This window comes from Arachis hypogaea, chromosome 13 (genome assembly GCF_003086295.3).
Source record: "Arachis hypogaea cultivar Tifrunner chromosome 13, arahy.Tifrunner.gnm2.J5K5, whole genome shotgun sequence".
Classification (NCBI taxonomy): domain Eukaryota; kingdom Viridiplantae; phylum Streptophyta; class Magnoliopsida; order Fabales; family Fabaceae; genus Arachis; species Arachis hypogaea.
The window spans coordinates 61680175-61752263 of record NC_092048.1 but is presented as its reverse complement, the minus strand read 5'-3'; the positions used below and the strand labels follow the sequence as shown (position 1 = coordinate 61752263).

Genomic DNA, 72089 nt, shown 5'->3' with positions numbered 1-72089 from the left:
ATCAGATTTTTCAGAGGCTTAAAAGTATCCACCCGAAAAGGATTCGAAACAACGTTAGGTCGGGATAATCAAACACAACCCCTTTGATTAACTCTAATACAATCATTTACATAAATATTCACAACAATATGTTCACCACTATATAGTTTCAAAAAATATAAAGAGAGAATTGAAATGAGATTGTTGTTAGAATGACTTGAATGAGCTTCTTATATAGCTAAAAATTCTTGTCTCGTGTGTATCACGTGCACACTGATGTTGCCTTCTTTAATCGAGTATCTCATTCTCTCTATAGACGAGCTTTTTTAGGGTGTCTCATCCTTAGTGTGGATGGGATAGTAACATTAGCATTTTAAGAATGTACTATGGTTGCACACGTGATACTTTGCATTCGTTAAACAAGTATCTCGTCTATACTGAGAGATGAGATAAGTTAACAAAAAAGACATCCTCTTTAAGGATGAGATACGTAACATAGAAAAAAATGTAATAAATTTCTTTATGTGTGTCCATATATGTAAATTTTATACTTATTTTATTTATTTTAAAAAAATTCCAATGATGTGGAAGTTTAAGTTTTGTTATTGGATTTGTCATTTCTACTGTACTTAAATCATACTATCTTGTTACATGAGCAATTAGAGCATTACTCTATTGCTTTATAGAGAAACTCGATCTAATTTCCAACCTCTATGAAAGCCAGGTTTAAAAGTTGGATATATTTAAAAGGTCATGCCTAATTGAACCCAAAATTGTTATTTTTTATGTAAAGAATACTTTTTATTTCAAATAATTTTTGAGATTCTTCAAAAATATTTCTAACACTTTTAATTTAATTCAACTTTATTGTAATGTTTTTTTGTATAAGTTTTAATTTTAGACTACTATTAATCTTTTGACAATTAACTAGTTAAATTTTTTGTTCAATTTTACTATTACATCTCATTGATGCCTAAGCATCTTTAGTAGTTTTTATGTTTCCTTTTCATTAGTTTTCATAATTCCTAAGCAAAATTCTTATGTTTTCTAGTAAAATTTCAAAACTAATCAAATATTTCGGAGTTATTTTAGTATTATTATATTTTCAGAAGCTTTTATTCTCAAATTAATCAAGAATTAAAGCTTTTTTGACAAGAAAACAAAAAATACAGTCCAAAGAAGAATTACAAGCGCAAAACATTCACACACGCTAACTAAAAAGCATACGCATGACAAGAACAGAACAAAGTATATACAACCTTGCATAAAGCTCCAAGATACAAGGTAGTAGCTAATAGATAAACAAGTTATATATATATTATCAAAAAGGGGAACTAGTGGCAGCTTGCGAAGTTTAGACCGACTAGTCAAAGATACAACAGAGTTTTTATAAAAGGCTTATTTCTTATCTCTCAAAGTTTAAAGCAAAAGCTTCTAAGGCAACAAAGTATACAAAAGATGAGAGAACAATTACAACAAAAAGTAAAGCAGAATGACGAATAAAAGTAAAGCCATCCTCCGCTCTATCACCAATCTGTAAATCACCGAGGTGGGTTGCAATCTGCATCTGAAAAATAACAACATATGGTATGAGTACCGGAAGTTCTCAGTATGGTAACAGTGCTCAATAGATAAGATATATGGTTTCAGGAAGCCAAAGGCAATCCTAGAACTTTACATCGATACAGATATTCATGCTTAACGAAATATATATAAATTAAACCATAAATAGGGTAATCTAACGTAAGGGATTTCTAACTAATACTAGTCACCGCTGTCCCATAGCCTTCGCGAACCTACCCTCCATGCGATCCCATTGCCACCACCTACCGAGTATCCTCAATCCCAGCAGAAAACACAAGTAATGCAAATAAGTAAAGCACAAGTAATATACATATTTAGCAAGTAAAACAAATAGCAAGTAGGCATGTGATTCATTTAGGCATAACAGAAGTTAAACAAAGCAAACAAGCATATAGAAGATGCATATGTTGAATGCCTATCCTATTTGGCTCGTGATATCACTTGTCAGTTCAACTACCAACCTAACACATCCTTTTGGATGTAGCCTTTTTGCCACGTCTAGGGATATAGTGCCCTGCTCACTCCTGTGTACCCAGGGATATCGTGTCCTGCACACTATTGTTCCAATGATATAGTGCTTGGCACACTTTTTCCAGGTTATAGTGTCTGAGTTCACTCTTGTAGCAGAAAAGGTTATGTGAGCAGGAGACTGCCACAACCCTCACATCTAAACGTAGGCTGGAAACTGCCACAGCCCCTACACTGGCGCCGCTACCGCGACAAGCGGGATTCACCACCGTTCTTGCCCGAGGTGCATAGCGACTTACCAAAACAATGTATCATCATAATTCATCCCAGGGATATAGTGTCCTGCACACTATTGTTCTTGGGATATAGTGCTCGGCTCACTATCGATATCCAATAAGTTCATCAATCCTTTTCAAGTTCCAAGCTCATCATAACCATCATCAGTTTTTAATTTCTCAAAATCTCCTCAAAGAAATACATCACAACTCAACATTCACTAATTTCATCCACAAACCTTCCAAAACGTAAGTCACCGGCTCTAAACTCATAACCAAAATTATCCATTTAAGTATACTCAATGCACTCTCCCTTAATGCAAAGCCTAAACACTAGCTAAGGGGTCTTAAACGAGTACTACTGAAGTTTATAAGATTGCCAGGAATGTAAAATAGTTAAAAACAGGGCTTGTACGTATGCATGCACCAGACGACTTTTCCAGCCTATGTGTACGCATCATGTTGTGCATATACACAACTTGCAAATTTTTCAGGGTGTGCGTACGCACGAGTTGAACCAGTGAACCAGTCGCCTCACCGGTTCATTGACCGGTCTGGTTCTCGCAACCTTGCTCTGGATAATGGAAGAATACAAATAGAAAGAGTCAAAATGGAGGATGAAGAAAGCAGTGATGATGAAACTTGTATTTTCTCTTTCTGTTCTTTTTTTTCTTTTTTTGCATGCATTTCATTTTCTGTTCACTTTTCTTTTTATTTGTATAGTGCTTAAACTTGTATGTTTGTTCCTCCAGTGATCGGTTTGTATGGAGGATATCTTAATGGAAAAATTGAATAATAAAAGAAGAGTTCAAAACAAAAGTGGTGGTTCTAAAAAAATGTGGTTACATTTAATGAACCTAAGATATTTGAATCTTGTGAAAACGGAAAGAAAACCTCCAAAAACAAAGTATTTGAAGAAGTACTATGAGAATTCAATGATAAATTCCTTGAAGTAGTTAAATAAAATTTGGAAAGATCAAAAAATTCTAAAGTTATAAGGCTTTGAGCACCAACAACTAGAGTCTAGTTTTGTGCCTAGGATGTTCGTGTTTCAAGGAGAGACTCGGGCAAGTAAATTCGAGTGGTATTTTATCACTTGGTAACTTTGGCCAACTGACTTGGGATTATTGATTGTAAGCCCTTATTAAGTGTTACCTTGAGACAAAGCATTTAAAGTACAAAGAGGCTTTGGGCATCGATGTCTAGATCAGCAGTTTCCTAGTTATGTGCTTGTAATGTGATTGTGTCAAGGAGAGGGCTTTGGTAATTAGATCCGAGGGGTGCTTTATCACCCGGTAACTTAGGCCAATTGGTCTGGGATTATCGATTAAAAGCCCATATTAAGAGCTGCCTTGTGACAAAACACTTAGAGTCAAAAGTCTCAATTATCTTTCCCTAAATAAGTTGTGAAGTAAATGATGACCGGAATTCACTCCCTATATAAAATCATGAATCCGTTCTTTTGGCAAGCGCACCAAAATTGTCGTCAAGTAATAACCCACAGTGGAATGGGATCGTATCCACAAAGATTGGTAGATTTGAGCAATTTTAATCAATGGGTGAATTAGTCAAGCTGAGCAATATAGAGTGTGATTGTAGAATTGTAAATAAGGAGGAATGTAAATGACTCAAAAGTAAAGAGAAGCAGTAAAGTGCAGAAGAGGAAATGGCAAGAATGTAAAGTGCAGAAACATAAATGACTTAATTTTAAATGGGAATGGGGATTGACAGAATGTAAAGAAAGCTATAAAGAATGTGGAAGATAAGAATAGGGGACATTCATTGAGATCAGCAGATGTTATTCCCTTTGGATTAAATCCAGCTCATCTCCTCCTCAATCATGCAACTCATTGACCTCTTGGCAATCATGATTGATTGAGCCCCAATCCCTTGGTGGCTCAATCTCTCAAATCTTGATAATCAGCCAATTCCTTGGTCCAATTGCTCATGAAGAGAGATATGCTTGGTCCTTGATTATACCACACATCCTTGTAGATCCAGAATAGAGGGTGGATTATATGTCACCATATCCAATCACCAAAACCCAGATCTACTCACATGTGAAAAGGTATTTCAAGCATGGTTTCATGTTTCCTTTTCCAAGGTTCCCATGAAACCCATTTTGCATTCAACCTCTTTCCCAAGATGATTGAACACTAGCATTAAAACGAAATTCCTTCTAGCAAATCAAAGAGAAGATGAAGAGAAGAAGAAATTCACTATCATTAATCCATCAAGTACAACAGAGCTCCCTCTCTCAATGAGAGGGAATTTAGCTACTCATTGCTTAGAGAAAAGAACAAGAGATGGAAGAGATGATGTGAAAAGTAAATCTAACTATATTTCAACAAAAACTACTACTCAACAACCCCTTCTCAGTACTTTCAGGGGATATTTATACTACTCCTAGCACTAGAATAAAGAAAATGCAAAAGAGAAAAGAAAATTACAATTGGAGGGAAAAGAAAACTCAATAAACATGACCTTCTAGCTTGGCGTGTGACTGGCATTTAAGTGGCGTGCCACGCCCAGCCTCCAATTCGGCTTGGTGTGCCACACCCAGCTCTTCAAGTGGCACGCCCCATGTATTAGTGTCCCTGGCGTGCCACGCCTTCGAACCCAACTGGCACGCCCAGGACTTTTCCTTCTTCTTCTCCTCTCTGGAAATTTGAACTAGCGTGGCACGCCCAGGGTCTGGCGTGCCACGCCCCTTGTATGTGCTTCACTCTCTTCTCTGGAAAATAGAATTGGCATGCCACGCCCAGTGTGTGGCATGCCACGCCCATTGAGAACCTTCTTCACTTCTCTGGAAAATAGAACTGGCGTGCCACACCCAGCATTCTTCCATGCTCCAGTAGCTAGCGTGCCACGCCTTCGACCTCAAGTGGCACGCCCAACTTTGCTTAGCCTTCTCTAGTGTTGGCGTGCCACGCCTGGGTCTTCAAGTGGCACGCCCAAGTGAGGATGAGAGCTGGTGTGCCACGCCTTCGACACCAAGTGGCACGCCCAGCTTTGCTTTGGCCTTCTCTAGTGTTGGCGTGCCACGCCTGGGTCTTCAAGTGGCATGCCCAAGTGACGATAAGAGCTGGCGTGCTACGCCTTCGACACCAAGTGGCACGCCTAAGTGCTTGGACCTTCAACCTCTTCTCTGGAAATTTGTACTGCCATGCCACACCTTGATGCTTAAGTGGCATGCCCACCTTAAGGTGGCTCCTTCAAGCTTGGCGTGCCACGCTTGGGTCTTTAAGTGGCACGCCCAAGTGATAGTTTAGAGCTGGCGTGCCACGCCTTCGATACCAAGTGGCACGCCCAAGTGGTTGTCCCTTTTGGATTGATGAACTGGCATACCAAGCCCAATGGTTTAAGTGGCATGCCCTTAGTGTGTGATGGACTTGGCGTGCCACGCCCAGCTTGGCGTGCCACGCCCCTTTTGTGGCCTTCAGTATTGCTCTCTGGAAAACTATACTGGCGTGCCACGCCCAGCTCCTGGCGTGCTACGCCCATGTAAAAGCTCAATCATGCTTCTCTGGAAATCAATACTGACGTGCCACGCCCACACACTTTCATGGCCTTCGTTCTAAGTGGCACGCTAGTTTCACACGCCCAGCTTTGTTTTGTTGTTTTCTCCCATTTTTGTTGCTCTTTTCACCTGAAATTCAGCACAAACCCATTTCAAAGCAATGTACCATAATATTCATCAATTAGTTCATGAATTACAATGATCAAATGAGATTATGCTCTTTTATGCTCCTTGTTAGGCAAGAAAAAAGGGTAAAAGATGCAAGTCATCACAACACCAAACTTAAGCTTTGCTTGTCCCAAGCAAATCAATGTGAGTAGTCTTTAATTGGATTGAAACTTGACCTTAGAGAGAAGCATTCACTACCAAAGATAGGGCTAAGTGTTAACTCATGCATGAATCTTAATAATTTGATGTTATAATGAACTCCTAGACTCTTGAGGATTCTTCAAAGTATTTGCCTTAGGTTCCCCTTCCATTGATTGTCACCTTGATGTAGCAAGGATTGTGTCTTTTTCTTTGATTGTTCTTTCATTTTCAGTTCTCCTTTTTCATTGATCACGACTCTAAGTATTTTGTCTCAAGACGACCCTTTAATTAGGCTTTCAATTAGCACTCCAAAACCAGTTGGCTTTAGGGTACTAGGTGTTGAAACACCCCTAAGAATTTACTTGCCCATGTCTCTTTTCTTGACACATCTTCACCACAAGCATCTACTAGGATTTCTAACTCTTTTGAGCTATTTAGTGTTTCTTTTCTATCCTAGTAGTTGATGCTCAGAGCCTTGGGTCTTTGTTGCTTACTACTTCTTGGCTCTATGGATATTCAAGGGACATCCTTAGCCTCTACTTGTCATACCTTTCAAGTCTAATTGCTTATCATGACTTAATTTTTTTTCAAGTTCATCTAGAGTCCTATACTTAAGTCCTCATCTCTTAATTTTGAATGGCCTCACTTGGTCTTAGTCTCTTTTACTTTTGATTTTGCACAACTCACCATAGACTCTTATGGAAGCAAACTATTCTTTTATTGATGATTATGAGACTTTAAACAACATTGCATTTTCTTTCTTGTAAACATAAAGGACTCATAAAAGACTTCAGGAAATTAAACATTAAACATAAACTATCCTAGCATTGTAACTATTATTTAAACAGAAATTAAAACATAAAGAAAACTAAACAGAATGTCAGAATTTTAAGAGCGTCAACCATCGGACTCAACAACCTTGAGCAGCTTTAGTTCATTGGTCCTTTTCCCTTGTCTTTCTTTTTAGAGGAGGGGTCATCATCATCCTTCTTGGAGGATCCTTCTTGTGCCTTTTTGTCCTTGGGCTTCCAAAATTCCAACCTTCTCATGTAGGAATTTACATTTTCTTTGTGTTGGTCTGCAATTTCTTTCTGCCTTGCACTGAGTTCCTCCATCTTTTGCATGTAAGTTGGATAATTGGGGTTCATATTGGCTACTGCATTACACAAGTAGCTCAATTATATTTTGTTTGTGCGTAGCAGTCATATTCCCTTCTTGCTATGGTTCTGGCTTCATAAAGATGCCTAAACTCAGCAAGGCTCCCTAGTTGAAGTTGTTGTTGTTCCATAATTATTCCGAGGCTGCCTTGCATCTCTCCCCAATAAATCTAGTCTTGCTGCTCCTTCATGTGCTCCATACTTCCTTGGATTTGTTGTATGTTCTCATTCACTTGATCCCATTGTTGTTGTTGTTCCTTGAGTTGGTTGACATCCTCTCTCAGATGGTGTATATCTCCTCTCATTTGGTGTATGTCTCTTTGCAATTGCTCCTAGTTGAATCCTTCAGGAAATTGTTGGTATGGTGGTGGTGGAAGTGCTAAGTAGTGTGGTTGATCTTCAGCCCCTTTTTCTTGTTATGTTTGCCCTTGTGGTACATGAGCATGAGCTCTGTGCTCCCTGGCCCTTTGAAGTGGGTTAATAGCCACCACTTTGGCTATCTTCTTGGCAGTTTTGGGCTTCTCTTGATCCACTAGCACCTCATCAATGATCTTCTCAACCCCTGATTTATCACATAGCCTTTGAATGATGCTGGAAAATGCCAACCTTGTGCTATCCTTGGTGCTTTTCAGCACCCTATTAATGTTGCTGGCAATCATCTCCCCAACATTCATGTTTTCTCCCTTCATGATGCTGTATATGAGCACAGCCCTCTCCAATGTCACCTCAAAGGTGTTGGATGTTGGGTTGAGAGACCTTCTCACAAAGTCCAGCCACCCTCTAGCTTGGGGGCTCGAATCTCTTCTCCTCATCTGGTTGGGTCTTCCATTCTTGTCATTAACCCACTGCACATTCAGCATGCATATTTCATTGAGGATTTCATCAAATCCTGGGTCCTGTTGCTTTATCCTCTCTTCAAAGCTCCGGGTGGAGCTTTTTTGCTTCACCATTAACATCCTGTCTATGTTGGAGGGGCTATAGTCAATGGCCTTCCCCATAACATAGCTCAGATAGCCATAAGGTTGCCCAGGTTGGGGCACTGCATTGGCATAAAATTCTCTAACCAGGCTCTCCACCACCTTTCTTGGTGGGTTACACAAGAGTGCCCATCCCCTACTGTTGATTTCCCTGATGATCTCAGGCTACTCATTACTCCCAAGTTGGAAGCCAACCTCTGGAATGATTTTCCTCTCACTCACCCAACCATAAAATTGGTTTTGGTTGAATGATGAGAGGAACTTATATTCATTGTGGCTTGATGATCTTGAAGTTGGTTCCTTGGTCTTTCTCTTCTTTGATGACGAGGCTCTTGGTGGTGCCATTAGGTTGAGAAAAGATGTTTGAAAGGATGAAGAAAAAGGTTGAGGAAACTGGAAGGAAAGCTAAGGAGCAAAGCAAGGGTTTGCTCCACAACACCAAACTTAGGACTTGATTGTCCCTAATCAAGTAGAAAAAAAGAGTGGTAAAGAAAACAAGAAGAAAAGAGGAGGGAGAGTGTGGAGGTTCTTTTCGTGTGTGAAGTTGGGGTTCGAAGTATGAAGAAAGGTGGGAAAGTTAGCGGCTTTTATAGGGGTGAGAAGTGTAGTATGGAGGGTAGGAACTGAAAGCAATTCAATGTTTTCCCACTTGGGGAGTGGCGCCTAGCGTGGGAAGGGGTTCCAATCCTTATCTCTTTTGGCTTCCTGCATGTGTTGAGCTTCAAAGTGCAAGTACACTTTGACTCCTTGCTTGATGAGCTATCAATCATGTGGGCCCCATCTTCTCTCCTAAAAATAAAAAAACGAAAACCCCATTAGTAATGACAAAAGAATCCTTCACATTCCCTATATTATGATCCAATTAAATTGCAATTGATGAGTGTCCCTTGGGACACCAAACTTAATCCATTTGCATCTAATAAATTGGTTTTATCATTGGATTTTAATGTGTTCATAAGGGTGAAATAATTTCAATCCTTTCACATCCCTTCCCTTCTAATTTCTTCTGAACACATTAAAACCAACTTTTATGCACCCACCAATTTATTAAATGCTTTCAAACTTGAATCTTATTGGGCTCGCAATGTGATCTTCATATGGTGGTGGCCACACCAAACTTAATCTCTGGGCTTATTCTCAAAATTAATTCATTCAAATGGTTGTAAGCCTAAATTAAGTGGGTTAGTGGCCACACCAAACTTAGCTTTTTAGCTAGTTCTCAGCCCAGTCACTCATCATAAGCAAGTGTGTTCATCAAATTGCATTTTCAGAGAAAAATAAAACAACTTGAAGATTCACTAACTATCTAACACTTAAAACTGATATTTAAACTACCTAATCTACCACTTACAACTACTTCTAGAAAGCAAGGAAACAAAAGGATTAAACTGGAATTTAAAATATCTAAATTGACAATTTTAAGCTACTTATAGAAAGCAAGAAAACAAAAGGATATGAGTGTTAGGGGTGCCTCCCAACCAGCACTTCTTTATCGTCACTAGCTTGACGTTCTTCCTTCTTTAGTTAAGGTTGTAGCTCACTCTCTACTCCTCCAAAGAGTCTCCCAAGTAATGCTTGAGTCTATGGCCATTCACAATTAGAGTTCTCTGTGTTTTGTCCTCCATGAGCTCTACATGACAATAGGGGGACACTTTAAGGATGGTAAAGGGTCCTGACCATCGAGATTTAAGCTTCCATGGGAAGAACTTGAGCCTTGAATTGTATAGCAGTACTTTCTGACCTTCTGTGAACTCTCTCCTTGCTATCTTTTGATCATGCCACGTCTTTGTATTTTTCTTGTAAATCTTGACATTCTCATAGGCCTTATTTTTGAATTTCTCCATCTCATTGAGTTGCATTAGCCTTCTTTCTCCAGCAGCTTGATCATCAAAGTTCAACATTGTTAGAGCCCAAAATGCTCTATGTTCAAGCTCCACTGGTAAGTGACAAGCCTTTCTAAACACCAGTTGGTATGGAGACATCCCAATAGGTGTCTTGAAAGCTATCCTACAGGCCCATAATGCATCATCCAGCTTTTTGGACCATTCCTTTCTTGAATTACCAACAGTCCTTTCAAGGATTCTTTTGAGTTCTCTGTTTGAGATCTCAGCTTGCCCGTTGGTATGTGGATGGTATGGGGTTGCCACTTTGTACTTGACTCTATATTTGAGTAGGAGTGTCTCAAGTTGTTTATTGTAGAAGTGTGTCCCTCCATCACTAATAAGGGCTCTAGGAACTCCAAATCGGCTGAAGATATTTCTTCTCAAGAAGCTTATCACAACCTTATTATCATTTGTTACTGTGGCTATGGCTTCTACCCACTTTGATACATAATCTGCAGCCACCAATATATAATTGTTTGAGTAGGAGGATGGGAATGGTCCCATAAAATCAATTCCCCACACATCAAACAATTCTAGCTCCATGATGAATCTTTGTGGCATCTCATTCTTCTTGGGTAAATTGCCAGCCTTTTGGCATTCATTGCACCTTGACACCAACTCCTTTGCATCTTTGAATATTGTTGGCCAAAAGAACCCACATTGGAGCACCTTGGTGATAAACTCCAATTTTGTGGTTTATCTTGGGCTTAATTTGGGGAATTTTATCACCTTTTCCCACATTTATTCAATAAAATAGCATTGTTTTGCAATTCTCCCTTGATTTGTGCTTAAATATGAAAATATGCTTTTTAGGCTTTAAAATAGATAAATTCAATTCACTTTAATTCCATTTGATGCCCTGATGTATTTTTTGAGTGATTTCAGGTTCATAGGGCAAGTATTGAATGGAAGAAGTGAGGAGAAAAGCATGCAAAGCGGGAGAACTCATGAAGAAATGAAGGAACCGTAAAGCTGTCAAGTCTGACCTCTTCGCACTTAATCGACCATAACTTGAGCTATAGAGGTCCAAATGAAGCAGTTTCAGTTGCGTTGGAAAGCTAACATCCGGAGCTTCAAAATGATATAAAATTTGTCATATGTTGCTTCGTGTTAAAGGGAGCACACACGCCATGTACGTGTGCGCACCGATTGAGCACGTGGTCCACTAAAGTGAAATCGCCCCCAGCGATTTCTGAAGCAGTTTGTGCCCAACCCAACTCATTTCTAATGCTATTTCATGCAGAATTCAAGCTTGGGGCAAAGGGGAGAGCAATTGTTTGAAGTGTTAGCATCATGTAGCTTAGTTTCTAGAGAGAGAAGCTTCCTCTTCTCTCTAGAATTAGGATTAGAATTTCTTAGATCTAGGTTTAATTCATGCTTTGATTTACTTTTCTTTTACAATTTCTTGTTCCTATACTCTTCCTCTCTCTAATTTTGTATTTCATTCTTGTAATTTCTTGCTTTGTTGTTGATGCACTCTTCCTTCTTCCATTTTCTTTTAATGCAATTTATGATTCATGTTCTTTTATCATTGATTTGCTTTATTGTTGTTTAATTCCTTGCAATTGAGTAGTGTAGATTTATATTCCTTGCAACTTTACTATGCTCTCCTTATACACCCACCAAGTGTTTGACAAAATGCTTGGTTGGGCTTTAGAGTAGAATTTTGTGCTCTTGGCTTGGGAAGGTAACTTAGGAACTCTTGAGTCACTAATGTCCAAGTGATTGACGATTGGGAGCCATTAATGCTAGATCTCACCAATTGATTAGGTGTAGAACTAGGACTTATGGACTTGGATTGACATAGCTCATTTGACTTTCCTTTATTAGTTAGAGGATGACTTAATGGGGTTAATCCTTGCCAATTCTCATGTTGTGGTTAGTGATTAGGATAGAGATCCTTGACCACCTAACCTTGCCAAGACCTTTTTGTTAGTTTATTTCCTTTGCCATTTATATTTCTTGTCCATTATCTCAAAAACCCCAAAACATACCTCATAACCAATAACAAGACACTTTATTGCAATTCCTAGGGAGAACGACCCGAGGTTCAATACTTCGGTTTATAAATTTAGGTGTTTGTTACTTGTGACAAAACCAAATTTTTGATTGGGAGGATTGTTTGTTGGTGTAGAACTATACTTGCAATGAGAGTTCATTCAATTGAGGAAATTCTATACCGACACAACAATTTTCACAAATCAAAATGGCGCTGTTGCCGGGGAGTTGCAATGGTGTTATGTTATTGGTTATTGTATATATGTGAATATTGTAAATAGGTTTACCTTTTGCTTCTTTGTTAGTTTTGCTAGTTTTAGGATTTAATTTTCTTGCTTCTTATTTGATTTTGTTTCCATTTTCTCTTGCTATCATGAATTCTCACTTTGGCTATGAGTTTGGTTCTAACTATGTTGTAGGAAATGAGAGCTTCAATGAGGATGTGTACCAAGGATGGGACAATCAAAGGTGGGAGGAGCCATATGCATATGATCAATCCTCATGGCAATAACCTCCACCAATGCACTATGAAAAAGAGCCATTCTATGATGCATATAAATCCAATGGCTATGGTGAATCCCCTTGTGACTTTCAAGAACCACCACCATATGCCTATGAGCCATATCCCCAACATAACCCTCAACTATACTCACAAGCCTCTTCTTACCAACCATTTCCATATGACCCTAATCCATATCCATCCTACCAACAATCATATGAGCCATATGAACTACACATAGAGTCACCACTACTCCAACATCAACATTTTCAAGAGCCACCTCCCCACACTTATTATACCAAGATGAACCACCTTCCGACTATAATACCTTTCCCTCAAACAATGAACCCTCTCTTCCACCATCACCTCCCAATGAAGCCTCTATGCTAGAATTAAGAGATCTTGAATCTCATATCTTAAGGCAACACGAGGAGGATGAAAAGAAATTTGAGGAGTTAAGAGCAAAAACGGCTATCATGGCAGAAGCCATTGGCAACATAGTCTCATCCCGCCTAAGCCTATGCGATCAAGGCACTTCCATTGTGGAATATGGAGAAGCAACCAAGGAGCTTAGTGAGGGAGTGAACTTGAAGCTCCAAGGTGAAGAAGAAGAGTTAAAGCAAGAAATGCAACAAGAGGAGGATGTAGAGATTATTGAACAAGAGGAAGAAGTGGTTGAAGACTTAGGAGATGTGGAACCACCTTGGGAGTCTAGGATTGAAGAAAACCCCTCCAAGATGATTGAATTTGATGCTAAGGAGGAATGTGCACAACCTCCAAGGCATATCTCTTATGAAGAATTGGATGGGATAGAGCAAGAATTGAGTCCCCTTGGTGATGAAGATCAAGCATCAAGTCTTAGTGGTGAAGAATCCTTTGAGCATGAAGAACCTTCTCTCAATGAAATGGAAAGCAGTGTGGAGGTAAATGTCTCTCACCCTCCCATTTATGATTTGAGTAAGGGAAAAGAGTTAGATAGAAGTGTTGAACAAAGTATTGAAATTAAGAGATCTTGTGAAGAGGTGGAAATCCTTAGAAAGAGAAGAATGGGAATTGAATACGCTTTGTCAAGACCCTTGGAATCACCTTTGCCTAGGTTGCCATGTACACGTTCATTTGAATGGGTAAAACTCATTTCTATTAGCTTTATTATCCCACTTGAATATGGTTTGCTTGAAACGGATGGCCAACTTAGGATGCTTTATGGGATGAAGCGTAAAAGAAAGATGTTTCGTGGTTGGCGTTGTAAATCAATGCTCATTATGGTTGATGCATCAAACATGAGATATAAAGGTTGGAGTAGTGCTCACCTAGATGGGTCTAGAAGGATTGTTGGTCAATTTATAGAGAATTCCCCTTGCTCACCAGCCGGATGGGCTAATAATGAGAGTCAACTTCAAGACGGGTGTGAAAATAAAGTGTGGGACCCCGGATTACAAGGAGAAAATCAATTTTGGGAGCCCCAAACTTGTGAAGAACTCCATCAACACTTGGTGCAAATGATAAGGAATCTTGAGGCACAATGGAGAACCAAGCATTGGTGGATGTTCCAAGATGGCTTCAAGCACAAGCCACCTTGATGAGGAGCTCCCCATAAGTCCAACTTAAGGACAATAAACAAAAGTGCTAGGTGGGAGACACCCCACCATGGTAACATCTTTCCCTTTTCCTCTTTGTAAATATTGGTAATTTAGGTTTAACTTCATGTTTTGTTTGATTAGTTGAGTTTAATTAGGAGTCTAATAGGTCAAATAAGGTTTTGTGATATTTCGGTAGTTGTTTGGAGGTTGAAAATGCTTGGTTTGGTGCAAAAACATTAAAATTTTTTTTTTGAAAAACAGAGCACCGACCCGCGTGTGCACGCATTTGGCGCGTATGCGCGCCTCAAGAATTTTTGACCATCCACGCGGATGCGCCATGTACGCGTACGCGTGGATTAAATTTTTCCACTTCCCATACATTCACCCGAAAGTTGTGCCTGAAGTGTGCCAACTCTGTGCTCCAAAGCATGCGCCCGCGTACCTTGCGCGTACGCGTCGATCTCGAAATAACGCATCGACGCGCACGCGTGCCTGACGCGTATGTGTCGCTTCCATTTTGCCGTTCCACGCACATGCGCACATGACGCGCACTCGTGAATTGCCCTGTTTCACTCACCTTCTTTTCTTCTCCTCTTTTCATTTCTTTCCTTCTTCTCTCTTCTCTTCTTTTCTTTCCACCCTTCAAACATCATCCAACACTACCAAATATCATGTAACACCATTTCTTTTAGTTAGTTTAATTTTCATTTAACTTTTGTTTTCCATTATAAGTGTTGGGTTACTAATCTTGTTTACCATTTACTGCTGCTTATTACTAATGGGATGTTAGTTTAACATCATTGTTGTTAATTGTACTTGTTGGATTTCTTTGTTGAGGTTGTATTTGGTTACTTGCTTTGGAATTTTTCATGTTTAACACTTTCGAATACCAAGTACTTGTTACATTTCCTTCATGCATCTTAACTCTTTGAATTGCATGTTTTGGCCACCATGCATTCATCATCTATTGTTAGGCAATTGTACATTATCAATGCATTTTTTTAGGATGCTTGTTCTAATTGATCTTCACCTATTTCATGCATTGAGTTTGTGGAATCGTGAAATTGGATCGAAAGCTTACCTAGCGACATATTTTTGAGCTTTCTAAGCTTTGTGGACCATGCTTGCTATGTGATTGATTTTCACTTCTATCTTCTTTTTCCTAAGCTCCATAGCATCCATGTGTTTCACCTCTATCTCACTTAGGTGTTGCAACAACTTCAATATGTATCATTGATTGTTGTGTAAGTTTCATATACCATTTTGTTCACTAAATCTACCTACACATCAATCAATGTCCATGCACTATCCAATTTCACAATGGCTTGATTAATTGCTTGAATGCTTTTATGCTTCTTCACTACTTGTTTGGTTGCCCTAACCTACAAGTCTTTTAAAGTATCTCAAGCACACTAGAATGAGTGAAGTGTATGCTTTCTTTTGTGTAAATGTGACATAGCTTTTTATACTAGCGTGTGTGTGTGTGTGTTCTAAACCGTGCGCAATTTTAGAATCCATACACCGATTTTTCATTAATGTCACACTAATTCACTCACTCCATTCTAGTGGTTCTTACCTCATTCCAACAATTCACGCTTCCTTGCTATTGTATTTTCTCATCTTACGGTGTTTATTTTGTTTCTCATGATTGATGCACCACAAGCAAAAATGGAAGCAGAAGGAAGAACACGCAGCACTGGTTGACCTACCAGCTGAAGGTAGCAACTCGGAAAGTCGCCGCACCCCCTTGCTCATATTTGAGTGCACTGAGGACGGTGCAAGCTTTTAAGTGTGGGGAGGTCGTCCGACCACTCGACATTTTTGGGTGACAAGTTTCTAATCCCAACACTTTTTCATTTCATTTTAGGATTCTTAGTTGTATTTTCTTATTTTGCATATGTATACAATAAGCTTAGTTAAAATCATGATATTTTCCAAGAATTTTATCTATAGGGCACCCCTATTGATTAAAAAAGAATTTTTTTTAGAACTTTCTTGAATTATATACTTTGTGGAACATGATTTTTGAGCTAAGAACACAAGCATGTGAGGTTTGAGCCTAATTGTGTGGTTACATCATATATAACCATTTATTTTTATTCTTGTGTGCATTATTCTCTTTCTATGATTGTAATCTTTGATTTGTTTAATTCTATATGTCCATTATTTTGTGTATACATGCATTTGTATGATTGAGGCCATTGTTCAAATAGCTCACTTACCCAAATAAGCCTACCTTTTATCTTCCGTTGATAACCAATTTGAGCCTATGCTTAACCCATTTGTTCTTAATTGTAGCACATTACAAGCCTAAGTGAAAAAAAATAAATATCCCTTAATTTGGATCTTTAATTAGCTTAGGCTAGTGAGAGTGTTTATCATTTGATTTTGGGAGAGTTGAGAACATTGGGTAGAGATAAAAGTGTGTTTGTGTTTTTGTTGAAAAAAATCTTTGGGAATTGGGTACATACTCATGTATTAATCATGTGTAAACCATATGCATTGATGTTCTTGTATATATATTTTAGTTTGAAAAAAAAAATTTAATGACTCAAAAAAAAACAAAAAAAAAGAAAAAATGAAAATAAATAATAGAAATAGAAAAATAAAGACAAAAAATTTCAATAAAAAAGGGACAAAATACCCCAAAGCAAGGTTCAATAAAAGTTAATGCATATGGGTGGTGATCAAAAAGAGAATGCATGAGTGTGTGAAAAAGTGAAGAATGTGTAGTTAGGTATGTTTAGAATTGTATAGGTTGTCATAGGTTAGGTGGGAAGTTTAAGTTAATCAAAGATTCAAATCTCAAACCCACTTGACCATATACATCCTACCTTGACCCTAACCCCATTACAACCTATGAGAAGTCCTCATGATATTTGTATGCATGCATGAAATAATTGTTGATTGTTAGATGAAAAATAAATCTTAGAAAACATGATTAGGGGAGGATTGAGTGTATCAACCCCATACACTTGAGCGACTAGAGCAGATACACATCCGGTGAGGGTTCGATTGCTCAATTACATGTTTTCACCCATGATCATCTCTTTTCTTGCAAGTTTGTAAAATCTTTTTAATAATTCAATTCAATTGTGGGTTGAATGATTGCTATTGCCTTAGCCCTTGTGTTTGTATATGTATTCTTGGGAATTGATTTATTTTGACTAAGTGGATGCATTCATATAGATAGATTGCATATAGATAGGTTGCATGTAGTTAGTTTGCATTGAATAAATGTTGATGTCCCTTTGCTTCTTTCTTAATCTTAGCATGAGGACATGCTTAGTTTAAGTGTGGGGAGATTTGATAAACCCCAATTTTGTGGTTTATCTTGTGCTTAATTTGGGGGATTTTATCACCTTTTCCCACATTTATTCAATGAATAGCATTGTTTTGCAATTCTCCCTTGATTTGTGCATAAATATGAAAACATGCTTTTTAGGCCTTAAAATAGCTAAATTCAATTCACTTTAATTCCATTCGATGCCTTGATGTATTTGTTGAGTGATTTCAGGTTCATAGGGCAAGTATTGGATGGAAGAAGTGAGGAGAAAAGCATGCAAAGCGGGAGAACTCATGAAGAAATGAAGGAACCGTAAAGCTGTCAAGCCTGACCTCTTTGCACTCAATCGACCATAACTTGAGCTACAGAGATCCAAATGAGGCGGTTCTAGTTGCGTTGGAAAGCTAACATCTGGGGCTTCGAAATGATATAAAATTTGTTATATGTTGCTTCGTTTTAAGGGGCGCACACGCGCCATGTACGCGTGCGCACCGATTGAGCACGTGGTCCACTAAAGTGAAATCGCCCCCAGTGATTTCTGAAGCAGTTTGGTCCCAATCCAACTCATTTTTAATGCTATTTCATGCAGAATTCAAGCTTGGAAAAAGGGGGGAGCAATTGTTTGAAGTGTTAGCATCATATAGCTTAGTTTCTAGAGAGAGAAGCTCCATCTTCTCTCTAGAATTAGGATTAGAATTTCTTAGATCTAGGTTTAATTCATGCTTTAATTTACTTTTCTTTTACAATTTCTTGTTCTTCTACTCTTCCTCTCTCTAATTTTATATTTCATTCTTGTAATTGCTTGCTTTTTTGTTGATGCACTCTTCCTTCTTCTATTTTCTTTTAATGCAATTTATGATTCATGTTCTTTTATCATTGATTTGCTTTATTGTTGTTTAATTCTTTGCAATTGAGTAGTGTAGATTTATATTCCTTGCAATTTTACTATTCTCTCCTTATACACCCACCAAGTGTTTCACAAAATGCTTGGTTGGGCTTTAGAGTAGAATTTTGTGCTCTTGGCTTGGGAAGGTAACTTAGGAACTCTTGAGTCACTAATGTCCAAGTGATTGACGATTGGGAGCCATTAATGCTAGATCTCACCAATTGATTAGGTGTAGAACTAGGACTTATGGACTTGGATTGACATAGCTCATTTGACTTTCCTTTATTAGTTAGAGGATGACTTAATGGGGTTGATCCTTGCCAATTCTCATGTTTTGGTTAGTGATTAGGATAGAGATCCTCGACCACCTAACCTTGCCAAGACCTTTTTGTTAGTTTATTTCCTTTGCCATTTATATTTCTTGTCCATCATCTCAAAAACCCCAAAACATACCTCATAACCAATAACAAGACACTTTATTACAATTCCTAGAGAGAACGACCCGAGGTTCAATACGTCGGTTTATAAATTTAGGGGTTTGTTACTTGTGACAAAACCAAATTTTTGATTGGGAGGATTGTTTGTTGGTATAGAATTATACTTGCAATGAGAGTTCATTCAATTGAAGAAATTCTATACCGACACAACAATTTTCACAAATCACTTGACTGCTGTTCTTTCTCCACTAAAATGGCCTCCGTATGTGGATCCATGGCATCGCCACAACACTTCTTGCCCTTCCTCTTATGAAATACACCTCCTCAAGATTCCATAAACACCCTTTTTCAATAAGTAGTGCTCATCCCAGATGTAGTTCTTAGCATCATTGAGTAGCTTCCTCCTCATGTACTTATTGATGTTGGTGGGTAGCTCCCCAATAGCCTTGAAGTTGGCTATATCAGCAAACCAAGGACTTTCTTGAATCATCATCAACTGCTCATCAGGGAAGCTTTCATTCACTTCAAATTATTGTGCTTTATTTTCTCTATGTGGATTCTTGATAGGTGGTCAGCCACCTTGTTCTCTGCTCCACTTCTATCTTTTATCTGTATGTTGAACTCTTGAAGTAGCAAAATCCATCTTATCAACCTAGGCTTGGATTCTTCGTTAGTCAGCAAATATTTGAGGGTTGCATGATCAGTGAAAATAGTAACTTTAGAGCCAATAAGATATGATCTAAACTTATCAAATGCAAAGACTATGGCAAGAAGTTCCTTCTCTGTAGTGGTGTAATTCCTTTGATTCTCATTGAGGATTTTGCTAGCATAGTAAATGACATGCACCAACTTATCTCTCCTCTATCCTAAAACAACACCAACAGCAAAATCTGATGCATCACACATCAACTCAAAAGGTAAATCCCAGCAAGGTGGTGCTATGATAGGTGCAGAGGAAAGTCTATTTTTAAGCTCATCAAAGGCTAGCATGCATTCTCTATCAAAGATAAAAGGTACATTAGAGACAAGCAAGTTACTTAAAGGTTTGGCAATCTTTGAAAAATCTCTAATGAACCTTCTATAAAAGCCAGCATGTCCTAGAAAGCTTCTAATTGCTTTGACATTGCAAGGTGGGGGTAACTTTTCAATCACCTCCACCTTGGCCTTGTCCACCTCTATGCCTCTTTTGGAGATCTTATGACCAAGAACCACCCCCTCTGTAACCATAAAGTAGCACTTCTCCCAATTCAAAACGAGGTTGGTTTCTTGGCATCTCTTTAGAACCAAGGCCAAGTGGTGTAAGCATTTAGAATATGAATCACCAAATACATAAAAGTCATCCATAAACACCTCAATGAATCTTTTAATCATGTTTGAAAATATGGAGAGCATGCACCTTTGGAATGTTGCAGGTGCATTGCACAATCCAAAGGGCATCCTCCTATAAGCAAAGATATCATAGGGACAAGTAAATGAGGTTTTCTCTAGGTACTTGGGGTCTACAAGTATTTGGTTGTAACCAGAATAACTGATGAGCGGATAATTTATACGCTTTTTGGCATTGTTTTTACATTATTTTCAGAATGATTTAGTTAGTTTTTAGTATATTTTTATTAGTTTTTAAATAAAAATCACATTTCTGGACTTTACTATGAGTTTGTATGTTTTTCTATGATTTCAAGTATTTTCTGGCTGAAATTGAGGTACTTGAGCAAAAATCAGATTCAAAGGTTGAAGAAGGACTGCAGATGCTGTTGGATTCTGACCTCCCTGCACTCAAAGTGGATTTTCTGGAGCTACAGAACTCCAAATGGTGCACTCTCAATTGCGTTGGAAAGCAGATATCCAGGGCTTTCCATCAATATATAATAGTCCATACTTTGCCCGAGTTTAGATGACGCAAACTGGCGTTCAACGCCAGCTTCCTGCCATATTCTGGAGTTAAACGACAAAAACAGGTTGCAAAGTGGAGTTAAACGCCAGAAACAGGTTACAAACTGGCGTTCAACTCCAAGAGAAGCCTCTACACGTGTAAAGCTCAATGTTCAGCCCAAGCACACACCAAGTGGACCCCGGAAGTGGATTTCTGCATCATTTACTTATTTTTGTAACCCTAGTAACTAGTTTATTATAAATAGAACTTTTTACTATTGTATTTTGAGAGATCTTTTGATCATCTCTGGACGTTTAGTTCTTAGATCATGGAGGCTGGCCACTAGGCCATGCCTGGACCTCTATCACTTATGTATTTTCAACGGTAGAGTTTCTACACACCATAGATTAAGGTGTGGAGCTCTGCTGTTCCTCATGAATTAATACAAAGTACTATTGTTTTTCTATTTAATTCAAGCTTATTCCGATTCTAAGATATTCATTCGCACCTCAATATGAATGTGATGATCGTGACACTCATCATCATTCCCAACCTATGAACGCGTGCCTGACAACCACTTCCGTTCTACCTTAGATTGAATGAGTATCTCTGGGATTCCTTAATCAGAGTCTTCGTGGTATAAGTTAGAATCCATGGACGGCCATTCTTGAGATCCAGAAAGTCTAAACCTTGTCTGTGGTATTTTGAGTAGGATCTGGGAAGGGATGGCTGCGACGAGCTTCAAACTCGCGAGTGCTGGGCGTAGTGACAGACGCAAAAGGATCAATGGATCCTATTCCAGCATGATCGAGAACCGATAGATGATTAGCCATGCAGTGACAGCGCATTGGACCATTTTCACTGAGAGGACAGGATGTAGCCATTGACAACGGTGATGCCTAACATACAGCTTGCCATAGAAAGGAGTATGAAGGATTGGATGAAAGCAGTAGGAAAGCGGAGATTCAGAAGGAACTAAGCACCTCTATACGCTTATCTAAAATTCTCACCAATGAATTACATAAGTATCTCTATCTTTATTTTACGTTTTATTTATCTTTTAATTATTAAAACTCTATAACCATTTGAATCTGCCTGACTGAGATTTACAAGGTGACCATAGCTTGCTTCAAGCCGACAATCTCCGTGGGATCGACCCTTACTCACGTAAGGTTTATTACTTGGACGACCCAGTGCACTTGCTGGTTAGTTGTGCGAAGTTGTGAAAAAGTGTGATTCACGTTGAGAGCACCAAGCCTTTGGCGCCATTGTTGATGATCACAATTTCGTGCACCAAGTTTTTGGCGCCGTTGCCGGGGATTGTTCGAGTTTGGACAACTGACGGTTCATTTTGTTGCTCAGATTAGGTAAATTTATTTTAATTTTAAGCTTTTTATTTTTATTATTCTTAATTTAAAAAAAATAATAAAAATAAATATTTTCAAAAATATATTTTTCTTCAGAATTTTTAAGAATGAATTCTAGTGTTTCATGAAGCATGTTGAAGCCTGGCTGGCTGTAAAGCCATGTCTAATTCATTTGGACTGGGGCTTCCACCTATTAGCATAGAATGAAGTTGGATAAAGTATCAGCTGTTGTATGCCTGATTTGTATGCTAAAGCTTGGCTGGCCATTGGCCATGTCTAGTGTTTTGGACCGGAGCTTTCACTGAAAGCTTGGCTGGCTAGTGAGCCATGTCTAATTCCTGGACTGGAGCTTTAGACTAATATTGCAAGATTCCTGGAATTCCTATTAAAAATTTTGAAATCCTTATTTTGCAAATTCCAATTAATTTTCGAAAAATACCAAAAATTTTAATAAAATCATAAAATCAAAAATAATTTGATGTTTCTTGTTTAAGTCTTGTGTCAGTTTTTAAATTTGGTGTCAATTGCATGTTTATCTCTTTCTTGCATTTTTCAAAAATCCATACATTGCATTCTTCATGATCTTCAAGTTGTTCTTAGTAAGTCTTCTTGTTTGATCTTTAAAATTTCTTGTTTTGTGTCTTTTCTTATTTTTCATATGCATTTTCAATTTGTTAGTGTCCATACATGAAAAGTTTTTAAGTTTGGTGTCTTGCATGTTTTTCTTTTTTAAAAATTTTTAAAAATAAATTCTTGGTGTTCATCTTGACATTCAAAGTGTTTTTGGTGTTCATCTTGACATTCATAGTGTTCTTGCATGCATCATTTATTTTGATCCAAAATTTTCATGCGTTGAGTCTTTTTGATGTTTTTCTCTCTCATCATTAAAATTCAAAAATAAAAAATATCTTTTCCTTTTTCACTCATAATTTTCGAAAATTTGACTTGACTTTTTCAAAACTTTTTAAAATTTAGTTGTTTCTTATGAGTCAAATCAAATTTTCAATTTAAAAATCCTATCCTTTTTCAAATCTTTTTCAAAAATCAAATCATTTTCAATTTTCTTCTTAATATTTTTGAAAATTTCAAAATTTATTTTCAAAATCTTTTTCTTATTTCTATTTCATATTTTCGAAATTAATGCTAACAATTAATGTGATTGATTCAAAAAAAATTTAGTTTGTTACTTGCCTAGTAAGAAAGGTTCAATCTTTAAACTCTAGAATCATATCTTTTTAGTTTCTTGTTAGTCAAGTAATCAACTTTAATTCTCAAAATCAAATCTTTTTAAATTTTTTTAAATCTTTTTTTCAAAATAAGTTTCAATCACATCTTTTTCAAAATCAATTTCAAAATCTTTTCTAACTTCTTTTCTAACTTCTTATCTTTTCAAATTGATTTTCAAATCTTTTTCAATTAATCTTATCTTTTTGTTTGATTCATATCTTTTTCAAAACTACCTAACTAACTCTCTCTCTCTAATTTTCGAAAATCCCTTCCCTTTTTTTTTAAAATTCATTTTTTATTAACTAATTGTTTTAAATTTTAATTTAATTTAATTTAATTTTTCTTTTTTAAAAATTTTCGAATTCTAACTAATTTTAAATTGAAAAAAAAAACCAAAAATATTTTTTTAATTTAATTTATTTAATTTTTGAATTCTCTCATCTCTCATCCCCTTCTGTTTATTTATTCATCTACTAACACTCCTCTTTCACCCAAGAATTCGAACTCATTCCTCTCCCTTGTGTTTGGATTCTTATCTTTTCCTTCCTCTATTATTCTCTTCTTATACTTACAAAAGGAATCTCTATACTGTGACATAGAGGATTCCATATTTTCTGTTCTCTTCTTTTTCATATGAGCAGGAACAAGGATAAGAACATTCTTGTTGAAGCTGATCCTGAACCTGAAAGGACTCTGAAGAGGAAGCTAAGGGAAGCTAAAGCACAACTCTCTAGAGAAAATCTGACAGAAATTTTCGAAAAAGAAGGAGACATGGCCGAAAATAATAACAATGCAAGGAATATGCTTGGTGACTTTACTGCACCAAATTCCAATTTACATGGAAGAAGCATCTCAATCCCTGCCATTGGAGCAAACAACTTTGAGCTGAAACCTCAATTAGTTTCTCTGATGCAACAGAACTGTAAGTTTTATGGACTTCCATCAGAAGATCCTTTTCAGTTCTTAACTGAATTCTTGCAGATCTGTGATACTGTTAAGACCAATGGGGTTGATCCCGAGGTCTACAGGCTTATGCTTTTCCCGTTTGCTGTAAGAGACAGAGCTAGAATATGGTTGGACTCTCAACCTAAAGATAGCCTGAACTCTTGGGATAAGCTGGTCACGGCTTTCTTAGCCAAGTTCTTTCCTCCTCAAAAGCTTAGCAAGCTTAGAGTGGATGTTCAAACCTTCAAATAGAAGGAAGGTGAATCCCTCTATGAAGCTTGGGAGAGATACAAGGAACTGACCAAAAAGTGTCCTTCTGACATGCTTTCAGAATGGACCATCCTGGATATATTCTATGATGGTCTGTCTGAATTATCTAAGATGTCATTGGACCATTCTGCAGGTGGATCCATTCACCTAAAGAAAATGCCTGCAGAAGCTCAAGAACTCATTGACATGCTTGTAAATAACCAGTTCATGTACACTTCTGAAAGGAATCCTGTGAATAATGGGACGCCTCAATGGAAGGGAGTTCTTGAAATTGATACTCTGAATGCTATATTGGCTCAGAATGAAATATTGACTCAGCAAGTCAATATGATCTCTCAGAGTCTAAATGGATTGAAGGAATCATCTAACAGTACTAAAGAGGCCTCTTCTGAAGAAAAAGCTTATGATCCTGAGAACCCTGCAATAGCAGAGGTGAATTACATGGGTGAAACCTATAGAAACACCTATAATCCCTCATGGAGAAATCATCCAAATTTCTCATGGAAGGATCAACAAAAGCCTCAACAAGGCTTTAATAATGGTGGAAGAAACAGGTTTAGCAATAGCAAGCCTTTTCCATCATCCACTCAGCAACAGACAGAGAATTCTGAGCAGAATCCATCTAGCTTAGCAAATATAGTCTCTAATCTATCTAAGGCCACTCTGAGTTTCATGAATGAAACAAGGTCCTCTATTAGAATTTTGGAGGCACAAGTGGGCCAGCTGAGTAAAAGAGTCACTGAAACTCCTCCTAGTACTCTCCCAAGCAATACAGAAGAGAATCCAAAAAGAGAGTGCAAGGCCATTACCTTACTTAGTGTGGCCGAACCCAAAGAGGAGAAGGAGGACGTGAATCCTAGTGAGGAAGACCTCCTGGGATGCTCAGTGACCAATAAAAAGTTTTTCTTTGAGGAACCAATGGAATCTGAGGCTCATCTAGAGACCATAGAGATTCCATTGAACCTCCTTCTGCCCTTCATGAGCTCTGATAAGTATTCTTCCTCTGAAGAGGATGAAGACATTACTGAAGAGCAAGTTGCTAAGTACCTTGGTGCAATCATGAAGCTGAATGCCAAATTATTTGGTAATGAGACTTGGGAAGATGAACCTCCCTTGCTTACCAATGAACTGAATACATTGGATAGGCAAAAATTACCTCAAAAGAAACAGGATCCTGGCAAATTCTTAATACCCTGTACTATAGGCACCATGACCTTTGAGAAGGCTCTGTGTGACCTGGGATCAGGAATAAACTTAATGCCACTCTCTATAATGGAGAAACCTGGGATCTTTGAGGTGCAAGCTGCCAGAATCTCATTAGAGATGGCAGACAACTCAAGAAAACAGGCTTATGGACAAGTAGAGGACGTGTTAGTAAAGGTTAAAGGCCTTTACATCCCTGCTGATTTCATAATCCTAGACACTGGGAAGGATGAGGATGAATTCATCATCCTTAAAAGACCCTTCCTAGCCACAGCAAGAGCTGTGATTGATGTGGACAGAGGAGAGTTAGTCCTTCAACTGAATGAGGACAACCTTGTGTTTAAAACTCAAAGATCTCTCTCTATAACCATGGAGAGGAAGCATGAAAAGCTTCTCTCACTGCAGAGTCAACCAAAGCTCCCACAGTCAAACTCTAAGTTTGGTGTTGGGAGGCCACAACCAAACTCTAAGTTTGGTGTTGAACCCCCACATTCAAACTTTAAGTTTGGTGTTGGGAGGTTCCAACAATGCTCTGAACATCTGTGAGGCTCCATGAGAGCTCACTGTCAAGCTATTGACATTAAAAAAGCGCTTGTTGGGAGGCAACCCAATGTTATCTAATTATATTTATTTATTTTCTATTGTTATTTTATGTTTTCTTTAGGTTGATGATCATGTGAAGTCACAAAAACTACTGAAAAATAAAAAAAAGAATGAAAAATAGAATGAAAAACAACACACCCTGGAGGAAGAGCAGTCTGGCGTTAAACGCCAGAAACAAGCATCTGTATGGCATTTAACGCTAGAAACAAGCATCTGCCTGGCGTTAAATGCCAGAAACAGGCTACATTTGGGCGTTTAACGCCAGAAACAAGCAGCAGTCTGGCGTTAAATGCCAGGATTGCATAGCAAGGGCATTTTACACGCCTAATTGGAGATGGGATGTTAAGTCCTTGACCCCACTTGATCTGTGGACCCCACAGGATCCCTACCTTTTCTTCTCTCCTCTTCACACCTTTTCATAACCCTCTTCCCCAAATACCCTTCACCAATCACCTCAATCACTCTTTCCCATCACCCCCTCACCACTCACATCCATCTTCTCTTCCCCATAAACCCCACCTACCTCTAAAATTCAAATTCTTTTCCCTCCCAAACCCAACCCTAATGGCCGAACCCTAAACCTCCCCTCACCCCTATATAAACCCCTCATTCCTTCTTATTTTCACACAACACAACCCTCTCTTCTTCCCCTTGGCCGAATACACCTTCTCCCTCCATCTCCTCCATTCTTCTTCTTCTTCTACTACTTTCTTTCTTCTTTTGCTCGGGGACGAGCAAATATTTTAAGTTTGGTGTGGTAAAAGCATAGCTTTTTATTTTTCCATAACCATTAATGGCACCTAAGGCCAGAGAAACCTCAAGAAAGAGGAAAGGGAAGGCAATTTCTTCCACCTCCGAGTCATGGGAAATGGAGAGATTCATCTCAAGGGTCCATAGCTCAGTGGTAGAGCATTTGACTGCACAACAAGAGCATGAGGAATTCCCTCACCGAGAAATCCCTGAGATACCTCAAGGGATACATTTTCCTCCACACAACTATTGGGAGCAACTAGGGATGGAGTAACAAAGACAAGGAAGAGACATAGAGGAGCTCAAGAGCACCATTGGTTCTTCAAGAAGAGGAAGACGCCACCCTCACTAAGGTGGACCCATTCCTTAATCTCCTTGTTCTTAATTTCCTATTTTTCGTTTACTTTGCTTTATGTTTTATTTATGTTTGTGTCTTATTACATGATCATTAGTGTCTAAGTGTCTATGCCTTAAAGATATAAATGTCCTATGAATCCATCACCTCTCTTAAATGAAAACTGTTCTAAAAAAAAGAGTGTGCTTAAGAACCCTAGACACCTCTAATTAGGGACTTTAGCAAAGCTGAGTCACAATCTAAAAAGGTTCACCCAGTTATGTATCTGTGGCATTTATGTATCCGGTGGTAATACTGAAAAACAGAGTTCTTAGGGCCACGGCCAAGACTCATAAAGTAGCTGTGTTCAAGAATCAACATACTGAACTAGGAGAATCAATAAAACTATCTAAATTCTAAGTTCCTATAGTGCCAATAATTCTAAACTTCAATGGATAAAGTGAGATGCCAAAACTATTCAAGAGGCAAAAAGCTACAAGTCCCGCTCATCTGATTGGAGCTAAGTTTCATTGATATTTTGGAATTTATAGTATATTCTCTTCTTTTTATCCTATTTGATTTTCAGTTGCTTGGGGACAAGCAACAATTTAAGTTTGGTGTTGTGATGAGCGGATAATTTATACGCTTTTTGGCATTGTTTGTACATGGTTTTCAGCATGATTTAGTTAGTTTTTAGTATATTTTTGTTAGTTTTTAAATAAAAATCACATTTCTGGACTTTACTATGAGTTTGTGTGTTTTTCTGTGATTTCGGGTATTTTCTGGCTGAAATTGAGGGACTTGAGCAAAAATTAGATTCAGAGGTTGAAGAAGGACTGCAGATGCTGTTGGATTCTGACATTCCTGCACTCAAAGTGGATTTTCTGGAGCTACTCCAAATGGCGCGCTCTCAATTGCGTTGGAAAGTAGACATCCAGGGCTTTCCATCAATATTTAATAGTCCATACTTAATAGTTAAACGCCAGAAACAGGTTGCAAACTGGCGTTCAACTCCAAGAGAAGCCTCTACACGTGTAAAGCTCAATGCTTAGCCCAAGCACACACCAAGTGGGCCCCGGAAGTGGATTTCTGCATCATTTACTTATTTCTATAACCCTAGTAACTAGTTTATTATAAATAGAATTTTTTACTATTGTATTTTGAGAGATCTTTTGATCATCTCTGGACGTTTAGTTCTTAGATCATGGAGGCTGGCCACTAGGCCATGCCTGGACCTCTATCACTTATGTATTTTCAACGGTAGAGTTTTTACACACCATAAATTAAGGTGTGGAGCTCTGCTGTTCCTCATGAATTAATACAAAGTACTATTGTTTTTCTATTCAATTCAAGCTTATTCCGATTCTAAGATATTCATTCGCACCTCAATATGAATGTGATGATCGTGACACTCATCATCATTTCCAACCTATGAACGCGTGCCTGATAGCCACTTCCGTTCTACCTTAGATTGAATGAGTATCTCTGGGATTCCTTAATCAGAGTCTTCATGGTATAAGTTAGAATCCATGGACGGCCATTCTTGAGATCCGAAAAGTCTAAACCTTGTCTGTGATATTCTGAGTAGGATCTGGGAAGGGATGGTTGCGACGAGCTTCAAACTCGCAAGTGCTGGGCGTAGTGACAGACGCAAAAGGATCAATTGATCCTATTCCAGCATGATTGAGAACCGACAAATGATTAGCCATGCAGTGACAATGCATTGGACCATTTTCACTTAAAGGACAGGATGTAGTCATTGACAACGGTGATGCCTAACATACAGCTTGCCATAGAAAGGAGTATGAAGGATTGGATGAAAGCAGTAAGAAAGTGGAGATTCAGAAGGAACTAAGCACCTCTATACGCTTATCTGAAATTCTCACCAATGAATTACATAAGTATCTCTATCTTTATTTTACGTTTTATTTATCTTTTAATTATTAAAACTCTATAACCATTTGAATCTGCCTGACTGAGATTTACAAGGTGACCATAGCTTGCTTCAAGCCGACAATCTCCGTGGGATCGACCCTTACTCACGTAAGGTTTATTACTTGGACGACCCAGTGCACTTGCTGGTTAGTTGTGCGAAGTTGTGACAAAGTGTGATTCACGTTGAGAGCACCAAGCCTTTGGCGCCATTATTGATGATCACAATTTCGTGCAACAATAACCGTCCAAGAAGCAATAATATTCGTGTCCCGCAAGTCTTTCAGCATCTGGTCCATGAAAGGTAGGGGGAAGTGATCCTTCCTAGTAGCTTCATTAAGCTTCCTATAATCAATGCACATACGCCAACCAGTCAGTGTTGTTATTGGTATCAATTTATTCTTCTCATTTGGTGCAACAGTGATCCCTCTTCTCTTGGGGACTACTTGCACAGGGCTTACCCAGGGGCTGTATGAGATGGGGTAAATCACCCCTGCTTGCCACAACTTTAGCACCTCCTTTTGTACTACTTCATTCATTGTCAGGTTTAGCCTTCTCTGTTGCTGTCTTGAGGGCTTTGCACCTTCTTCAAGTAAGATTTTGTGCATGCACATTGAAGGGCTGATTCCCTTTAAGTCTGCAAATGTCTATCCTATAGCATCCTTGTGTTGTTTCAGCACTTGGATTAGCTCCTCTTCTTGTTGTTCATTCAAACTTGAATTGATGATCACTGGGTATGTATTGTTGTCACCCAAGTAAGAATATTTCAAGCTTGGAGGTAGAGCTTTTAGTTCCAATTTCGGTGCCTCCACTTCCATGTTACTTGTCTTATCTAGCATGATTGGTCCTTCCATAGTCTCTAGTGGCAGTTCACCACATGGAATTTGTTGATCTTGCTCTGTGATTACTTCACATTGTTCTTCCTCTAGGACTCCTTGAACGAGATCTTCAATTGTGTCCACCATCATGCATTCTCCAATGGATTCTTTGGGGTAACTCATGGCCTTGAAGATATTGAAGACCATCTTCTCCACATGCAATCTCAAGACTAGCTCTCCTTTTTGAACATCAATAATAGCTCCAGTAGTAGCTAGGAATGGCCTTCCTAGGATGATTGATGTGTTGGCTTCTTCCTCCATGTCAAGCACAACAAAGTCAGCTGGGAAGATGAACTCTCCCACTTTCACCAACAAATCTTCCGCTACCCCATGAGGAAACTTGAATGTTTTGTCGGCCAATTGGAGTGCTATTCTAGTTGGTTTGGCCTCCTCAATCCTCATCCTCTTCATCATTTCCAAGGACATGAGGTTGATGCTGGAGCCTAGATTGCACAATGCTTTCTCAATGTTGATATCACCTATGATGTAGGGAATTTGAAAACTCCCAAGGTTTTTTATCTTTTAAGGCAGCTTCTTTTGTATGATGACACTGCACTCCTCAGTTATCACTATGGTTTCCTTTTTACCCTAGTTCCTCTTTCTTGTCATGAGCTCCTTTAAAAATTTGGCATAGAGTGGCATTTGCTCTAACACCTCTGCAAAAGGTATATTGATCTGGAGCTTCTTGAAGATTTATAGGAATCTAGAGAACTGGCAGTCTTTCCCATCCTTCCTCAGCCTTTGTGGATAGGTGCTTGTGGCACATAAGGTTTTAGGACTTGCTTTGGTGAGGATGGTGTAGGGGTCTCTTCTTCTTGCTTGGTTTCAAGTTCCTTTGTAGCTTTTTCTTCTTGGTTGTTTTGGCTTGGAGGTGCTTCTTCTATAACTCTTCCACTTCTTAGTGTGATAGCCTTACATTTCCCTCTTGGGTTGGCTATGGCATTACTGGGAAATGTATGTGTAGAAATCGGTATTTGTTTAGACAAGCTCCCTACTTGTGCTTCTAATTTTGAAATTGCTGCCCCTTGATTTCTTATGTTGGATCTGAACTCCTCTTGGTTTGCATCTATCTTTTGTTCAGCTTGTATTTGTCTCTCCAGGATAGTGGAAATAGTCCCTGTTAGTTGGGATGACAATTGTGCTATGGCAGCCTCCAATTTTGAAAAATTGCTGCTAGTTTCACATGGTTGCATGGTTGAGGATGATGTATCTTGGTGGTGGCTGTTGTGTGGTTGTTGGTTGTGTGAGTTGTGTGAGTTGTGGTATGGTGCATTGTGTGAGTTATGGTAGGGTTTGTTGTTGCTTGATTGATGGTTGGGGTTGGGGTTGGGGTTGTTGTATTAGCTACATTGGTATGGTTTGTGGTCTTGATTATGGCTTTGTTGGTTTCCACACCCAAAATTTGGGTGGTTCTTACAACCTGGGTTATATGTCTTGGAGTTTGGATCATATGGTGGTCTAGATGGATTGTTCACATAGTTAGCTTGCTCCCATTCACATTCAACTTCTGGTGCATCTCCTTCTTGTGGAGGGGCTTGGGCTTGAATAGCTGAGACTGGATTCTTCTCCACCTTCTTGGTTAAGGCTGCTAGCTGTGCAATGATCACCTTATTTTGGGCTAACAAGGCATCCATAGAATTGAGCTCCATCACTCCTTTCTTTTGAGTTCTATCTGAAGCATAGAAGTACTCATTCTCAACCACAGTCTCTATGACATCTATGGCTTCTTCAATGGTCTTCTTCTTGTTGAGTGAGCCCCCTGAAGAATGATCTACTGCCTGCTTTGACTCATATAGCAGTCCCTCATAGAGGATGTGCAATTGCACCCACTCATTGAACATATCCGGTGGGCATTTTCTTGTCAAATCTTTGAACCTCTCCCAGGCCTCATAAAGCATTTCACCACCTTGCTGTCTGAAAGTTTGCACCTTAGCTCTCAATCTATTTACTCTCTGTGGAGGGTAGAATCTTGCTAGAAACTTGTTCACAACATCATCCCAAGTGGTCAGGCTTTCCTTGGGGAATGCTTCCAACCACTTTGCTGCCTTATCCCTGAGTGAAAAAGGGAACAGAAGTAGCTTGTAGGTGTCAGGGTGTACATCATTGGACTTTACAGTGTCACAAATCCTCAAGAATGTAGTGAGGTGTTAGTTTGGGTCTTCTTGGGCACCCCTGACAGAGAGAGTTTTGCTTAGTTCAGAATTAAGAATTAATACGTTAGTAGTATAGTCCAAACCAATCATGAACTCTTAAGATCAAATAATAAATTCAATACAAAACATAAACCGAGAGTATTTAAACCTCGGGTCGTTCTCCCTAGGACTGCGAACGAAGTGTTTTCTCTTTCAGTTGTGAGGAAAAGAGGGTTTTAAATTAAAAAACTAAAGCTTAAAAGAACTAAGAAATGAAACAACTAAGGAACGAGCGAAATTGTTAATTTATGCAAGTAAAAAAAAGAAATGAGATCAAAACAAGTGAAAATGCAATAAAGGGCCTTGACTAGGGAATGAGGATCTAAGGAATCCTATCATTGCCATAACCACAACTATGGTAATTATGATGAGTTAATCTCGCCTAGTCAACTTACTAACTAGATGGTAAAAGGCTAGCGTCAACGGAAACAAGAGTCGACTAACTAACCAAGAATTATCACTAAATGTCAGACATTATGACTCTAGTATCCTAAGAACTTAAACCACAAGCCAAGATGGGAAAATCTACTCAAAAACTAAGGTTGGCATTTTCACAAACACCTTGTGTGCATAAAAGTAAATCATGGAAAATTTGCAAGTAAAATGTAAAACTATAACCAACTATCAACAAAATCAAACATAAACAAGCAATCAAACATAAGGGGAGCATGAAATGTAAAATTCATCAATCAAAACTTCAAGAAACACAAAATTGTAATATGAACAAAGTAACTTGAACCAAAAGAAAATGAAAGTAAAAGTGCTTTAATTAAAGAAGAAGTTGAGAGTACTTAAAATTGAGGAAGTAAAATCCAAAATCAAAGCATGCTATAAAATGCTAAAAATAGAAATTAATAAACCCTAGGAGAGCTATCTACTCTACACTAGTCATATTCCTAATTACTATGAAAACTATGTAAAAAATGCTCCAATGCTTCCCCCCTTTGATAAGTGTTGAAGTCTCCTTTATATAGCACTCCAAAATAGCAATTCAACCTTCCAAAGATGAGCCAAGGGCCTCCAAATTCGCGCAGCACATGCTTCATTAATGAATTCACGTGCAGGGACCTGTGCGGACGCACAAACACGTGCGTCCGCACACACGGCTGAAAATGGACCTGTGCGTACGCACAGGTCCGTGCGTACGCACACATGGAAATTCTTGTCTGTGCGCGCGCACGCAGGGCTATGCGCACACACACTTCGCTGTGTGTGTTTTTTCTTGTTTTCTTCATGTCTTCTCCCTTGTACATGCTTTCTTCCATTTTTGCCCATCCATTCTTGCCTCCAAGGCCTGAAATCACTCACAACCCACATCACGGCATCGAATGACATAATAGTGAAATTAAATTGCTCTATTAAAGTACAAAATTGCATGTCTTCACATTTAGGTTCACATTAGGGATCAAACACAAAAGTATGCTATTTTGGTGCTTAAGTGTGAGTTCATGTGCTAGAATCCATCTAAATTGAGTCAAAATATACCATTAAATATGGACTCATCAATTCCCCCACACTTAAACAATAGCATGTCCTCATGCTAAACCAACAATGAAAACAATTAAGAGGGGTAATCACTTATTAAATGCAACTATCTATATGCATGCAAGAATGTAAATACGATCTATACCTATGTATCTATCTATAGTATCTATATGAAATTGGTGAAAACAAACAATCGAATTCCCAAGCAAGTATGGACAAATAGGGCAAAGTAAGGGAATACCCCACTGCAACCAAAATCTAAAGAATTAATTCAACTTATCAAATTGAAGTAACTTGCAAGAATGCATGATAAGAAGGGTGGAAACATAGAATTGAGTGATCGAACCCTCACTCGGTGTGTGTATAATCACTCGGTGTCTAGGGTCAATTCACTCAAATCTCTTCCTAATCATGCTTTCAAGGAATTGCTTTTCATCTAACAATAGACAAGTAATTGATGCATGAATGCAATTGTCATGAGGTCTTTGTATGGTTGTAGTGGAGTTAGGGTCAAGGTGGGATAGATATGGTCAAGTGGACTAAATGGTTTGGATCCTTGATTAGTTTAAGTATCCATCTTAACATTTCTCAATCCAATGACAAGAATATGCAACCTAACCTTCCTATTCTCACTGTTTATACACATTCACGTATGCTTTTTCATTTACATCACATATGCATTCCTCATTCATTTTGCTTTCCTTCGGGATACTTTCATCCCCTTTTTAATGATTTTTTTTATGAAAGTAAGATGCATATGGTTTTAGTAGCTCATACATGAATGCACCCATTTTCCAAAATTTTCAATAAATACCCAAAAGTAATATTTTTAATCACTACTAAATGTTTCCCAAAATTCCCCCACACTTAAACAATAGTACACTCTTTCAACCTAAGTTAATCAAGGATGCAATCCAAGGTAAATCATGATTTTTCGTTTAAGGTTGTAATGTGGCAATATTACAAACAATGGGGTCAACAAGGCTCAAAGGGGTTAATGATGTGTGAGCATCTTTCCTATCTTTTCCTAGTGAATTTGCATTTAATTTGTTGAGTTTAATCAAGAATTAATTATATTTTAGCCACTATGGATGCTACTTTGAGTCTTGTGAAATTCTGTTTATTTTAGGTAGCATTCGGCTGTATTTGATAGAGTTTCTGGAGCAGAAGAATTAAAGGAGATGACAGCAAGGAGCGACGCGTGTGCGTGATTTCGAGCTTTCCATGGCGACGCGTGCGCGTACCTGACACGTACGCGTGAAAAGCGAAGTTGCATAGTGACGCGTGCGCGTGACTGACGCGTACGCGTGACATGCGCCACGTGCAGAAAAAGCAGAAAAATGCTGGGGGCAATTTCTGGGCTGTTTTGACCCAGTTTCTAGCCCAGAAAACATAGATTAGAAGCTGCAGAATAGATGAAACAAGTGGTCCCCATCCATCAATTGAAGACATGTTTATCACTTTAATTAATTCTGATTTAAACTTTAATTTTTATTTTAAGAAGAGGAAAAGATATTATTTTTGTTTTAGAAGATAGATTTTAAATTAATTAGGATTAGATATAAAAGGAGATTGGAACTATTCCACAGGGGATTCCATTCCAGACTACCAAAATACATTTTATCAGAATCCTTATTTTTCTCTCTGAACCATGAGCAACTAAACCTCCACTGTTAAGGTTAGGAGCTCTATCTATTATATGGGTTGATTTTATTGTTTTTCTATTTTAATTCATGACTTGATTTATATTTCAAGAATTGTTTTTGTTCTTTATTTTATGAATTTGGGTGGAACGGAAGTATGACCTTCTTTCTAATTGAGTTCTTGTATAACTTGAAAAATCTCTTTACTTGAACAATAGCTTGAAAACATATTCTTCTAAATTTTAATTATCTGGATTTAACAGGATAGGTGACATATAATCCTCTTATATTTGGGCAATTAGGATTTTTGTGGCATATAACTAGAATTGAACTTCACCCCCTAATTGGAATTAATTGACCAAGGAAGTGGCTGTTGATGAATTTTAGAGGAGACTAGAAAGGCCTAAGGAATTAGGGTCTAGTCATATATAGTTGCCATAAATTGAATCTTGCGTGATTAAAAGAAATTAATAAGAAAAGTCAATCCAGAAAATAGATAACTCTGAAGCCTTAACTACTTTCTCAATACTTTATTCCCAACTTATTTACTTGCCTTTCTTTAATATTCTTGCTATTGTTTAATGTCTTTGAAATCTAAAACACTATTTTCTATTTGCCTAACTAAATAAATCAATTAACCATTGTTGCTTAGTCCATCAATGCTCGTGGGATCGACCCTCACTTACCTGAGGTATTACTTGGTACGACCCGGTGCACTTGCCGGTTAGTTTGTGGTTAGAAATTCCGCACCAAGTTTTTGGCGCCGTTGCCGGGGATTGATTGTGATTAACAACTATCAGTTGTTTGATTGCTTAGATTAGGCGTTTTAATTTTAATTTTATTTAAATTTTGTTTTATTATTTTCAAAAAATAAATAAGTAATTAGCACTAATATTTTTCCTTAATTTCTGAAATTAAGTTTGATGTCCTCTATTTATTTTTATTTTAATTTTTCCCGTTTATTTTTCTTGTTAATTTTGAATTTTTCTGTCTTAATTCTACCTATAATTTTCAAAATTTATTTAATTATTTTATTAGTATTTTATTTTATTAGTTTACACAGGTTACCTCACTGGGAGTTCTCTACACTCTGATGTAGAAAATCCCATCTTTTCTTGTCTTCTGTTTGTTTGTGCACAGGAACAGAGACAAAGAACATCTCTTAGACTTTGATCCTGAACCTGAAAGAACTTTCAGGCAGCGTTTACAACAAGCAAGACTTTACAAGGCTGTAGAATCCACTATAGATCCTAATAATGCTGTTAATGCTAATGTGGCAAATCCGAATGGGGATGAGTAACAAAGGAGAGTGCTTGGCTCTTATTCTGCCCCTACTGTGGATCTTTATGGAAAAAGCATTGTGGTGCCTCCTATAGCTGCAAACAACTTTGAGTTGAAGCCACAATTGGTCACCCTGGTGTAACAAAACTGCCAATATCATGGACTTCCTAATGAAGATCCAAATCAATTTATATCTAATTTTCTGCAGATTTGTGATATTGTGAAGACAAATGGAGTAAATCCTGAGGTGTACAAACTCATGCTCTTCCTGTTTGCTCTGAGGGATAAAGTAAAGCTATGGCTGGATTTCCAACCAAAGGAGAGTTTGGATACTTTGGACAAGGTTGTTACTGAGTTTGTTACTAAATTTTTGCCACCAAAGAAGCTGACTAAGCTTAAGTTGGAGGTTTAGACTTTCAGGCAGAAGGAGGGTGAAACTCTTTATGAAGCTTCGGAGAGATACAAGCTACTGACTAGGCAATGCCCTACGGACATATTCTCCAAATGGACCCAATTAGATATCTTTTATGAAGGCTTGGGTGAGATGTCCAAGATGAGCTTAGATACTTCTGCAGGTGGTTCATTGCACAAGAAGAAGACACCAGAGGAGACTATTGAGCTTATTGAATTGGTGGCTAGCAACCAATATTTATACTCATCTAACAGTAATCCTGTGAACTCTGAGACCTCTCAGAAGAGAGGCGTGTTGGAAGTGGAAGCTGTTAATGCCCTTCTTGCTCAAAACAAGCTTATGTCTTAGCAATTAAATCTACTTACTCAGCAGATGAGTGGCATGCAAGTTTTAGCTATCAACACCCAAAATCCACCTCAAGAGGCCTCCTATGACATGACAGGTAATTTTGTGCAAAATGATAATTATGATTATGCTCAATCTTCTTCTGAACAGGTAAATTACATGGGAAATAGTCCTAGAAACACCAATAATGATCCGTCCTCTAAGACATACAATCAGGGGTGGAAAAATCACCCAAATTTTGGGTGGAGGGACCAACCTAAGAGACCTCAGAACTTCAACAATAATTCTCAGGGCGGCTTCCAACAGAACAATTACAATAACTGCCAATTTCAGTCTCAGCAGCAATAACCACCTCCACAGGAAAATTCTAAATCCCAAGAAGATTCTAATTGGGAAATGATGAGAAGTTTTGTGTAGGAAACCAGAGCATCAATCAAGAATTTGGAGATTCAGATGGGTCAAATAGCCACAAGAGTTAATGAAATTGATCAGAGGACCACTAATAGCCTTCCTGGTAACACAATTCCAAATCCAAGAGAGGAATGCAAGGCTATCACCTTGATAAGTGGACAAGTGGAAAGTATTAAAGCACAAGTTATTGAGGAGCCAGTTGAAAAAAAAGATTGCAAGTTTATTCAATTGAGAAGTGGTAAAGTAGCTGGCTCTGAGACCAAGGTCAATGGAGAGTTAGTGGAAAAAGAAGCTCCAGAGGAGAAGAAGGAAAAAGTAGAGCATGTCCCTCCAAAGCGTGTGGACAACCCATTTCCAGACTCTTATGACACTTATCCTACATTGCCAAAGGCTCCTGAATACAAGCCTAAAATGCCATATCCTTAGAGACTTCAAAAGGAGACCAAGGACAAGCAGTTTTCAAAGTTCTTGGAAGTCTTCAAAAAGTTACAAATTAATATTCCTTTTGATGAGGTTTTGGAGCAAATGCCTATTTATGTCAAGTTCATGAAGGAGCTATTGTCAAAGAAGAAGCCTTTAAAGGGAAATGAGACAATAGTCTTGACTAAAGAATGCAGTGCCATCATTCAGAATAACTTACTAAGGAAGATGCCAGATCCAAGGAGCTTTCAAATTCCATGCACCATTGGAAGAATAACCTTTGAGAAAGCGTTGTGTGATCTGGGGGCAAGCATAAATCTAATGCCCTTATCTGTGATGAAGAAGCTGCAAATCTAAGAGGCACAACCCACAAAGATAGCATTACAGATGGCAGACAAATCTATGAAGGCTGCATACAGATTGGTGGAGAATATCTTGGTCAAAGTGGGTAAGTTCTTCCTCCTAGCAGATTTTGTAATTCTTGACACAGGGGAGGATGAGAATGCCTCTATAATTCTAGGAAGACCATTCCTAGCCATTAGAAGAGCTATAATTGATGTAGAAGAAGGTGAATTAGTGCTTAGAGTGCATAATGAGCAACTGGTCTTTCATGTCTTCAAAGATATACATTTAGCAGGTGAAAAAGAGAGGTGCATGCAGACTGAGCTTATTGATCCAAACCTTCAACAACCCCCTGATGACGGACAGCAAAATCTACAGCTCAAACCTCCTTTGGTGACAATCAATAAAATTCCTCCTGACATCAAACCTAAGTTTGGTGTTGGAAATGCATCATCCACCAAGGAGGAGGTTCCCAAAAAGAAGAAAATACCCAGGGGATGGAGAAACAAACAGATCCCCACTGAAGGTTTCTCCCCAGGAATGAAAGTGGTGTTGACTAGTAAACCAGTGTGGATTTATACAGTAAACAGAATCCTCTCTCTGGAGCATATTGAGCTAATTTATGGAGACACAGGAAAGAAGTTCAAAGTAAGGGGTGAAGAGCTGAGCCCCTATGATCCTCCTCCTTAGAGGAGCTGACCGTCAAGCTAATGACGGTAAAGAAGCGCTTGTTGGGAGGCAACCCGATAATTTCGTATCCTTAGTTATTTTTCGTAGTAATGATTTTCTTATTTATTTGATTTTTATTGAGTTTTTACTATTTTTCTTCGTTTTACATGTGTTTTGATCATGCAGCTATTTTAGAATAGGAACCGAACACTTCGGAAAAAAAAGTGCACACGACGCGCAAGCGTCGCTGACGCGTCCGCGTCATATGTATGTGCGTGAAAAAAATTATGAACAGAGAGTTGAGCAGGAGTGGTGCTGGAACTATGCCTTTCGCACAAACAATCCCATGCGCACGCGTAACTCACACGTACTCGTTGTTTGCACTTTTAACCATCCACGCGTGCGCGTCACTAACGCATACGCGTGACCTTAAAAATCGGCGTAAATGAGTGTTTGGGCAGAGAGTTGTGCTGGCTTGGGGCTGGAAATGCGCTAGAAGCACAAAACTTAATCACGCGTACTGACGCGTGCGCGCCCTTTGCACAAACGGCCACCACGCGTGCGCGTGCATGACGCGTATGCGTCGTATGAGAATTTTAGTTCCCCAGCCACGTGAACAGAGAGTTACGCATGCACACGGCTGCCTTCGCGCGATTCGCACAAATCATGGGCACGCGTACGCGTGCCTGACGCTCACGCGTCATTATGAAATTTTCGCGCTCCACGCGTACGCATGTTGTACGCGTACGCGTCGCCTACGCCGCTCAGTTTTAATTTTAATTCTTTCTCTCTCCCAAATCCTAATTCTCTCTTGTTCTTTTATCCTTTTATTCTTCTTTCCTCATACTCTTTGTTTTTGTTTTCAGTTCTTCTTTGCTTGAGGACAAGCAAACCTTTAAGTTTGGGGTTTACGCTTCGCTTATAGCTTTGCTGTCTAATTTTATGGTACCAAAGGGAGGCGAATCATCTTCACAGAGGAGCACAACCTGAAGAATAAAATGACCACTAGGATAACTAAGGTGGTTGAGTTCCTTTCATTCTATATTCCTTCCCACTTTTACTATGTTATGTTCTGGTTTTCTGGTATTTTTGCTTTGTTTATTGCATGATCCTTTATTAGTTAGATTCCTAGATTCTATTTTAGTTTTCTGTTAGTTGCTTTAATTCTGAAAGATGTCTCATGTATTTCCCACTAAGCTTGAAATGAAAAAGAAAGAGAAAAAGGGGATGTAATTCATGAGAAATTGAGTTTATATTGAAGAGTAGTTTTATTCACTTAAATGTGGTGGTATTTTCTGTAACTCTGAATGCATGACATGAACAGTGCATATTTAAATCTAAATCAAAGAATGTTAATGTATAAGGAACAGGAATTTAGAGAACTATTATGACTTCTTTGAATTTAATGAAAGTTTAATCCTTGAAGCAAAAGAAACAGCAAAGAAAAATAAAAGCAAGGTCCAAGGCTTTGAGCATTAATGACTAGGGAGGTCAGACAAGATTAAAAGCTCAAAGAGTTATTTCCCTAGTCACATGCTTGTGGTGTTCTTGTGTCAAGTAATCCTTGAGACAAAACATTTAGAGTCGAGATCAATTGCATTTAACAGAGTACGCCAAAGGCTTTGAGCACCACTGTCTGGGAGTAACTGAAAAAAAAAATATCTTAGAACTTAAAGAGAGTTCCCCAGTTAAGTGCTTGTGGTGTTTCTGTGTCAAGTAAACCTTGAGATGAAACATTTAAAGTCACGGCTAGGCTCAAGGTGCAAAGCACCATGGAAAAGAAAATCAAAAGAGAAATTGCTGTGTTCAAAGGTTAAATTGAGTTACAAAAGATCAGAGAATTCGTAATATTTTCCGGATTCTAATTTCGAATGATAGTGACATCCTTCTGATTCAAAGGAGAGTGAGATGCCAAACCTATTCAGGATTACAGTTGTAAACCCCACTATAAGAAGAGACATGAGCTTAATTAAACTCTTATTCTCATGCAAATTCACAATCCTAAGTCTATATTATTTTGGTTGCTTAAGGACAAGCAACAATTCAAGTTTGGTGTTGTGATGCGTGAGCACCTTTCCTATCTTTTCCTAGTGAATTTGCATTTAATTTATTGAGTTTAATCAAGAATTAATTATATTTTAGCCACTATGGATGCTACTTTGAGTCTTGTGCAATTCTGTTTATTTTAGGTAGCATTCGGCTGGATTTGATGGAGTTTCTGCAGCACATGAATTAAAGGAGATGACAGGTACGCGCACGCGTGAAAAGCTAAGTTGCACAGCGACACGTGCGCGTGACTGACGCGTACGCGTGACATGCACCACGTGTAGAAAATGCAGAAAAATGATGGGGGCGATTTCTGGGCTGTTTTGACCCAGTTTCCAGCCCAGAAAATACAGATTAGAAGCTACAGAATGGACGAAACAAGTGGTCCCCATCCATCAATTGAAGAAATGCTGATCACTTTAATTAATTCTGATTTAACCTTTAATTTTTATTTTAAGAAGATGAAAAGATATTATTTTAGTTTTAGAAGATAGATTTTAAATTAATTAGGATTATATATAAAAGGGGATTGGAACTATTCCACAGGGGATTCCATTCCAGACTACCAAAATACATTTTATCAGAATCCTTATTTTTCTCTCTAAACCATGAGCAACTAAACCTCCACTGTTAAGGTTAGGAGCTTTGTCTATTGTATGGATTGATTTTATTGTTTTTCTATTTTAATTCATGACTTGCTTTATATTTCAAGAATTGTTTTTGTTCTTTATTTTATGAATTTGGGTGGAACGGAAGTATGACCCTCTTTCTAATTGAGTTCTTGTATAACTTGGAAAAGCTCTTTACTTGAACAACAACTTGAAAACATATTCTCCTAAATTTTAATTATCTGGATTTAACGGGATACGTGACATATAATCCTCTTATATTTGGATAATTAGGATTTTTGTGGCATATAACTAGAATTGAACTTCACCCCCTAATTGGAATTAATTGACCAAGGAATTGGCTGTTGATGAATTTTAGAGGAGACTAGAAAGGTCTAAGGAATTAGGGTCTAGTCATATATAGTTGCCATAAATTGAATCTTGCATGATTAAAAGAAATTAATAAGAAAAGTCAATCCAGAAAATAGATAACTCTGAAGCCTTAACTGCTTTCTCAATACTTTATTCCCAACTTATTTTCTTGCCTTTCTTTAATATTCTTGCTATTGTTTAATGTCTTTGAACTTTTAAAAACTATTTTCTTTTTGCCTAACTAAATAAATCAATTAACCATTGTTGCTTAGCCCATCAATCCTCGTGGGATCGACCCTCACTCACCTGAGGTATTACTTGGTATGACCCGGTGCACTTGCCGGTTAGTTTGTGGTTAGAAATTCCGCACCAGTTAACAATGGTAGTTACAAAGGGTAGGCTATATGGGTAAAGTGAGATTTTAAACAAAGATGGCCTCAATCATGCTCAATGCAATTCAAAACATCAATCATTGGAAATAAAGAATCAAGCAAAACCAAGATTACAATTATAGAAGAGATATATCACACAATGAACAAAATTAGTGGTTAAAAGGTGTAACCACTCGATATAAGCCCAAAAACTCACAAGGTATTTGTTCTTTACTCTTCTATATTCCATAAAAATCATTCAAGCAAGTTTGAAACAATTCTCTCAATCAATTCAATAGAATACCCTTGAAATAAAATTCTTGGAAATCTTTGTTGTTTTTCACCAAAATTATTCTCTATATGTATGTATGTTGTGATGGATGCAAAATTTTTCAAAATTTCCTAGCTCTTTTCCTAATTTTCAACATTGCAAAAAAATTAACATGAACAATTAGGATCAAGATAACTAGGTATATGCTATTCACATCATCCAATCACAACTTCTATCTATAAGATATATACCATGAAAAAGATGCAAAATGCAATAGTTATAAACTATGAAGAAAATGCAATGCAACAATAAAAAACACTCTAAATATCTACAAGAAACATAATATAAGAAGAAATCAAAAATTAAAATGCAAGGTGTTTGGAAGAGAAAATTTACTCCCCAAGAGTGACGAATTCTCCCCCACACTTAAGCGTTGCACGGTCCTCCGTGCATGAACACGATCCGGGGGGAATGTCTCTAAGGTGCTTGGTGCGCAGAAATCGTGACGGTTCCATTCCTCGGTAACGGTGCTAAAAACTCAATACGCACGTTCATAATCTTAGTTCTTTGTCACAACTTCGCACAACTAACCAGCAAGTGCACTGGGTCGTCCAAGTAATAAACCTTACGTGAGTAAGGGTCGATCCCACGGAGATTGTCGGCTTGAAGCAAGCTATGTTCATCTTGCAAATCTCAGTCAGGCAGATTCATATGGTTATGGAGATTTAATAATTAAAATATAAATAAAACATAAATTTAAAGATAGAGATACTTATGTAATTCATTGGTGAGAATTTCAGATAAGCGTATGAAGATGCTTTCGTTCCTCCTAAATCTCTGCTTTCCTGTTGGCTTCATCTAATCATTCATATTCCTTTCTATGGAAAGCTATATGTTAGGCATCACCGTTGTCAATGGCTACATCCTGTCCTCTCAGTGAAAATGGTCCAATGCGCTGTCACTGCATGGCTAATCATCTGTTGGTTCTCGATCAAACTGGAATAGGATCCATTGATCCTTTTGCGTCTGTCACTACGCCCAGCACTCGCGAGTTTGAAGCTCATCGCAGCCATCCCTTCCTAGATCCTACTTGGAATACCACAGACAAGGTTTAGACTTTTTGGATCTTAAGAATGGTCGTCCATGGATTCTAACTTATACCACAAAGATTCTGATTAAGGAATCCCAGAGATACTCATTCAATCTAAGGTAGAACGGAAGTGGTTGTCAGGCACACGTTCATAGGTTGGAAATGATGATGACTATCATGATCATCACATTCATATTGAGGTGCGAATGAATATCTTAGAATCGGAATAAGCTTGAGTTGAATAGAAAAACAATAGTACTTTGTATTAATTCATGAGGAACAGCAGAGCTCCACACCTTAATCTATGGTGTGTAGAAACTCTACCGTTGAAAATACATAAGTGATGAAGGTCCAGGCATGGCCGAGAGGCCAGCCCCCTTAACATGATCAAAGGATCAAAAGATAATCCAAAGATGATCCAAAGACGTAAATACAATAGTAAAAAGTCCTATTTATACTAAACTAGTTACTAGGGTTTACAGAAATGGATAATTGATGCAGAAATCTACTTCTGGGGCCCACTTGGTGTGTGCTTGGGCTGAGCATTGAGCTTTACACATGTAGAGGCTTCTCTTGGAGTTGAACGCCAGTTTGTATCCTATTTCTGGCGTTGAACACCAGTTTGCGTTGTCTAAACTCGGGCAAAGTATGAACTATTATATATTGTTGGAAAGCCCTGGATGTCTAATTTCCAATGCAATTGAGAGCGTGCCATTTGGAGTTCTGTAGCTCCAGAAAATCCACTTTGAGTGTGGTGCACGAAATTGTGATGTCCAGGCTCAAACTATTCCTGGCACGTGAGCAACTTGGTACGCGTAATCGTGATTACACATTCATAATTTGTCACAACTTCGATACAACTAACCAGCAAGTGCACTGGGTCGTCCAAGTAATTCCTTACGTGAGTAAGGGTCGAATCCCACGGAGATTGTCGGTATGAAGCAAGCTATGGTCACCTTGCAAATCTCAGTCAGGCAGATATAAATTGATAATGATGTTTTCGAATAATAAATAATAGAATAGGGATAGAGGTACTTATGTAAATCATTGGTAGGAATTTCAGATAAGCGAATGGAGATGCTTTTCGTTCCTCTGAACCTCTGCTTTCCTGCTATCTTCATCCAATCAGTCTTACTCCTTTCCATGGCTAGCTTTATGTGATACATCACCACTGTCAATGGCTACTTTCGGTCATCTCTCGGGAAAATGATCCAATGCCCTGTCACGGCACGGCTAATCGTCTGGAGGCATCACCCTTGCCAATGGCTTCATCTTATCCTCTCAGTGAATAATATGCTCACGCACCCTGTCACGGCACGGCTATTCATCTGTCGGTTCTCGATCATGCTGGAATAGGATTTACTATCCTTTTGTGTCTGTCACTAACGCCCTGCAATCGCGAGTTAGGAGCTCGTCACAGTCATTCAATCATTGAATCCTACTCGGAATACCACAGACAAGGTTTAGACCTTCTGGATTCTCTTGAATGCCGCCATCATTCTAGCTTACGCCACGAAGATTCTGGTTAGGAGATCTAAGAGATACTCATTCTAGCTTATTTCATGTAGAACAGAAGTGTTTGTCAGGCACGCGTTCATAAAGGAGAAGGATGATGAGCGTCACACATAATCATCACCTTCATCACGTTCTTGGGTGCGAATGGATATCTTAGAAGCGAAATAAGATGAATTGAATAGAAAACAGTAGTACTTTGCATTAATCTTTGAGGAACAGCAGAGCTCCACACCTTAATCTATGGAGTGTAGAAACTCTACCGTTGAAAATACATAAGTGAAGGTCCAGGCATGGCTGAGATTGGAAAGCCCTAGATGTCTACTTTCCAAAGCAATTGGAAGCGCGCCATTTCAAGTTCTGTAGCTCCAGAAAATCAACTTTGAGTGCAGGGAGGTCAGAATCCAACAGCATCAGCAGTCCTTTTTCAACCTCTGAATCTGATTTCTGCTCAAGTCCCTCAATTTCAGCCAGAAAATACCTGAAATCACAGAAAAACACACAAACTCATAGTAAAGTCTAGAAATGTGAATTTAACATAAAAACTAATAAAAACATCCCTAAAAGTAACTAGATCCTACTAAAAGCATACTAAAAACAATGCCAAAAAGCGTATAAATTATCCGCTCATCACAACACCAAACTTAAATTGTTGCTTGTCCCCAAGCAACTAAAAATCAAATAGGATAAAAAGAAGAGAATATACTATAAATTCCAAACCATCAATGAAACAGAGCTTCAATCATATGAGCGGGACTTATAGCTTTTTGCCTCTTGAACAGTTTTGGCATCTCACTTTATCCATTGAGGTTCAGAATGATTGGCATCTATAGGAACTTCAGATTTCGAATAGTGTTATTGATTCTCCTAGTTCAGTATGATGATTCTTGAACACAGCTTCTTTATGAGTCTTGGCCGTGGCCCTAAGCACTTTGTTTTCCAGTATTACCACTGGATACATAAATGCCACATACACATAATTGGGTGAACCTTTTCAGATTGTGACTCAGCTTTGCTAAAGTCCCCAATTAGAGGTGTCCAGGGTTCTTAAGCACACTCTTTTTTTTTTTTTTGCTTTGGACCTTGACTTTAACCGCTCAGTCTCAAGTTTTCACTTGACACCTACACGCCACAAGCACATGGTTAGGGACAGCTTGGTTTAGCCGCTTAGACTAGGATTTTATTCCTTTAGGCCCTCCTATCCACTGATGCTCAAAGCCTTGGGATCCTTTTTATTTGCCCTTGCCTTTTGGTTTTAAGGGTTATTGGCTTTTTCTGCTTGCTTTTTTTTTCTTTCTATTTTTTTTCTATTTTTTTTGCCCCTTTTTTTTTCTTTTTTTTTCTGCAAGCTTTGTTCTTTGCTGCTTTTTCTTGCTTCAAGAATCATTTTTATGATTTTTCAGATTATCAAATAACATGTCTCCTAGTCATCATTCTTTCAAGAGCCAACATATTTAACATTCTTAAACAACAACTTCAAAAGACATATGCACTGTTCAAGCATACATTCAGAAAACAAGAAGCATTGTCACCACATCAATATAATTAAGCTAAGTTCAAGGATAAATTCGAAACTCATGTACTTCTTGTTCTTTTGAATTAAAACATTTTTCATTTAAGAGAGGTGATGGATTCATAGGACATTCATAACTTTAAGACAAAGTTACTAACTACTAATGATCATGTAATGAAGACACAAACATAGATAAGCACATAACATAGAAAATGAAAAACAGAAGAAATAAGAACAAGGAATGAATCCACCTTAATGATCGTGGCGTGTCCTTCTTGAGGAACCAATGATGTCCTTGAGCTCTTCTATGTCTCTTCCTTGTCTTTGTTGCTCCTCCCTCATTGCTTTTAGATCTTCTCTGATTTCATGAAGGATGATGGAGTGCTCTTGATGTTCCACCCTTAGTTGCTTCCAATAATTGTGTGGAAGAAAATGTATCCCCTGAGGTATCTCAGGGATCTCTTGATTTGCAGTCAAATGTTCTACCACTGAGCTATAGACCCTTAATGGAAGCTTTTGTCTTCCCTTTCCTCTTTCTAGAGGTTTCTCTGGCCTTAGGTGCCATCAATGGTTATGGAAAAAAACAAAAAAGCTATGCTTTTACCACACCAAACTTAGAATGTTGCACGCCCTCGAGCAAAAAGAAGAAAGAATAGAAGAAGAAGAAGAAGATATGGAGGAGATGGATGGATGTGTGTATTCAGCCATATGGGTGGGGTTGGGTGGGAGAGAGATGTTGAATTTTGAAGGTAGTGGGTGTATGGATGTGAGTGGTAAATGGAAAACAGAAGGGATGATCATGAATGGAAAGAGAGATGATGAGGTAGGTGGGGATCTTGTGGGGTCCACAGATCCTGAGGTGTCAAGGCATTTACATCCCTGCACCAATTTAGGCATGTAAAATGCCCTTGCACACAACTCTGGGCGTTCAGCGCCAGGTTGGTGCCCATTTTGGGCGTTCAACGCCCATTTGCTGCCATTTCTGGCGTTGAACGCCAGAACCATGCTTGTTCTGGGCGTTCAGCGCCAGGATGTTGCCCATTCTGGGCGTTCAGCGCCAGAACCATGCTCTGTTCTGGCGTTTGAACGCCAGGCAGATGCTCCTCCAGGGTGTGATTTTTCTTCTGCTGTTTTTGATTCCGTTTTCAATTTTTATATTTATTTTGTGACTCCACATGATCATGAACCTAAGAAAACACGAAAAACAATAAAAATAAGAATTAGATAAACATTGGGTTGCCTCCCAACAAGCGCTTCTTTAATGTCAATAGCTTGACAGTGGGCTCTCATGGAGCCTCACAGATGTGCAGAGCTTTGTTGAGACTCTCCAACACCAAACTTAGAGTTTGGATATGGGAGTTCAACACCAAACTTAGAGTTTGGTTGTGGCCTCCCAACACCAAACATAGAGTTTGACTGTGGGGGCTCTGGTTGACTCTGCTTTGAGAGAAGCTTTTTCTGCTTCCTCTCCATGGTTGTAGAGGGAGATCCTTGAGTTTTAAACACAAGGGAGTCCTCATTCCATTGAAGGACTATTTCACCTCTGTCAACATCAATCACAGCTCTTGCTGTGGCCAGGAAAGGTCTTCCTAGGATGATGGATTCATCCTCTTCCTTTCCAGTATCTAGGACTATGAAATCAGTAGGGATGTAAAGGCCCTCAACCTTTACTAGCACATCCTCTACTTGTCCATAAGCCTGTTTTCTTGAGTTGTCTGCCATTTCAAATGAGATTCTAGCAGCTTGCACCCTATAGATTCCCAGTTTCTCTATTACAGAGAGGGGCATGAGGTTTATCCCTGAACCAAGGTCACACAGGGCCTTAAAGATCATGGTGCCTATGGTACAGGGTATTATGAACTTTCCAGGATCCTGTCTTTTCTGAGGCAATGTCAGTTGATCCAGATCACTTAGTTCATTGATGAACAAGGGAGGTTCAACTTCCCAAGTATCAATGCCAAATAATTTGGCATTCAGCTTCATGATTGCACCAAGAAACTTGGCAGTTTGCTCTTTAGTAACATCCTCATTCTCTTCAGAGGAGGAATACTCATCAGAGCTCATGAAGGGCATAAGGAGGTTCAATGGGATCTCTATGGTCTCTAGATGAGCCTCAGAGTCCTTTGGTTCCTCAGAGGGAAGCTCCTTATTGATCACTGGACGTCCCAGGAGGTCTTCCTCCTTGGGATTCACGTCCTCTCCTCTCCTCACAGGTTCGGCCATGGCGCTTATGTCAATGGCCTTGCACTCTCCTTTTGGATTCTCTTCTGTATTGCTTGGGAGAGTACTGGGAGGGATTTCAGTGATCCTTTTACTCAGCTGGCCCACTTGTGCTTCCAGATTTCTAATGGAAGACCTTGTTTCATTCATGAAACTCACAGTGGCCTTAGATAGATCAGAGACTAAATTTGCTAAATTAGAAGCATTTTGTTCAGAGTTCTCTGTCTGTTGCTGAGTGGATGATGGAAAAGGTTTAATATTGTTAGACCTGTTTCTTCCACCATTATTAAAGCCTTGTTGAGGCTTTTGATCCTTCCATGAGAAATTTGGATGATTTCTCCATGTTGAGTTATAGGTGTTTCCATAAGGTTCACCTAAGTAATTTACCTCTGCTATTGCAGGGTTCTCAGGATCATAGGCTTCTTCTTCAGAAGATGCCTCTTGAGTACTGTTGGATGCAGCTTGCATTCCATGCAGACTCTGAGAGATCATATTGACTTGCTGAGTCAATATTTTATTCTGAGCCAATATGGCATTCAGAGTATCAACTTCAAGAACTCCCTTCTTCATAGGCGTCCCATTGCTCACAAGATTCCTTTCAGAAGTGTACATGAGCTGGTTATTAGCAACCATGTCAATGAGTTCTTGAGCTTCTGCAGGCGTTTTCTTTAGGTGAATGGATCCACCTGCAGAAGTGTCCAGTGACATCTTTGATAGCTCAGATAAACCATCATAGAATATATCCAGGATGGTCCATTCTGAAAGCATGTCAGAAGGACACTTTTTGATCAACTGTTTGTATCTTTCCCAATCTTCATAGAGGGATTCACCTTCTTTCTGTCTGAAGGTTTAAACATCAGCTCTAAGCTTGCTCAGCTTTTGAGGAGGAAAGTACTTGGCTAAGAAAGCCGTGACCAGCTTATCCCAAGAGTTCAGGCTGTCTTTGGGTTGAGAATCCAACCATAATCTAGCTCTGTCTCTTACAGCAAAAGGGAAAAGCATGAGCCTGTAGACTTCAGGATCTACTCCATTAGTCTTAACAGTATCACATATCTGCAAGAATTCAGTTAAGAACTGAAAAGGATCTTCAGATGGAAGTCCATGAAACTTGCAGTTCTGCTGCATCAGAGAAACTAATTGAGGTTTCAGCTCAAAGTTGTTTGCTCCAATGGCCGGAATGGAGATGCTTCTTCCATGTAAATTGGAATTAGGTGCAGTAAAGTCACCAAGCATCTTCCTTACATTATTATTATTTTCGGCTGCCATCTCCTTTTCCTGTTCGAAAATTTCTGAAAGGTTATCTCTGGATTGTTGTATTTTAGCTTCTCTTAATTTTCTCTTCAGAGTCCTTTCAGGTTCTGGATCTGCTTCCACAAGAATGTTCTTATCCTTGCTCCTGCTCATATGACAAAGAAGAGGGCACAGAAAAATAATAATAATAATAGAGATCCTTTATACCACAGTATAGGGATCCCTGTGTGAGTAGAAGAAGAGGGGGAGACAAAGAATGTAATGTAATGGAAGAAACACAACTGTGAGGAGGGTTGAGATGTGAGATGAGATGTTAGTAGATGAATAAATAAATAGAATAAGATGGGAGAGGGAGAATTTTCGAAAATAATTTTTGAAAAAGAGTTAGTGATTTTCGAAAATAGTTTTTGAAAAATGTTAGTAATTTTCGAAAATTAAGATTTAAAAATTAAAATAATTAATAAATTAAAAAGAAATTTTGAAAAAAAGGGGGAAGATATTTTCGAAAATGAGAGAGAGAGAGTTAGTTAGGTAGTTTTGAAAAAGTTAAGAAACAAACAAAAAGTTAGTTAGTTAGTTGAAACAAATTTTGAAAACCAATTTTGAAAAGATAAGAAGTTAGGAAGTTAGAGAAGATATTTTGAAATCAAATTTTTTTTGAAAAAGATAAGAAGATATTTTTGAAAAGATTTGATAGAAATTAGTTTTTGAAAAAGATTTGAGTTTTAAAATCACAATTAATGACTTGATTCACAAGAAATCACAAGATATGATTCTAGAACTTAAAGTTTGAATCTTTCTTAACAAGTAAGTAACAAACTTGAAATTTTTGAATCAAAACATTAATTGATTATGTTATTTTCGAAAATTTTATATAAAAATAAGAAAAAGATTTTTGAAAAATATTTTTGGAATTTTCGAAAATAACTAAGAATTTTGAAAAAGATTTGATTTTTGAAAAAGATTTTTAAAAAAAAAAGATAAGATTTTCAAATTGAAAATTTGATTTGACTTATGAGAAACAATTTGATTTTAAAAATTTTTGAAAAAGTCAATCCAAATTTTCGAATTTGATGAGAGAAAAAAAAGGAAAGATATTTTTTGATTTTTGAAATTTTTATGAAAAACATGAAAAATATGCAATGCATGAAATTTTTAGATCAAAACAATGAATGCATGCAATAATGCTATGAATGTCAAGATGAACACCAAGAACACTTTGAATGTCAAGATGAACATCATAGACACAATTTTGAAAAATTTTTAATGCAAAGAAAACATGCAAGACACTAAACTTAGAATTCTTTAATGCTTACGCACTAAGAATTCAAGAATGCATATGATAAACATGAAAAGACACAAAACAAAAAATCATCAAGATCAAACAAGAAGACTTACCAAGAACAACTTGAAGATCATGAAGAACACTATGAATGCATGATATTTTCGAAAAAATGCAAGATGCATATGCAATTGACACCAAACTTATAACATGACTCAAGACTCAAACAAGAAACACAAAAATATTTTTGATTTTTTTGATTTTCTAAATGTTTTTTGGATTTTTTTTTTCGAAAATTAATTTGAAAAAGGGAAATAAGGATTCCAAAATTTTTAATATGAATTCCAGGAATCTTGCCATGTTAGTCTAAAGCTTCAGTCCAGGAATTAGACATGGCTCACTAGCCAGCCAAGCTTTCAATGAAAACTCCAGTCCAAAACACTAGACATGGCCAATGGCCAGCCAAGCTTCATCATTTAACACCAGAGTATATTGCTCTTGATAACAAATTGCTGCTCATCATTTATCAAGTATGTAACTTACCTCTGATGGTTCGGAAGCCTCAGTCCAAAAGAATTTAGACATGGCTTTACAGCCAGCCAGGCTTCACATGCTTCATGAAACACTGGAATTCATTCTTAAAAATTCTGAATAAAAAATTTTTTTTTGAAAAGAAAACAAAAAGAAAATTACCTAATCTGAGCAACAAGATGAACCGTCAGTTGTCCAAACTCGAACAATCCCCGGCAACGGCGCCAAAAACTTGGTGCACGAAATTGTGATGTCCAGGCTCAAACTATTCCTGGCACGTGAGCAACTTGGTACGCGTAATCGTGATTACACATTCATAATTTGTCACAACTTCGATACAACTAACCAGCAAGTGCACTGGGTCGTCCAAGTAATACCTTACGTGAGTAAGGGTCGAATCCCACGGAGATTGTCGGTATGAAGCAAGCTATGGTCACCTTGCAAATCTCAGTCAGGCAGATATAAATTGATAATGATGTTTTCGAATAATAAATAATAGAATAGGGATAGAGGTACTTATGTAAATCATTGGTAGGAATTTCAGATAAGCGAATGGAGATGCTTTTCGTTCCTCTGAACCTCTGCTTTCCTGCTATCTTCATCCAATCAGTCTTACTCCTTTTCATGGCTGGCTTTATGTGATACATCACCACTGTCAATGGCTACTTTCGGTCATCTCTCGGGAAAATGATCCAATGCCCTATCACGGCACGGCTAATCGTCTGGAGGCATCACCCTTGCCAATGGCTTCATCTTATCCTCTCAGTGAATAATATGCTCACGCACCCTGTCACGGCACGGCTATTCATCTGTCGGTTCTCGATCATGCTGGAATAGGATTTACTATCCTTTTGTGTCTGTCACTAACGCCCTGCAATCGCGAGTTAGGAGCTCGTCACAGTCATTCAATCATTGAATCCTACTCGGAATACCACAGACAAGGTTTAGACCTTCCGGATTCTCTTGAATGCCGCCATCATTCTAGCTTACGCCACGAAGATTCTGGTTAGGAGATCTAAGAGATACTCATTCTAGCTTATTTCATGTAGAACAGAAGTGTTTGTCAGGCACGCGTTCATAAAGGAGAAGGATGATGAGCGTCACACATAATCATCACCTTCATCATGTTCTTGGGTGCGAATGGATATCTTAGAAGCGAAATAAGATGAATTGAATAGAAAACAGTAGTACTTTGCATTAATCTTTGAGGAACAGCAGAGCTCCACACCTTAATCTATGGAGTGTAGAAACTCTACCGTTGAAAATACATAAGTAAAGGTCCAGGCATGGCCGAGATGGCCAGCCCCCTAAAACGTGATCAAAGGATCATAAGGTAATCCAAAGATGCCTAATACAATAGTAAAAGGTCCTATTTATAATAAACTAGCTACTAGGGTTTACATGAGTAAGTAATTGATGCATAAATCCACTTCCTGGGCCCACTTGGTGTGTGTTTGGGTTGAGCCTGAGTGTTGCACGTGTAGAGGTTCTTCTTGGAGTTGAACGCCAGTATTTGTGCCAGTTTGGGCGTTCAGCTCTGGTTTTTGGCTCCTTATCTGGCGCTGGACGCCAGATTTGGGTAGAAAGCTGGCAGTGAACGCCAGTTTACGTCGTCTATTCTTGGCCAAAGTATGGACTATTATACATTTCTGGAAAGCCCTGGATGTCTACTTTCCAAAGCAATTGGAAGCGCGCCATTTTAAGTTCTGTAGCTCCAGAAAATCCACTTTGAGTGCAGGGAGGTCAGAATCCAACAACATCAGCAGTCCTTTTTCAACCTCTGAATCTGATTTCTGCTCAAGTCCCTCAATTTTAGCCAGAAAATACCTGAAATCACAGAAAAACACACAAACTCATAGTAAAGTCCAGAAATGTGAATTTAACATAAAAACTAATAAAAACAACCCTAAAAGTAACTAGATCCTACTAAAAGTATACTAAAAACAATGCCAAAAAGCGTATAAATTATCCGCTCATTAGAGTGCAGGGAGGTCAGAATCCAGCAGCATCTGTAGTCCTTCTTCAACCTCTGAATCTGATTTTTGCTCAAGTCCCTCAATTTCAGCCAGAAAATACCTGAAATCACAGAAAAACACACAAACTCATAGTAAAGTCCAGAAATGTGATTTTTATTTAAAAACTAATAAAAATATACTAAAAACTAACTAAATTATACTGAAAACTATGTAAAAATAATGCCAAAAAGCGTATAAATTATCCGCTCATCACAACACCAAACTTAAATTGTTGCTTGTCCCCAAGCAACTGAAAATCAAATAGGATAAAAAGAAGAGAATATACTATAAATTCCAAAATATCAATGAAACTTAGCTCCAATCAGATGAGCGGGACTTGTAGCTTTTTGCCTCTTGAATAGTTTTGGCATTTCACTTTACCCATTGAAGTTCAGAATGATTGGCATCTATAGGAACTCAGAGTTCAGATAGTGTTATTAATTCTCCTAGTTCAGTATGTTGATTCTTGAACACAGCTACTTTATGAGTCTTGGCCGTGGCCCTAAGCACTTTATTTTCCAGTATTACCACCGGATACATAAATGCCATAGACACATAACTGGGTGAACCTTTTTAGATTGTGACTCAGCTTTGCTAAATTCCCCAATTAGAGGTGTCCAGGGTTCTTAAGCACACTCTTTTTTTTTTGCTTTGGACCTTGACTTTAACCGCTCAGTCTCAAGTTTTCACTTGACACCTTCACGCCACAAGCATGTGGTTAGGGACAGCTTGGTTTAGCCACTTAGGCCAGGATTTTATTCCTTTAGGCCCTCCTATCCACTAATTCTCAAAGCCTTGGATCCTTTTTATTTACCCTTGCCTTTTGGTTTTAAGGGCTATTGGCTTTTTGCTCTTGCCTTTTGGTTTAAAGAGCTTTTGGCTTTTTCTGCTTGCTTTTTCTTTCTTTTTTTTTTGCCATTTTTTTCTTTTCTCTCTTTTTTTTCTGAAAGCTTTTGTATTCACTACTTTTTCTTGCTTCAAGAATCATTTTTATGATTTTTCAGATTATCAAATAACATTTCTCCCTTTCATCATTCTTTCAAGAGCCAACATATTTAACATTCATAAACATCAACTTCAAAAGACATATGCACTGTTCAAGCATTCATTTAGAAAAAAAGAAGTATTGTCACCACATCAAAATAATTAAACTAGTTTCAAGGATGAATTCGAAACCATGTACTTCTTGTTCTTTTGTAATTAAAACATTTTTCATTTAAGAGAGGTGATGGATTCATAGGACATTTATAACTTTAACACATAGACACTTAAACACTAATGATCATATAGTAAAGACACAAACATAATTAAACATGAAGCATGGAAACCGAAAATAGAAAATAAATACACAAAGAGATTAAGGAATGAGTCCACCTTAGTGAGGGTGGCGTTTTCCTCTTCTTGAAGAACCAATGGTGCTTTTGAGCTCCTCTATGTCTCTTCCTTGTCTTTGTTGCTCCTCCCTCATAGCTCTTTGATCTTCTCTAATTTCATGGAGGATGATGGAATGCTCTTGGTGCTCCATCCTTAGTTGTCCCATGTTGGAGCTTAATTCTCCTAGGGAAGTATTGATTTAGTCCCAATAGTTTTGTGGAGGAAAGTGCATCCCCTGAGGCATCTCAGGGATTTCATGGTGGGAAATTTCCTCATGCTCTTGCTGAGGTCCATGATCTCTTATTTGCTCCATCCTTTTCTTAGTGATGGGCTTGTCCTCTTCAATGAGGATGTCTCCCTCTATGTCAATTCCAGCCGAATTGTAGAAGTGGCATATGAGGTGAGGAAAGGCTAACCTTGCCCGAGTGGAGGACTTGTCAGCCACCTTGTAAAGTTCTTGAGGTATAATCTCATGAACTTCCACCTCCTCTCCAATTATGATACTATGGATCATGATGGCTCGGTCTATAGTAACTTCAGACCGGTTACTAGTAGGAATGATTGAGCGTTGAATGAACTCTAACCATCCCCTAGCCACTGGTTTGAGGTCATGCCGTCTTAGTTGAACCGGCTTGCCTCTTGAGTCAATTTTTCATTGAGCTCCTTCCTCACATATGTCTATGAGGACTTGGTCCAACCTTTGATCAAAGTTAACCCTTCTTGTGTAGGGGCGTGCATTCTCTTCCATCATTGGCAAGTTGAACGCCAGCCTTATATTTTTCGGACTGAAATCTAAGTATTTCCCCCGAACCATGGTAAGCCAATGCTTTGGATTCGGGTTCACACTTTGATCATGGTTCCTAGTGATCCATGCATTTGCATAGAACTCTTGAACCATTAGGATCCCGACTTGTTGAATGGGGTTGGTGAGACCTTCCCAACCTCTTCTTTGGATCTCAAGTCGGATCTCCGGATACTCATTCTTTTTGAGCTTGAAAGGAACCTCAGGGATCACTTTCTTCTTGGCCACAACTTCATAGAAGTTGTCTTGATGGACCTTTGAGATGAATCTCTCCAATTCCCATGACTCAGAGGTGGAAGCAATTGCCATCCCTTTCCTCTTTCTTGAGGTTTCTCTGGCCTTAGGTGCCACTAATGGTTATGGAAAAACAAAAAGCTATGCTTTTACCACACCAAACTTAAAATGTTTGCTCGTCCCCGAGCAAAAGAAGAAAGAAAGAAGGAGAAGAAGAAGAGAAATGGAGGAGAGGGAGAGAGGGGTGTATTCGGCCAAGGGGAAGAAGAGAGAGTTTTGTTGTGTGAAAATGAAGAAGGAATGAGGGGTTTATATAGGAGTGAGGGGGGTGTAGGGTTCGGCCATTAGGGTTGGGTTTGGGAGGGAAATTAGTTTGAAATTTGAAGGTAGGTGGGGTTTATGGGGAAGAGAGGATGGATGTGAGTGGTGAAGAAGTGATGGGAAAAAGTGATTGAGGTGATTGGTGAAGGGTATTTGGGGAAAAAGTTATGAAAAGGTGTGAAGAGGAGAGAAGAAAATGTGGGGATCCTGTGGGGTCAAGGACTTAACATCCCTGCTCCAATTAGGCGTGTAAAACGCCCTTGCTGTGCAATCCTGGCGTTTAACGCCAGACTGCTGCTTATTTCTGGCGTTAAAATGCCCAAATGTAGCCTATTTATGGTGTTTAATGCCAGGCAGATGCTTGTTTCTGGCGTTAAACGCCAGCTTGGTGCTTGTTTCTGGCGTTAAACGCCAGACTGCTCTCCTCCAGGGTGTGCTATTTTTAATGCTGTTTTTCATTCTGTTTTTGATTTTTCAGTAGTTTTTGTGACTCCACATGATCATCAACCTAAAGAAAACATAAAATAACAATAGAAAATAAATAAATATAATTAGATAACATTGGGTTGCCTCCCAATAAGCGCTTCTTTAATGTCAATAGCTTGACAGTGAGCTCTCATGGAGCCTCACAGATGTTCAGAGCAAGGTTGGATCCTCCCAATACCAAACTTAGAGTTTGAATGTGGGGGTTCAACACCAAACTTAGAGTTTGGTTGTGGCCTCCCAACACCAAACTTAGAGTTTGACTGTGGGGGCTTTGGTTGACTCTGCAGTGAGAGAAGCTTTTCATGCTTCCTCTCCATGGTTACAGAGGGAGAACCTTGAGTTTTAAACACAAGGTTGTCCTCATTCAGTTGAAGGACTAACTCTCCTCTGTCCACATCAATCACAGCTCTTGCTGTGGCTAGGAAGGGTCTTCCAAGGATGATGGATTCATCCTCTTCCTTCCTAGTGTCTAGGATTATGAAATCAGCAGGGATGTAAAGGCCTTTAACCTTTACTAACACGTCCTCTACTTGTCCATAAGCCTGTTTTCTTGGGTTGTCTGCCATCTCTAATGAGATTCTGGCAGCTTGCACCTCAAAGATCCCAAGTTTCTCCATTATAGAGAGTGGCATTAAGTTTATTCCTGACCCCAGGTCACACAGAGCCTTCTCAAAGGTCATGGTGCCTATAGTACAGGGTATTAAGAATTTGCCAGGATCCTATTTCTTTTGAGGTAATTTCTGCCTATCCAATGCATTCAGTTCATTGGTGAGCAAGGGAGGTTCATCTTCCCAAGTCTCATTACCAAATAATTTGGCATTCAGCTTCATGATTGCACCAAGGTACTTAGCAACTTGCTCTTCAGTAATTTCTTCATCCTTTTCAGAGGAAGAATACTCATCAAAGCTCATGAAGGGCAGAAGGAGGTTCAATAGAATCTCTATGGTCTCTAGATAAGCCTCAGATTCCTTTGGTTCCTCAAAGGGAAACTCTTTATTGGTCACTGGACGTCCCAGGAGGTCTTTCTCACTAGGATTCACGTCCTCCTCTTCCCTTGTAGGTTCAGCCATGATGGTCAAATCAATGGCCTTGCACTCTCTCTTTGGATTTTCTTCTGTATTGCTTGGGAGAGTACTAGGAGGAGTTTCAGTGACTCTTTTACTCAGCTGGTCCACTTGTGCCTCCAAATTTCTAATGGAGGACCCTGTTTCATTCATGAAACTTACAGTGGCCTTAGATAGATCAGAGACTATATTTGCTAAGCTAGATGAATTCTGCTCAGAATTCTCTGTCTGTTGTTGAGTGGATGATGGAAAAGGCTTGCTATTGCTAAACCTGTTTCTTCCACCATTATTAAAGCCTTGTTGAGGCTTTTGTTGATCCTTCCATGAGAAATTTGGATGATTTCTCCATGAGAGATTATAGGTATTTCCATAGGGTTTACCCATGTAATTCACCTCTGCTATTGCAGGGTTCTCAGGATCATAAGCTTCTTCTTCAGAAGATGCCTCTTTAGTACTATTGGATGATTCCTTCAATCCATTCAGACTCTGAGAGATCATATTGACTTGCTGAGTCAATAATTTATTCTGAGCCAATATGGCATTCAGAGTATCAATTTCAAGAATTCCCTTCCTCTGAGGCGTCCCATTACTCACAGGATTCCTTTCAGAAGTTTACATGAACTGGTTATTTGCAACCATGTCAATAAGTTCTTGAGCTTCTGCAGGCGTTTTCTTTAGGTGAATGGATCCACCTGCAGAATGGTCCAATGACATCTTTGATAATTCAGACAGACCATCATAGAATATATCCAGGATGGTCCATTCTGAAAGCATGTCAGAAGGACACTTTTTGGTCAGTTCCTTGTATCTCTCCCAAGCTTCATAGAGGGATTCACCTTCCTTCTGTTTGAAGGTTTGAACATCCACTCTAAGCTTACTAAGCTTTTGAGGAGGAAAGAACTTGGCTAAGAAAGCCGTGACCAGCTTATCCCAAGAGTTCAGGCTGTCTTTAGGTTGGGAGTCCAACCATATTCTAGCTCTGTCTCTTATAGCAAACGGGAAAAGCATAAGCCTGTAGACCTCGGGATCAACCCCATTGGTCTTAACAGTATCACAGATTTGCAAGAATTCAGTTAAAAACTGAAAAGGATCTTCTGATGGAAGTTCATGAAACTTGTAGTTTTGTTGCATCAAAGAAACTAATTGAGGTTTCAGCTCAAAATTGTTTGCTCCAATGGCAGGGATTGAGATGCTTCTTCCATGTAAATTGGAATTTGGTGCAGTAAAGTCACCAAGCATCTTCCTTGCATTGTTATTATTTTCGGCCATGTCTCCTTCTTTTTCGAAAATTTCTGTCAGATTTTCTCTAGAGAGTTGTGCTTTAGCTTCTCTTAGCTTCCTCTTCAGAGTTCTTTCAGGTTCAGGATCAGCTTCAACAAGAATGTTCTTATCCTTGTTCCTGCTCATATGAAAAAGAAGAAAACAGAAAAGAAGAGGAATCCTCTATGTCACAGTACAGAGATTCCTTTATGTGAGTAGACGAAGAAAAGAAATTCGAACACAGAAAGAGGGAGAGGGTTCGAATTTTTAAGAAGAAGAGTAGTGTTAGTAGATAAATAAATAATTAGAAGGGGTGAGAGAGAAGAATTTTTGAAAATTAGATAAAATAAAATAAAAGTATTTTTGTTTTTAAATTAGAATTAAAATTAAAAATTCAAAAATTAAGAAAGGAAAAATTAAATCAAATTAAATTAAATTTAAAACAATAATTTAAAAAGGAATTTTGAAAAAGATGAAGGTGATTTTCGAAAATTAGAGATAGAATTAGTTAGGTAGTTTTGAAAAAAGATAAGAATCAAACAAAAAGATAGGATTAGTTTGAAAAGGATTTGAAAATCAATTTTTGAAAAGATAAGAGGTTAGAAAAGAAGTTAGAAAGGATTTTGAAATTGATTTTGAAAAGATGTGATTGAAACTTATTTTGAAAAAGATTTGAAAAAGAAATTTAAAAAGATTTGATTTTGAAATTAAAGTTGATTACTTGACTAACAAGAAACTAAAAAGATGAGTCTAGAGTTTAAAGATTGAACCTTTCTTACTAGGCAAGTAACAAACTTAAAAATTTTGAATCAATCACATTAATTGTTAGCATTAATTTTTGAAAATATGAAAGAAAAAGATTTTGAAAATCAATTTGAAGTTTTCGAAAATCATAAAAGAAAAATGAAAAAGATTTGATTTTTTGAAAAAGATAGGATTTTTAAATTGAAAATTTGATTTGACTCATAAGAAATGACAAGATTTTAAAAAATTTTTGAAAAAGTCAACTCAAATTTTGAATTTGATGAGAAGAAAAAGGGAAAGATATTTTTTTATTTTTGAATTTTTAATGATGAAAGAGAAAAACAACAAAAAGACGCAAAACATGAAGATTATGAATCAAAACACATGATGCATGCAAGAACACTATGAATGTCAAGATGAACACCAAGAACACTTTGAATGTCAAGATGAACACCAAGAACTTATTTTTGAAAATTTTTTTAAGAAACGAAAAACATGCAAGATACCAAACTTAGAGATTTTTCATGTTTAGACACTATGAATGCAAAAATGCATATGAAAAATAACAAAAGACACAAAACAAGAAAATATGAAGATCAAACAAGAAGACTTGTTAAGAATAACTTGAAGATCATGAAGAACAAGAAAGAAACTCAATGCATGTGTTCTTCTAAAATTTAAGAAAAGTTAAAAGCATGCAATTGACACCAAACTTACAATTAGACATTAGACTCAAACAAGAAACATCAAATTATTTTTGATTTTATGATTTTGTAAAAAAATTTTTTGTTTTTTCGAAAATTATTTTGGGAAAAATGAAAAAGAATTTTTTTTTTGTATTATTTTCGAAAATAAGAAATAAAAAGCTTAAAAATAAAATAAAATTACCTAATCTGAGCAACAAGATGAACCGTCAGTTGTCCAAACTCGAACAATCCCCGGCAACGGCGCCAAAAACTTGGTGCGCAGAAATCGTGACGGTTCCATCCCTCGGTAACGGCGCTAAAAACTCAATACACACGTTCATAATCTTAGTTCTTTGTCACAACTTCGCACAACTAACCAGCAAGTGCACTGGGTCGTCCAAGTAATAAACCTTACGTGAGTAAGGGTCGATCCCACGGAGATTGTCGGATTGAAGTAAGCTATGGTCATCTTGCAAATCTCAGTCAGGCAGATTCATATGGTTATGGAGATTTAATAATTAAAATATAAATAACACGTAAATTTAAAGATAGAGATACTTATGTAATTCATTGGTGAGAATTTCAGATAAGCGTATGAAGATGCTTTCGTTCCTCCTGAATCTTTGCTTTCCTGTTGTCTTCATCCAATCATTCATATTCCTTTCTATGGCAAGCTGTATGTTAGGCATCACCGTTGTCAATGGCTACATCCTGTCCTCTCAGTGAAAATGGTCCAATGCGCTGTCACTGCATGGCTAATCATCTGTCGGTTCTCGATCATACTGGAATAGGATCCATTGATCCTTTTGCCTCTGTCACTACGCCCAGCACTCGCGAGTTTGAAGCTCGTCACAACCATCCCTTCCCAGATCCTACTCGGAATACCACAGACAAGGTTTAGACTTTCCGGATCTCAAGAATGGCAGTCCATGGATTCTAACTTATACCACAAAGATTCTGATTAAGGAATCCCAGAGATTCTCATTCAATCTAAGGTAGAACGGAAGTGGTTGTCAGGCACGCGTTCATAGGTTGGGAATGATGATGACTGTCACGATCATCACATTCATATTGAGGTGCGAATGAATATCTTAGAATCGGAATAAGCTTGAATTAAATAGAAAAACAATAGTACTTTGTATTAATTCATGAGGAACAGTAGAGCTCCACACCTTAATCTATGGTGTGTAGAAACTCTACCGTTGAAAATACATAAGTGATGAAGGTCCAGGCATGGCCGAGAGGCCAGCCCCCTTAACATGATCAAAGGATCAAAAGATAATCCAAAGATGATCCAAAGATATAAATACATAGTAAAAAGTCCTATTTATACTAAACTAGTTACTAGGGTTTATAGAAATTGGTAATTGATGCAGAAATCCACTTCCGGGGCCCACTTGGTGTGTGCTTGGGCTGAGCATTGAGCTTTACACGTGTAGAGGCTTCTCTCGGAGTTGAACGCCAGTTTGTAACCTGTTCCTGGTGTTTAACTCCACTTTGCAACCTGTTTCTAGCATTTAACTCCAGAATTCAGCATGGAACTGGCGTTGAATGCCAGTTTGCGTCATCTAAACTTGGGCAAAGTATGGACTATTATATAGTGCTAGAAAGCCCTGGATGTCTACTTTCCAACACAATTGAGAGCGCACCATTTGGAGTTCTGTAGCTCCAAAAAATCCACTTTGAGTGCAGGGAGGTCAGAATCCAACAGCATCTGCAGTCTTTCTTCAACCTCTGAATCTGATTTTTGCTCAAGTCCCTTAATTTCAGCCAGAAAATACCTAAAATCACAGAAAAACACACAAACTCATAGTAAAGTCCAGAAATGTGATTTTTATTTAAAAACTAATAAAAATATACTAAAAACTAACTAAATTATACTGAAAACTATGTAAAAACAATGCCAAAAAGCGTATAAATTATCCGCTCATGGCTCCTTCAGTGTCCTCCTCCTTTCATGGCTCCTTGCCTTGACATCTCATCCTAAAAAAGAATAGAGTAGGTATAATTAGAATCATAGGGGAAGTAACATAAAAGGGTAAGGGAGGGAGCAAATAAGCATCTAATTGAGGAAGTGTACATAGTGGTTTGGAATACACACAACGGCCGGTTAAAGTGGCATCCACACAATCAAAAAGTAAGAATGAGTTCCTCAATTAAATGGCCTAAGATGCAAGTAAGAGATAAGCAATATTTAAGCACATGCAAACTTAGGCAACTATAATAAGATTGAATTGAATGTAGGACCATTGGATGTTGAGGTTGTGAAGTGAAAGATCAAGATTGATACAAAATAGCACAACAAACAATAACTAATGCAATGATGAAGAGAACTACCTATTCATCCTTAAGAATAATCAACTAATCACATGGGAAGGTGCTTGCTACAAAAAGTGACAAGTCTTGATAAGAATCAAGTCAAGTCAGCTCAAACAAATGCAAAGCATTAATAAGGAGCAAATACCTTGTGATTTGATTATATTGACTTAAAAATCATGATGAACAAGCAATCCAATTCAATTCACTAAATTCAATGTGTACTTGTTAAAAGTTGCACCAAATAAGAGACAAAAACTCAATTCTAAGTCAATTTGGTGCTAGCAACTCAAAGCATTAAACAAGTACATTGTTGAAATTATAACCATTCAACGGTGCACGATTCTTAATTAGAATACTAAACAAGGATATAGTTCAACACACATGGTCGCGACAACACATGCATTAAACAAAAAGTTCATTCAGGCATTATGTCAAACACATGGAGTACAGTGCACATATTCATCAATTCAAGTCAAAATTTCAAGCATCAACAACCCATAAGTTAAAAGTTGAACACTTGCATGTAACAAATAGACAATTAAACAAATCTAAGCTAAATTACCAAAGTCAAATAAAGAAAATAGAGAGCAAGCAACTAAACATAACAAATAAGATTAAAACAAGAAAAGTGAGAAGTTAAAGTATGGAAAAGAAAAAGATAGGGAACAGTGGCACTTGTAATAGCCACTGCGAGGCTCACCGCGACGGGGCTTCGCCGGAGAAGAGAAGAGAAGAAAGAAGAAATAAAAAATAAAAGAAAGAAAGAAATAGAGAATAGAGAAAAGACCTGTGCGGACGCACGGGACGAAGAGAGGGGGTATGCGTGCGCACCGCAGCGTGTGAGCACTGAGAGCAGAACTTGTAACGCGTCCTGTGCGGGCGCAGAAGAAGGTGTGCGCGCGCATAGAAGAGAAAGGTGGGGGCGTTCGATCGCACAAGAGGTGCGGCCGCTGCAACCAGAGGAGTTTGTTCACGCTGCGCGGGCGCACAAGGTGCGTGCGCTCGCACGTGAGGTTTTTTTTTGTAAGAAAGATGACGTGTGCGGCCGCAGGCATGGTGTGCGGTCGCACAGAAGGAAAAAAGATGGTGGTGTGCACACACACAAGCCATGCGCGTGCTGCGGACAGATAGAGTTTTTAGGTGCGTGCGGGCGCACATTGCTAGCGGACGCACAGGAACTGGAAAACAGGGGAGCGGTGTGCACGCACGGGTCTGTGTGGACGCATAGGACTCTATTCCTGCAACGAAAATTTTGGCTCTAAGGCACTAAACTTGATGTCCAAAATAGGTTTTCAAGCCCCAAAACATCATAAAACTCCACAAACACATTATTTCACCCAAAATTAACTAACAAACATCAAAAATAAACTAACCAACCCACCAACATAACCAATTTATTCATGAAATAAAAGCTAAAAGAGAGAAAGTTAGAAGGATATTACCATGGTGGGGTGTCTCCCACCTAGCACTTTGGTTTTAAGTCCTCAAGTTGGACTTTTGAGTGAAGCTAGTGTCATGGTGGCTTATGCTTCCACTCATCCTTGAGTTGCCACCCATGTTTGTTCTTCAAGAATCCTCCGGGATCCCAAACGAAGTTCATTAAGCTCCAAAGCATCCTCAAGCAAACGATTGGGGTCCATAATTGATTGTTGTAGAGTTGTATGCCCGGATCCTACACTTTGGTTTCTCTATCATCCTCTTGTTGACCTTCACTTGTCTCCTTGGATGAACAACCTCTCCAAGCACCCACTTGAATGTTAGACTCCTCCAAATTGGACCTTGCACCACTTGTTCCTTGAACTCCATTGCCAACCAACATCCAATCCTTCACTATTTAACACTCCAAGAAGCACCTTGAGTTGATAATCCGTTTTCAAGAGAGCAAATTGATGTGGGCCTATGAAGCTCATTGAAGAAATTGTCACCCACTCAATTTGTCCTTGGGTTGGAGTTATCCTATTAAGCTCTTGCATGTATGCCTCCACTTCTTGGATGATCACCTCTTCCTCACCACCCTTTTCAAGCTCTCCCATATCCCTCTCAAACTCAAGAGTGGGAGGCTCCTCAAGATCATTGAGGGGGTTGACCAAGGTAGACAAAAAATCATTGATGATGCAATCCACTTCTTGATCAAACTCCCTTAACTCTCCATTTACCTCTTCCGGTTCACTACCCTACCTTCTTCCTCATGTTGCAACTCTTGTTCTAGCTTTTCTTCTTTCCCTTGAGGCTCTATGTTCTCCTCCTCACTACACTCCTTTGTTGCTCCTCCACCTTCTTCAAGGGGGATGTCTTGAATGGTTGAGTGTAGTGAGGCCAAGCGGTTCACCACTTCGGCTATGGTAGCAACGAACTCCCATTGTATCCTTCGGAACCCTTCTTGCTCTTGAAAGAATGCTTGAAGGTCTTGTTGTTCTTGGGGCAAGGGTTAGAAAACTTCATATTGAGGTGGAAGAGAATGTTCAAAAGTTGGGAGGAAGGTTGTATATGTGGGAGGTGTGTCATGTGGATGAGGGTATTGAGGTGGTGTATAAGGGTATGGTTCATATGGTTGGTAACAAGGTGTATAGACATTTTGGTTCCGTGGAGGTGTATAGGGTGGTGCTTGAGGGTTTGGTGGTTGAGGGTTGGGTATGGGGTATCTCTCATATCCTTGGACTTGATATTCGTATAGGGGAGGGTGTGGGTTGTTGTAGTATAAGAGAGTGTTTGCGATGAGTGTGGCTCATTGGTGGACGAAATTGTGATTCACACTTTTCACAACTCTGCACAACTAACCAGCAAGTACACTGGGTCATCCAAGTAATATCTTACGTAAGTAAGGGTCGATCCCATGGAGATTGTCGGCTTGAAGCAAGCTATGGTCATCTTGTAAATCTTAGTCAGGCAGATTCAATTGGTTATAAGGTTTTGATAATTAAAAGATAAATAAAACATAAAATAAGATAAAGATACTTATGTAATTCATTGGTGGGAATTTCAAATAAGCGTTTGGAGATGCTTTGTTACTTCTGAACCTCTGCTTTCCTATTGCCTTCTTCCAATCATGCGTGCTCCCTTCCATGGCAAGATGTATGATCCTCTCGGATGAAAAATACCAGGTACGATCTCTGTACGGCTAATCAACTGTCAGATTTCTCATCTCGGAAGAGAAATACCATGTACAGCTACCGCACGGCTAATCATCTGTTGGTTCCCGTTAGCGTCGGAATAGGATCTCTCTATCCTTTTGCACACTGTCACTGTGCCCAACATTCACAGGTTTGAAGCTCATCACAGTCATCCCTTCCCAGATCCTACTCGGAATACCACAGACAAGGTTTAGACTTTTCGGATCTCAGGAATGCTGCCAATGGTTCTAGCCTATACCACGAAGGTTCTAATCTCAGATTCAGATGCTATGTTGTCAGGAGAGACGATGTGAATCGTTGATTAGAAACCCAAGAGAATATACTCTGGCTGTCGTCCAAGGACTACGTTGAACATCATGTAGACCGCTTGTGGTTGTCAGGCACACGGGTCTTGGCTAAGCGAGTAACGAAGATAGTGGGTGATTGTCACGGGTCACCCCTTCATTCTGACTTAACTAAATTAAGTACAAGAGTATATCTTGGAGAAGAAGTAGGCGTGAATTGAAGGAAAAACAATAGTACTTGCATTAATTCATGAAGAACAGTAGAGCTCCACACCTTAATCTATGAGGTGTAGAAACTCCACCGTAAAAAATACATAAGTGAAAATAGTCTAGGCATGGCCGTGAAGCCAGCCTCCAAAGGAGGTTCCAAGATTTAAAAGTTACATTAGATGATCAAAAGATATAAAATAAATCTCTAAAAGTAGTTTTCATACTAAACTAGTAACCTAGGTTTACAGAAAATGAGTAACTAAGTGCAGATGATGCAAAAATCCACTTCCGAGACCCACTTGGTGTGTGCTTGGGCTGAGCATTGAAGCTTTCACGTGCATAGGCTGTTCTTGGAGTTAAACGCCAGCTTGGGTGCCAGTTTGGGCATTTAACTCCAGTTCTGGTGCCAGTTTGGGCGTTTTACACCAGAAAGTTGTTGTCTGGCTTTGAACGCCAGTTTGGGCTATCAAATTCCAGGCAAAGTATAGACTATTAGATATTTCTGGAAAGCCCAAGATGTCTACTTTCCAATGCAATTGAGATCGTGCCAATTGGGCTTCTGTCGCCCCAGAAAATCCACTTCGACTGGAGAAGGGTCAGATCTAACAACATCTGCAGTCCTTTTTCAGCCTCTGAATCAAATTTTTGCTCAGGTCCCTCAATTTCAGCCAGAAAATACCTAAAATCACAGAAAAACACACAAATTCATAGTAAAGTCCAGAAATATAATTTTTGAATAAAAACTAATAAAAATATAATAAAAAGTAGCTAAAACATACTAAAAACTATGTAAAAACAATGCCAAAAAGGGTATAAATTATCCGCTCATCACAACACCAAACTTAAATTGTTGCTTGTCCCCAAGCAACTAAAATCAAAATAGGATAAAAAAGAAGATAAAATACAATAAATCTCAAATATCAATGAATCTCAGTTACAATTAGATGAGCGGGGCTAGTGGCTTTTTGCTTCTGAATAGTTTTGGCATCTCACTTTATCCTTTGAAGTTCAGAATGATTGGCATCCATAGGAACTCAGAATTCAGATAGTGTTATTGATTCTCCTAGTTTAGTATGTTGATTCTTGAACACAGCTACTTTATGAGTCTTGGCCGTGACCCTAAGCATTTTGTTTTCCAGTATTACCACCGGATACATAAATGCCACAGACACATAACTGGGTGAACTTTTTCAGATTGTAACTTAGCTTTGCTAAAGTCCCCAGTTAGAGGTGCCCAGAGCTCTTAAGCACACTCTTTTTACTTTGGACCACGACTTTAACCGCTCAGTCTCAAGTTTTTCACTTGACACCTTGATGAGCGGATATGTTATACGCTTTTTGGGGTTAATTTCATATAGTTTTGAGTATGTTCTAGTTAGTTTTTAGTCTATTTTCATTAGTTTTTAGGAAAAATTCATATTTCTGGACTTTACTATGAGTTGTGTGTTTTTCTGTAATTTCAGGTATTTTTCTGACTGAAATTGAAGGAGCTGAGCAAAAATCTGATTCAGGCTGAAAAAGGACTGCTGATGCTGTTGGATTCTGACCTCCCTGCACTCAAAGTGGATTTTCTGGAGCTACAGAACTCGAAATGGCATGCTTCCAATTGCGTTGGAAAGTCGACATCTAGGGCTTTCCAGAAATATATAATAGTCCATACTTTGCACAAGAATGGACAACGTAAACTGGCGTTCAACGCCAGTCCTCTGCCCAATTTTGGCGTCCAGCGCCAGAAAAGGATCAAAAGCTAGAGTTGAACGCCCAAAATGGCATAAAAACTGGCGTTCAACTCCACAAATGGCCTCTGCACCTGAATTACTTAAGTCTCAGCCCAACACACACCAAGTGGGCCCCAGAAGTGGATCTCTGCATCATCCATCATAGTTTACTCATTTTTTGTAAACCTAGGCTACTAGTTTAGTATTTAAACAACTTTTAGAGACTTATTTTGGACCTCATGACATTTTAGATCAAAACTTTGTATTCTCTGACGGCATGAGTTTCTAAACCCCATTGTTGGGGGTGAGGAGCTCTGCTGTGTCTCGATGAATTAATGCAAGTATTTCTGTTTTCCATTCAAACACGCTTGTTCCTATCTAAGATGTTCATTCGCGCTTAACTGTGATGAAGGTGATGATCCGTGACATTCATCACCTTCCTCAAACCATGAACATGAGCCTGACAACCACCTCCGTTCTATATCCGATTGAATGAGTATCTCTTAGATTCTTTAATCAGAATCTCCGTGGTATAAGCTAGAACTGATGGCGGCATTCATGAGAATCCGGAAAGTCTAAACCTTGTCTGTGGTATTCCGAGTAGGATTCAAGGATTGAATGACTGTGATGAGCTTCAAACTCCTGAAGGCTGGGCGTTGGTGACAGACGCAAAAAGATAGTAAATCCTATTCCAACCGGATCGAGAACCAACCGGTGATTAGCCGTGCTGTGACAGAGCGCGTGAGCGTAGTTTTCACTGGAAGGATGGAAGGTAGCCATTGACAACGGTGATCCACCAACACACAGCTTGCCATAGGAGGACGTGCGTGCGTGAACAACAAGACAGAGGAAAGCAGAGATTCAGAAGACAAAGCATCTCCAAAACTCCAACATATTCTCCATTACTGCAAACAAGTAACCTTTAATCCATGCTCTCTTGTTTATTTGTAATTCAACTGATAAACATAATTGACTTCCTAACTAAGATTTACAGGATAACCATAGATTGCTTCAAACCAACAATCTCCGTGGGATTCGACCCTTACTCACGTAAGGTATTACTTGGACGACCCAGTGCACTTGCTGGTTAGTGGTACGAGTTGTGAAAAGTGTGATTCACAATTTGTGCACCAAGTTTTTGGCGCCGTTGCCGGGGATTGTTCGTGTTTGAACAACTGACGGATTATTTTGTTGCTTAGATTAGGAAAAATTTCTTTTTTTTTTGTTTAGAGTCTCTTATTATTGTCGTGTTAAAATTTTAGAATCCTTATTTTCTTTTTAAAAATAGTTTTCAAAAATAATTTCTCTATTAGATCCTGTGCCAAACTTTAAGTTTGGTGTTCTTTCTTCGTGTTCTTGAGTTTTCCTTGTGACTTGATCTTAAAATTTTTAAGTTTGGTGTTCCTTGGTGTTTTCCCTCCAAAATTTTCGAAAATAGGGAGCATTAGATCTAAAAATTTTAAATCTTGTGCTATCTTATTGTTTTTCTCTTTCCTCTTAAAAATCAAAAATATCTTTTCTCTCTTTTTTTTAAAAACAAATTTTCGAAATATATTTCTAAAATTCAGATTTTTTATTTCAAAATTTAAAACTTTTTTTTTTCAAAATCATCATATCCTTTTCAAAACTTCCTAACCACTTTCTCTTTCCTCAGTTTTTCGAAAATCTTCACTCAATTTTTATTTATTCTATTTTAATTTATTTCATTTTCGAAATAAATATATAAATAAATAAATAAAAATATTTTTCCTATTTTACATCATCTCCCTTTCTCCATCATGGATCTAAGTGGAAATGAACAGTCCAGGAGGACTCTGGGGTCATATTCAAACCCCTCTACTGCTTCATATGGGAGTAGTATCTGCATACCCTCTATTGGAGTCAGTAGGTTTGAGTTGAATCCTCAGCTCATTATCATGGTGCAGCAAAGCTGCCAGTATTCCAGTCTTCCACAGGAAGAACCTACAGAGTTTCTGGCACAATTTTTACAAATTGCTGACACAGTACATGATAAAGAAATAGATCAGAATGTCTACGGACTATTACTGTTTCCATTTGCTGTAAAAGATCAAGCTAAGAGGTGGTTAAATACATGGAAACAGTTGACAGAAAAATTCCTGAATCAGTACTTTCCCCCAAAACGGATGACACAGCTAAGGATGGACATCCAAGGCTTTAAACAAGGAGATAATAAATCTCTTTATGATGCCTGGGAGAGATACAGAGAGATGCTACGAAAATGCCCCTCTGAAATGTTTTCAGAGTGGGTTCAGTTAGACATCTTCTATTATGGGCTTGCAGAAGGAGCTCAGATGTCTCTTGATTACTCGGCTGGTGGATCTATCCAAATGAGAAAGACAATTGAAGAGGCTCAAGAGCTCATTGATACAGTTGCCAGGAATCAGCATCTGTACCTAAGCAGCAACCCTTCCATGAATGAAGAGGTTAAAACAGTAACTGCTGAACTCAGTCTTGTAAAACAAGCTGCTGAATTCAATCACCAATTGGACTTTCTAACAAAGCAGCTAGCCGAATTTAAAGATAGGTTACAAGAGACAAGGATGGCTAATATACATATGGACGAACAGTTCAAGCAAACAAAGCAGCAGCTGTCAAAGCAAATAGCAGAGGAATGCCAAGCAGTTCAACTAAGAAGTGGGAAAACATTAAATACCCCACCTCAAGGCAGCAAAAAGCTAAGAAATGAGCAAACCACCCAAAATTCACCTGAGGACAGTAAGACCCTAGGGAAAAATAATTTTGGCGCTAAAACGCCAGAAAATTGGTGGAAGGCTGGCGCTGAACGCCCAGACCATGGCCAAAACTGGCGTTCAACGCCAGAAATACAGCAGGACTGGCGTTCAACACCAGAAATGGGCAAGGATCTGGCGTTGAACGCCCAAAATGGGCAGGATCTGGCGCTGAACGCCCAGAAAGAGCACAGTTCTGGCGTT

General features: G+C 38.5%; 4 non-coding genes across 4 annotated transcripts; 3 read left to right on the top strand and 1 right to left on the bottom strand.

Annotated features, from left to right (window-relative positions):
• Positions 1-24469: 24469 nt before the first annotated feature.
• Positions 24470-24577, bottom strand: LOC112739921 (small nucleolar RNA R71). Its single transcript, XR_003170856.1, has one exon. It is a non-coding gene; the product is annotated as a small nucleolar RNA R71 (small nucleolar RNA).
• Positions 24578-32057: 7480 nt separating this feature from the next.
• Positions 32058-32163, top strand: LOC112739353 (small nucleolar RNA R71). Its single transcript, XR_003170290.1, has one exon. It is a non-coding gene; the product is annotated as a small nucleolar RNA R71 (small nucleolar RNA).
• An 18022-nt stretch (positions 32164-50185) lies between these two features.
• Positions 50186-50293, top strand: LOC112738942 (small nucleolar RNA R71). The gene has a single exon (XR_003169889.1). It is a non-coding gene; the product is annotated as a small nucleolar RNA R71 (small nucleolar RNA).
• A 9258-nt stretch (positions 50294-59551) lies between these two features.
• LOC112739045 (small nucleolar RNA R71) lies at positions 59552-59659 on the top strand. Its single transcript, XR_003169985.1, has one exon. It is a non-coding gene; the product is annotated as a small nucleolar RNA R71 (small nucleolar RNA).
• The last annotated feature ends 12430 nt before the right edge of the window (positions 59660-72089 follow it).